The following is a 72,089-nucleotide window of genomic DNA, read 5'->3' as shown; positions in this document are numbered from 1 at the left end:
CATGCACTCGATTTATCGTCCATGCACTTTAAGTTCTCACAACCCTGGGCATAGTTCTTTTTTATATTTTACTATTGTTCTTTGGATTGTCCATGCATGAAACAAGTATCTGGACAGGCCAAAGACTATTCTGTGCTATCACTTTTCAGAATTCTAACAATCTCTGTTAAGCGATTAGCTGCCAGAATGTGACAATTTGGCATTAGTTAGGTCCTTCTTGTTTGTTTGTACATGGGACAAAAGAATAGGAAGTGTACTTCTGATTCGAGGATTGCCTCATGCCCTGGGCAACTGGGCGGGATGTCTATAGAATTCCAGCTACTAACAAAACTGTTAACTGGAAGAATGCTGTACATGAATTTTGTGAATGGAGGCTCTATTCGGTTCCAAGAATCTTCTTGCTGCATTTGATCTTTGATGTCGAGAAATCTGATTGTTAATTCCATTGCATCTCTCCTATTTAGCCAGCTATCCTCCACTTGGTTCCACTATCTCTTTTTGAGGAGATTTGCTGAGATTTGTAATATTTTTGAGGAATAGCCATAGGTCACTCATGTTGAGTTTTCCCAGCCGTTGTTTGAAGTGATTAAACCACTGGACAGACCCTCTGGTGTCCAATGAAAATATTTCTTGGAGTGATTCTTTCATCGGCAATGGAGAGTCATTCACCCATATGTGCATCCAAAAAGTTGGGGGCCGTAGGGCAATTGCATGAGCAACACTCTTCATGCCCAAATCTAAGCGCATTGGTGTGAGCGGTGTGTTTCGGGGAAGCTCCATCACTGATCTTCATCTTTTCATTTTCATTTTTTTCGCTAGCAGCTACATTGATGTGTCCCCAAAGGTCTGCACCATAGAGTTCCTTTTGCTTGGTATACTTGGGTTGCTAGGGTCAATGGTCTGTAAGTAGACTTTCTTAGTTGTTTTTATTAAAGCCATCCTCACGTGCTGCAGCAAGAATTGGCTTTTTAGTAACTGTGGTAACCATGATAGTGTATTAGTGAGTCTCACCCCTAGGTAATCAGATTGTTTCACCTCTTCTAGTGTGGGTAAGCCCAGTGTTATGCTACAATGAAAAGACTTGTGATGATTAAAAGCCATGACTTTTGTTTTTTGGGTATTCATTTCTAGGCTGTGGTCCTCCAGCCCCTCCCAATCTTGTCCATTAGGTTTTGGAGCCCCATTGGTGACCTAGAAATGAGCAGGGTGTAATCTGTAAAAAGTAGCGCAGCACCTCTTGGCCTGCAAGCTTGGGACGGTCAACCCTGCATTCTGTTAACTGTTTGATCAAGCCATTTATATAAAGCGTGAAGAGGGTTGGCGCAAGAACACACCCTTGCCTCACTCCGCGTCTCACACTAATCTGGTTTGCTAGCCCCCCTTCGTTACCCCATCTAATTTGGGCGTAGTTGTTTGTGTGAAGTCTCATGATAATTTGTAGAAGGTTTGTTTGGATCCTTAAATTAATTAGAGCTGTCCAGAGTTTTTCCCGTGGCACCAAGTTGAAAGCGGCTCAGAGATCTACGAATACAATGTATAGAGTCTCCTTCCCATTTGTCACATATTTCCACAGCATCAGAAGGAAGCGAAGCAACTGATCTATAGTGCTTTTCTTACCCCTGAATCCTGCTTGTAGGGGTAACAATAGGTCCACTTCCCTTATCAAATCATGGATTTGCCCCAACAGTTGGCAACAGAATATTTTTTGGGCAATAGAGATGAAGCTTATGGGCCTGTAATTTACCGGGTCACTTTTGTCTTCTTTTTTGTGAATGGGGTCCACCTCGATGCCCAGCCATGAATCTGGTAATTCTGCCCCTTTTAATTTGGCATTATACGTGTAATTAACTATGGCACTCCCTATTTGGGGTTCAGAGAGGTAAAGATTCACTGGGGTACGGTCTAGACCAGGGGCTGTCCCCAATGTGTAGTTGTAATTGCTTTCAAAGTTTCATCTTTGGTGAAGGAAAGGCAGTCAGTGTTTACTCCCTGGTTAAAAGGTTCTATGGGCGCTACACCACTATCCACTCATCCTACATACAGGTTAGAGAAGTGTTCTTCCCATGTCTGTGGGAGGATATGGAAATTTTCTTCCACAGCTAAACTTCTTGTACCTTTTGAGTATAAATGCCAGAATTCTTTGCTATTTTTAATATGTGTCCACAGTGGCTTGCTTCTTCGTACTGTTGGTGCCTAGGGTAATCAGGGAATCACTAATACGGTGTAAATTTGTGCCAGGGTCTCTACACTATTCTCAATTTGTGGTCATTTAATCCTCTTTCTGTCGTTACTAGTAATATTGCGGTTGAGGGATTTCGGTTCCAAGAGTGGTTGGTGGGAACATGGTGCTTCTACTAGTTCCAGAGAGAGAGTGCTGTGATCACTGTCGTATCTCTCCATCACCCACATGTCCACTAGGTTTGACCATAGTTGGACATTGATCAGTAAGTAGTCTATTCTAGTTTTGAAATTCGCCCTCTTATATGTATGATGTAATCTAAGATCAGAGGTGGAACGACCATTCACAGCCCTCAACCTGTGTTTATAGGAGGAATGCTACTTGAAGAGCTACTTTCACGTTCTTCACTGGCTGCCCGTGGCTCAGCGGTGGAATACCTAGTTCTGCATCCACTTCATCAGTTATGCTTTAGTTACTTCGAGGGGCTCGAAAGTTACATTTATATCCCGTTATGACTAAGTAATGAGATTCTCTTTCCACCTTGAGGAATTTATCTAGGTGTATGATGGTTGGTGAGTCTTGGTGTTGAGAAACAAACCTATTGTAAATATTCATCAGTAAAGTGGACCTGTTAGTACTGGTATCTTCAAAAATCATGGCCAGTAGATTTGGGCTATCTAGTTTGAGTTTTTAAGTGCATCCCCGTTTTAATTTTAGTTCAGATTATTAGTCCTCCTGCTGGCTGGATTCTTGTTGTAGAGTAACTGAGAGCAGAAGGGAAAGAGTCTGGTCACTCAGGAGTGACCAGGGACTCGGTAGACGACTGCCCACCGATGTTGGTTGCTTCAGGTGCGTTGATGGAGTCCTTGACTCGGCAGCTACGGGGACCAGAAGATGTCGATGACAACCAGGAGCTAGAGACAAGCTGTCCCACAAAGGATATCGAGTGCTGAGGGGTCCGTGTTTGGCGGGAGCACCAACAAGCCTCGGCAACGGCAACCCATGCAGAAGGACAAAGATGTATACGGTTCGGACTAGCAAGGTCCAGGAGACTCACCAAACAAGGGGAGTCAGGGCCAGCCTGGAGCAACTGGAGAGCCCAAGAAAAGCAAAGTTGACCCTTAAATGGACCCACAGGCCGGAGGCACGGGAGTCGCTAGAGGACCTCAAGCGATTTCATCAAACATTCGCCCCATGGTGCACTCGGTGCGAGGAGGTCAAAGTTCTTGGTAGGAAATAGTGCCAGAGGTTGTTACTACTTGAAGCCCAATGAACTTGTTTGAGAAATGCCAACAAGCATATGCACTTGCAAATGTACACGGTGCACAGGGGTTTGGGTATTGCAGCCCTCACAAGTGATTCTGACTCAAACTTGGCAAGAGGGGATCTCAAGCCTCGAGAGACATAGAAACCCACCTCCTGTGTTGCTGAAGCCTTTGGAGTCCAAACAAGCTCAGGGTCAGCAGACCTTACAGCAGTGTTGTGGAGCCTGCGAATACAGTGGGGCGACTCCTTCACTCCAAGGGAGATATCTTTGGTTGTCCTTGATGCTCCACAGGTCCTGCATCGATCCAGTATGTTGCACAGGCACAGATGATGCTTCAGACTGAGAGGGAGACAAAGTCGGGCCCAAACGAAGTCCAGAGTGTCCAGACAGTCGAATTTCAGTGGTTTCTGGTTCAGACTCTTGTCCATGTCAAATTCAAGGTCCTACTTTAGTGTAGTTCCTATATTCCCAATAGGATCTGCGCATTTGAATAATATATCCGATAGATTTGTTGTAGGACTTAGGTCAACTAGGTCTCTATCGAATATACTAAACTTAATTGTGAGTGCCCGCTAGCTCAGAGGTCACTAGAAACTTTCTCGAATACAGAAGAAGGGATTCGTTTCTGACAACCGCACAAACATGACTTTGTTTCCCAAGAATAAGAATATATCTCTACGGGTCGTGGAAACAATAGATAAGTATTTCACTCAGCCAATCGTGCATGTTTCTTTTCTACAGAGTTTCAGAGAAATAGAGAGACAGGCGTTTTCAATAAAAAGGTTTATTGAACATTCTTCTTTCTCATGCAAGAGAAGTGAACTGCTACAATCGTTAGGCAGACTGTAAAGTATAATGCGTACAGCGCAAATAGTATTATAAAATAATACTGTAAGAGCATTGTATGGTTTCTAAGCCATATAAAAATACATACATAAATACACAGGCTAAAATACTCAACTGGTGCTTCTAAAATACGCCTACCCCAATGTACCTAACCTAAGTCTAGTACGCGGGACGCAGTAAGTATTGTGCAGCATAGGTTTTAGTTTTCTTTGCCAAGAATCTACCAAATTTCGCTAGGTTCTAATCAGCTCCATACCTTGGTTAGAATGAAAGAGGTCTGGTATCTCAGTCTCGGGACTCGATTTCCCAACACCCCGCAAGGGGAGCTGGAAACACTGGAGCTGGATTCTCGGCAGGAGAAGGGCAGCTTCCTGATCAGCCTGAGAGTCGGCTTCCTTCGGAACTTTCTGTAGTGAGCTGCGTTGGGCAAGTAGATAGTCGAACTGCTCCAAACCACTGTAGTTTGCTATAGCAAGTGAAGGTATATTTATACCTTGAAGGTGTTTAGGAATGCCATCGTTTGAGGTAAAGTCGGGAATATGAACGTCATAATGAATCCCTGTGGAATAGTTGTTCATTGTAAAGTAACTGAGTTCTTGGAGAAATCAATATTCAAGCAAGGGGAAGTTCTCTAACTGCGTAAGCTGGTTTTCCAAGAAATCCTTGTGACGTTTGGTACGGGTGGAAGTAGCCATGCCTGCATTTGGGTAGCATAGGCTATGCCTAAATAAGGGTTTGATTTCTCTGCTTATATAAGAGCATCAATCAGGAACATTCTCTTGGAGCCTGAAACGCCAGACAATACCCACTCCACTTTCTTATGTATGACATTACTGGAGAAGTGTGGCTCACCGGTTAGAGGCAGCAGACCCAGACGCAGAGGTCGCCCGGGACCAGGGTTCAATTCCCGACGCGGCAGGGTACGGAACCAATGTCAGCGGGCTCGATAAATCTCGCCACGGTGCCTCTCTAACCATGGGTCCCACGCTGCAACTCTAGGCAATAGCTTGCTTAATCTCCACAACGGCCCCCTCGCTGCCGGGGATACCTGGCTTCACCTTGGGGATGCCCAATACGGACCATCTCACAGGGAAAGCCAGGACGGGTTCCCCAGTGGTACACAGCGGCAAGAAACACCAGGGTGAACGTGCGCTCTACAAATTCATACTAACATAACATAACATTACATTACTAAGTTCTAAACACATAAAAACATATCTAAACATGATGTATTAAAAACCCACCCAAAATACATAAAAATGCATTGGTACTGCTTGTACACAAAAAGAGCATTTGTGCTGTACTCATTTAAAGCAATTTTTCATTGAAGGTATATAGTATTTACATTTGAAAATGCTATCCGAATGAATCAAGAAAATACATTTATGAAATACATTTATGAAATGGCTCTTAAATAGTCGAGACCATTCCATGGCAGATTATATAAACTGGTTGAATGTGGACAAGGTCAAATATTGTCTCTTGGAAGTTTTTTCAAAGAATCCTAGTTCTCTATGTATATCATAGGAAAAAGAGTTCCAAAGTTAGAAACTTTGTTTTGAAAAGTGAAGGTCGAATTCAGATTTTCTCAGAACACAGCGTGCACAAATCAAAAGTCAGTGTTATTGTTTGGGGAAAACATCAAGGGCCCCATTAGGATGGCGGGCGGATTGCCCCCGCCGGGCCAGCGGTGATCACCGCCGGCACGGCGATCACCGCCGGCACGGCAGGGGCAATCCGCCGTCCATCCATGTAGAAAAGACCCCTGCCATATTATTATGGCTGGGGGCCCTGCGGCGGATGGAAAGACCGTCCGCCTCATTTCCGCCCGGTCGACTTGCGACCGGGCGGAAAAGGCTGCAATATGGTGGTGGTGTCTTTCAGACACCGCCAGCCATATTACAATGTACGTTTAGGAATGCCTTTCCGTGGCGGCAAGGCCGCCACAGAAAGAGATGCAGAGTCTGCTAGGGGGGCCTGTTGCGGTACCCCCAAGGACTCCAGGGGGTGGGGCTGCACATGAGGGGTACCTATGGTACCCCCCTGCACTTCCATGTACAACATGGCAGGCATCGCACGGTGCCTGCCATGTTGTGCATGGAAGTGCACAGCATGCCTCCCTAACATTGTGGCAGGCGGTGCTGAGTGCACCGCCCACCACAATGTTAGGGATGCAGGATGCGCTTGCCACTGTGGCGGGCGCATCCTAATGGCAGGCACGGGACCCCCGCCCTTATGGCGGGCGGTCCATCTGTACGACGGGATGGCGGGTGGACTTAATGTGCCCCCAAGTCTTCTAAGTCTATAAAGAATTTGTCTACCATTGTAGGTGAAAGTTGGATTACCTCGTTAAGAAGATCAAGCGCACATAGATGTGAAGCATCGCCGCCAGCGTTGTTCGTATTAGCAATGTTCGAATTGGAAGGCACCTGTGTGCCGCTTTCCACTCGTACCTCAGCAGTAGCATTTTGCGTCTGTGAGATCTCAATGAATGCCGTCATCAGGATTGGTAGCCATTGAGGACAACACAGTGCATGCGCCATTACAGGTCCAAGCAAAGTATTAACATCCGTTGGCAGGACTGATGGTAGTGTAAGACAGATGTCTAACACGCATTCTTCTCCGCATAGCAGGCATCAAAGAACAGGTAAGATGCAATCTTGCCATATTGGTCTAAATTACATAAACCATGTGGTATTCAATTCTCTTAAACAAGTTATTGCCAAAATTTGGACGATGCGCTCACGACACCTCATCGCCAGTAGAGTGTTCTCCATGGTGAACTGGGTATTGCAGGTGATTTTGGCTTGCCATATCGAAGCAATAGGAGCAAAAATAGTATACCTGCCGTGAGTTCCAAAACGAGAGGCAGTCCGCCAAACACAGAGTGCACGAAGTTTGGAAATATGCCTAGGACTGCTTGAAAAGGTGCTAACAGTCCCGAAAAAACTGTCTTAAATACATGTACAATACCACTCGTATCAGACATGTTTAAGATACGACCTAACATTTTCGGGAAATGTATAGGGCAATTTGTTGTTAAAACGGCATGTATCTCTGCAGAAATCCTTGCAACTTGCAGATCATACGTTTCTTTGGCCGAGGTCAATGGCACAATTGTTTGCAAAAGAATGGCTTTTATTCTGCTTAAAGTATCAATTCGTATAGAAGAGATGTTCAGTGAAAGCCATAACAGCGACTCCAGGTCTGTCTTGGTTTTTGGAAACAATACGTGTACACAGCAATTGACCCTGGCTGACACAGTTACGAGATAGTGTAAACGTGTCAACATGCCACAGCAAATATATATTGTCATCCCGCATTCTTTCATCCCGCATACCATCACTCCACTTTTTTTACTACGAAAGTACCATTACTCTGCAAAGCCATAATTCCTCAAACTTTTACAATGCATATGACTTTATCACGCATGCCATTACAATGCAAATGCATGTGTGGTGAAGTCATATACTTTGTAAAAGTACTTTATAAAAAAAATATATACATATATATCCCCTTCGCTGCAGGGGTAATTCCCCCACTGTGCTGGGTGGGAGGGGGCGCGCACAGCGCCCGCATGCTCATGACGAGCTCAGCTCGTCATGAGGCACGGCACTCCTGTGTTCATGACGAGCTGAGCTCGTCACAGGTGCACCATCTCCCGTGAAACGCTCAACACAGCAGGGGAATTATCCCCGCATGCTAGCTTTCCACGGCTCATGAAGAGCTGAGCTCGTCATGAGCACCGGAGCACCGTGCCTCATGACGAGTTCAGCTCGTCATGAGCATGGAAAAGGTTAAATACAAATATATTTTTTGTTGTTAAAATAAAACATTTTTTCGTTTATATTGTATTATTTATATGTATATATATTAATATTACATATATATATTTATATATATATATATATATATTTAATTTAAAACATTTATTAATTACCCTTTACACCCTAAAAAATAATCCCACCCGAGCCCCTTTAAATACCCCTGCACCCCATAATAATAACCCAACCTTACTCCTTAAAATACCCCAGCACCCTTAAACACTAACCCATCCTGACCCTAAAAATACCCCTGTACAACAAAACCCAAACCTAGCCCTGAACCCTAAAAATACCCCTTTACCCTAAAACCCAAACCTAGCCCTGAACCCTAAAAATACTCCTGTACCCCAAAACTAAAACCTAACCTTGAACCCTAAAAATACCCCTGTACCCTAAAACCCAAACCTAGCCCTGAACCCTAAAATACCCCTGTACCCCAAAACCCAAACCTAGCCCTGAACCCTAAAAATACCCCTGTACCCGCAAACCTAGCCCTGAACCCTAAAAGTACCCCTGTACCCCAAAACCCTAACCTAGCCCTGAACCCTAAAAATACCCTTGTACCCCAAAACCCAAACCTAGCCCTGAACCCTAAAAATACCCCTGCACCCCAAAACCTAGCCCTGAACTCTAAAAATACCCATGTACCCCCAAACCTAGCCCTGAACCCTAAAAATACCCCTGTACCCCGAAACCCAAATCTAGCCCTGAACCCTAAAAATACTCCTGTACTTCAAACCCCAAACCTTGCCCTGAACCCTAAAAATACCCCTGTACCCCAAAGCCCAAACCTAGCCCTGAACCCTAAAAATACCCCTGTACCCCGAAACCCAATCCTAGCCCTCAACCCTAAAAATACACTTGTACCCCAAAACCCAAACCTAGCCCTGAACCCTCAAAATACCCCTGTACCCCAAAGCCTAGCCCTGAACCTTAAAAATACTCCTGTAACCCCAAACCTAGCCCTGGACGCTAAAAATACCCCTGTACCCCAAAACCCAAACCTAGCCCTGAACCCTAAAAATACCCCTGTACCCTAAAACCCAAACCTAGCCCTGGTCCCTAAAAATACCCCTGTACCCCAAAACCCAAATCTATCCCTTAACCCAAAAAATACCCCTTTACCCCAAAACCCAAACCTAGGCCTGAACCCTAAAAATACCCCTGTACTCGAAAACCCAAACCTATCCCTGAACCCTTAAAATACCCCTGTACCCCATAACCCAAACCCACCCTTAAAATACCTCTGAACCCCTAAAACATATACCCCAACACCCCCAAACTAAAACCATATACTTACCTTAAACTTAAATATTTAAAACATATGCTATTACCATTCATGCTTTTACAACAAATTTTGTTGTAAAAGCATGCGTGGTAAAAGCATATAAGATGTAATGGCATGCGTTATAATAGTATTGCAGAGTAATGGTACTTTCGCTGTAATGGTATGCGGAGTGAAGGTATGTGGAATGAAAGTTGCGTTGTAAAGGTGTTTTACCGCCACAGCAGCTGTGATCAGTCAACATGAGGTAACTTCCATTAGAAAGTTGGCCAAAAATTGGATCAATCACTGCAGCTGGTGAACCTTGCAGGTGGAAGGATAAGTTGTTTGAGGAACCATCGCAGGCCCCATGTAAATTAATACCCTGGCAAAGGAGAGAACAGCTTGGTGCGTTTTAACAATTTTTACCATAAGAAACACTTTCCACCCACTCCATCATCTATGTGTGTATGGTAATTCCCTGAATGTCTTAATGTATTCCTTACCCAACCTTTCATATACGCCTGCTGGTATATGTTTTAGGCAATACTGAAAATGGAGAATTGTAACAGGCAGAGTGATTGCTCCGTGTATTATCCATTCTGTGGCTAGTCTTTCAGCGGCAGTTAATGGCAATCATTCCAGTTTTTCAATGCTCAGCACTGTATAGTCTGCTCCCCTCTGTGCCAGTGTGATCTGTTTATCAGTGAAATTAAATTCTGAAAACAGTGACGTGGTGTTGATTAAAGGCCAAGGCACATAGCCTGAACGTAGGTTTTGTAACGTCTAGCCTAATAGCATTATAGAACGTAGTTGCGACTGACCATGTTGCAGCATGACCAAGTCCTGTTCCATTATGTCTATAGCAGAGGATACTATGATGTCCAAAGAAAATATCCTGGACAACAGAGTTGTTAACCCATTGTCAACTACAGAGAGATTTTTCTAAATTAATGCGATCAATTTCTCGTGTTCGTTCTGCAGTCTCTGCTTGCGTAATCTTCCATGCTTCAATATACATGGCATAGATACCGGCGTATAGAAAACTATTATGATGCGGTTTAGTAGGTCCTTGTAAGAAGCCCCTCATATCAGCGCCATCTTTAAGTAAAGATAAGTGTTGTTTTACTTCCTTTAGTGTACATTTGTGTTGCCACTCAAGGCACAGTTTCCCTACACTGTATGATGTTACTATTCCTGGATGCTGTCTCTGAACATATCTTGGATCTGGCCTAGTGAATGTGAACCCTTGTGTCTTTTTCATGAATCTATCTTGACAGTTGTGTGTGTCTGTGGGCCAGATTAACAATTTTTTCCAATCTGTTCTGTTGTGATGCAAAATAGTATGTACGTCGACCACCTCCTCTGTAGTGTTCTTACTATCAGGAGTAGGTGTAGGTATGGATGGTTTTTTTAACTCCTTGATCTTGGCTATCCCAAGACAAGACGTCTGTTGGACAGTGTCATTCAAAAACATTATTTGCTCTGCGATGATGCACGCTCTAAACAAAGATTCTATTCCCTGCACTTGTCAATTTTTAGTGCCCCAGACAGTTTTTGTCTCAATGTTGTCTTACCAAAAGTCAAAATCTAATGTCGACAGCTGAGCATAAAAGGCAGCAGAATACATTTGTTTGATATTTGTCAACATACTTTTCATTCCTGTCTTATTAACGTATTTAAAGTAAAATGATTCTGGATTCGAAACATTAAAACCTGAAAAGTATGGAAATTTGCCATAAAACGTTTTTGAGCTACCCTTTGGTGGCGTAGGACAATGTTCCCATTGCTTATAAGTTAATACACTTCTAGGGTTTGCAGATTTATGCAATAAGTGATGACCATTGTGATTTTAACAATACATTTGTTCATAATCTGATGAACCTTCTAAATATTCATGATTTGTTAATTTTGCAGACATTTATAAGTCTGACATCATATTATTACCAGTCTCGAAGTCCCAATCATCAAAAAAGGTACTAGACTAAACAAAGTCAGTCAAGGAAATCTTGAATTGGTGTGGAATCTTCAACAGCTCTGGCAGGCCAAACATTTCATAATTAGTTCTGTCCCAAGCTATACCCCCTGGTATTGGAACAGCTGTGATGTTCACTGATGACAAGTCTCTTTTTTCATGATGAGATGATTTGTGTGGCTTGAGGAGTAAGTTGATTTTCTTACTTGCTGTGTCCTTTTTAACATATCTTCCATTTATCAGCATCCCCCAAGTTATCACCAGAGTCAACCAAAGTAGAAGAACAAGTACACCCAACACAATCCAAAGTTAAATCCATGGCGAAACCAGATAAGTCTTTTCAAGATGTTGAAAAAGGTCTGTTGCTTGTTATTTAAAAGTTATTTTTACTGGCGTCATTTCAGGCTCGCTGGGATCCTCGGAAAACGTATCAAAGTTAATGTAATAGCCAGAGGCAGTTCTGTTAATTGTAGGGATTGCATCAGAATTTGTCGAAATCGCTGGAACCACTTGATCACTTGTTACATTTGTATAGTCAGATGCTATTTCATTGTAGACAGCATTTTTTGACAAACTGTTATCTGGGTTTCAAGAGGTACACATTCCATGACTTTGTTGCAAAGTCCTTCTTTTCGCACTGCAGATTCTTCAAAAGTGATAAGTCTCTCAGTTTGAACCTCTTGGATAGTCGCCAGATTAGGGCATCTGCTACATCTTTGGAGTCCACTTGGCCTACTACTTATGATCGGCCACATGATGTGGTTTGACCAGGTCGATGGACATGAACCTGTTCTCCTTTTTACCATCAAGGGTCAGCAGTAATACTGTTCTTGATCCGTGGATGGCCAGGACAGGTACTGGTTGTCTGTAAGAAGGCCCAAATTCTTTCTTGTCCGCGATCTTTTCTCTGACTATATCCCCAATCTTTGGAATCCAGACAGGCCTTGCTGGGACGGTTGGTTTCTCTTCAGTGGTTGCTGACTTCAGGAGTACGTTACTTTGTCTTTGTCTTATTTCATTTAAGTCCTGCAAAACAGCCAAACGATCTTTGATATCAAAGGGTTTTTGTTCTACCACTGAAGTGTGACAATCAAGGTCCAACACAGTCATTCTAGTTCCAAAAATGATTTCATATGGAGTGATACCCCCTAGAGAACTTCTTGGCAGATTATTAAGCTACATTGGACACTTATTAGATGTTTGACCCACCCGTCACCCAAGCCTAGTTCCCTAGCTGTTATAGATTGCTTTATGTCCAGTTTGTTTCTCTCCACTACCGAATTTCCCTCAGGATGGAATGGATTAGAGTACTGCAATGCAATGCCCAGATTGGCCATGGTCTTCAGGTAAGCCTTTGAGCTAAACGCAGGACCCTAGTCAGAATGTAGCGTGCCGACTGAGTATGTGCTGATAAAGACTCGCAAATCTTTTATAACAGTTTGAGCGTCAGCCAAGCGCTGAGGCCACATCCAAATGAATCTTGTCTTAATATTTGTGGGACCGCATTTGTCCACAAGGACGTCTGCGTGTAGAAAGTCTAACGTTGTCTAACAATGGTGTCTGTACTGACCTGGCTATGCTATAGTCAGGTATCTGGCGGCGTTCTGTGCTGCGATCTCTACCACAGCCTATGCAGTCAATGACAAACATATGAATGTTAGCATTCATTCCTGGCAACCAGTAAGACTCTTTTACCTTTAATATAGTTGTAGAGATCCCTTGATGTATCAGACCCTTTCCCTAATGAGCTTCGCATATCAAAGCTACCACTCCAGGGTTTCGAACAAAAGGAACGGAGTTTGCATCAATTATGTATGAATATTCGAGTGGAAACTTATTAGGTAATGCTGCACCGCTGCCTTTGCACGAAGCATTGACAGCTAGCATTATTTCGCTGTCTATTTTCGTTTTCGAATGAGTGATTGCAGCTACGGAAGCCATTTGCACAGCTGCCTTTGCGGCTTCATCAGCCAATGAATTTCCTGCAACGTGAACGCCATCACGTTGAAGACTCAGTGTATGTATCACATGAGCCTTTTGTAGTTCTTGTCGTAACTGAACTACCTGTTCCCAAAGCAACTTATACTTGATTGTGCCACCTTTTGCATCTTTGAAACCGTTTTTGAATCCAGTTCTGCAAGTATTCATTGTAAGATTGAACGCAGTAAAAGGAATCGCACACTATCAGTGTGGTGAATTTGCGATCAGTATTTTCAATTGCCATCTTGAATGCTTGTACTTCAGCTCGCTGAGCTGTACAATCTCCTAGAGATTGAGTTTTAGTGACCATAGTTCGGAATTTGCCATTGCGCTAGCGACCTTTAACGATCGCGCACGCTGCACTATAAGCTTGTTTACCCCCAAAAGCTGGTTGGGCTGATTCGACAGTATAAATTATACATTCATACTTCTCTAGAGGCAGAATTTCAGTAGGCAGAGGACATTCTTGTTTATATTGTATAAATTCTTGTCTTTTTAAATAAGGATCAAAAAAGTATTAAACGTCTGTTGCAGCAAGAGAAGTAACCCATTGTATCCATCTCAGATGTAATGCTTTAGCATTCGAAATGCTTGCTTTTGTCACTGCTGTTAAGGCAGGTAAAGGTGTAACGACCATAATGTGTTTACCCTGCGCGAGGGCCCTCTCTTTTGCAACTGCAGTTTGAACCACTGTCAGATTTTTTTCTGTAGAAGTGAAATTCATTTCTGCTTGTGTGTACAAGTGTGATTTGTAAGCTATTGGTTCTTTTTCTCCTTCATTAAAGGTTAAGTACGTGTATCCGCATCTTCCTGGAATGATTCGGATAACTAAGTTGCATACGTTTACGCGTGTTTGTAAATGTTTTGTAGCTAACTTGTCTGTTTCGACCAAACGCTAAATTTCTGTGTGTTTTTGTGTCCAATTAACTGTTTTGAAATCAGGTTTGATCAATTCTTATAGAGGGTTAACACTTTCTGAGTAATTTAGAATGTAAGTTATTCCGAAATTTAGGAAACCTACAATTGACTGTATGTTTTTCAGCATTTTTGGAGGTTGGAGCAGCACACACTCTTCTAAAAAGTTGGCTGCCAGACTTTTGCCTTCACTTGAAGGCTCATATCCCAGAAAAAGGACGCTGAGATGGGCAATTCTCGATTTCTTACAATTTAATTTTTACCCTTCAGAGGCGAATCCAAGTATGATGGTGTTCACTCTGTTCAAATGCCTGTCCAAGTCATCGTCTGTAAGATAGATGTAATCTACATATGATATTGCCTCATCATCATATTGAAGTGAATAGAGTAAATTAAATTATAAATATATTTATTTAAGTTAGAGATAAGCAGCACAACAACATGTGCTAAAGCTGTCTTCTGTCAACTGCCTGACATGCAGTTCACTGTAGCCCATGAGCATTCTCAGAATCAGAATACAGGGTGAAAGATAACAATGTACTTTAACAAGCATATGTAAATGTAACTCATCTCCCTTATTAATAAATGAGACACTAGAATAAACAACAAAACAAGGTTGGAAGAACATCAAAACAGTAAACAAAATTACCTAACATAATCTACAAACTTTCCAGGAAGAAGACATACACGTGCAAAATCTTTAACTCTGTTGGCAATGGAATCAGAAAGAATTTCAGAATTATTCTGGAAACTCGGTTGTGCACAATTAAACTTAATGGAAATATCCTTGTCCGAACTGTCATTAGACCCAAATAAATTAGGACACTTGGAAACATGCCTAACATTCCATAGCTTACCATCCTGAGTTATAACCGAATTCTTGAAGACTCTGGTAATCTTGATGGGTTTGTAGAATTTACTGGCACACTTACTTACCAACCCCGGTTTCCTTATCCTGACCCAATCACCAATAGTAAAGGTATGTTGTTTGACATTCCATTTGTTATCATACCAAGTTTTGAACTTATCCTGTTTCTCTTTAATCCTCAAAGCTGTGTCCTCCTTATTAACTACATGTTTAATATTATTTGTCACCTTCTCTTTCAACCACCAGGGACATATAACTGAGGCAGGATCCCTACCCTTCAATAAGCGGAAAGGACTAACCTCAGTAATTGAGTGCGGCGTAATGCGATATGTCCACAATCTCTCTCTCAAAAGGTCCTTCCACAATTCTCCTTCCTTCCTAACTTCTGTGATATAAGCCTTCAAAACTCTGATAAATCGTTCCACTTGACCATTTTCATGTGGGGAATACAATGAAGTAGTAATATGTTTTATACTCAAAGCCTTAAGAAAGTCTTCCATCTCACACGAAGTGAGTTGCACACCATTTTCTGTAACAATTTGTGCAGGAACACCCTCCCTGGAGAAAATCTCTTTGAAGAACTCTAAAACTTTGTTGGTTGTAGCCATAGGGACCATCTTAACCTCTGGCCACTTCGAGTGGTAATCTACCAAAACTAAGGCAAATCTTGAATCAAGGGGTAATTCCAGGAATGGACAAGAAATATCAAAAGCTAATTTCTTCCATGGTTCATGTGGCCAATCTACACTTTTGAGAGGTGAAACATTAACCTTACATACCTTATCACTAGAGCTACAAATAACACAATCTCTCACGACCCTGTCTGCCATGCGATCCATTCCTGGCCACCAAAAATAAGTTCTAATAAGGCGTTTCATTGCAGACATACCTGGATGAGACTTATGTGACATTTCCAAAATCATTTCCCTAACACCAAAGGGAGGAACACACTTTCATCTTTATATAAAAAATCTCCATCCAACATTAATTCATCAGATATTTTAAACCACGGTAAGAGTTCTTCTGAAACATTATACCTCTTGGGCCAACCTTCCCTAAAATACTTCTTAACCAAAATCATGACCTCATCCTTAATATCACAGTCTTTCCATATATCTTCAGAAATGTTCGAAAATGCCCCAATCACCACATCCTGAATTGACGTAACCACTTCCAGGTCATTATCCTTTACCTTCACTTCTGACTCACACGGAAGACGTGAAAATCAATCAGGTGTTAATTTTTTTTTCCAGGAACAAATTCCATTTTAAAACAATATTCCTGTAACCTAGATGTAAGTCTGGCAATCCTTGCTGTCGAGTTCCATCCACCCCCTGGTGATAAAATATACACTAATGGTTTGTGATCAGTCCTTAAAATAAAACTCGAACCCCAAATAAACTTCCTGTAGTGTTCTATAGCCCACACACAGGCAAGAAGCTCTCTCTCAATGACCGCATATCGTCTCTCTGTGTCACTCAAAGTCCTCGAGGCAAACAACACATTCCACTCCTCACCTCCAATTTTTTGTGACAACACTGCTCCAACTCCATACAAACTTGCATCGACATTAATGATACACTGCTTATTCATACAAAATGGCCTAAGATTAGGGACATTAACAATATCAGTTTTGATTTCCTTAAAGGCATTTTCCTGAACATCTGTCCATTCAAAACAGGCATTATGCCTTAGCAATTTTCTTAATGGTTCCATTTTGGATGCAAAATTAGTGACAAACAGAGTAATACTCACACATTCCTGCGAAAGAGAGTAATTGTTCTTTTGTTCTGGGTGCTGGAGCATTCATTATAGCCTCTAAATTAGACTTCTTAGGTACTACCCCATCACCAGTCAAGGTATGATCCAAATATTCCACACTTTCCTTAAACAACTTGCACTTATTAGCTTTTAAAGTTAGACCATTCTTTCTTAATCTATCACACACCTCCGTCAAATGATTTAAGTGACTATTACCTTCCTCTGAAAAAACAAGAAAATCATCTTGGAAACACTTTACACAATACTCCATATCTCTAAAAATATTGAACATAATCTTTTGGAAAACCAAGGCCGCGGAGGCTAAACCAAACAGCATCCTCGTATACCGATATAAACCTTGAGGTGTAATAAATGCAGTTACATTTTTTAAATCATCTGTAAGTGGCACGTGATGATATGCAGATCTTAAATCAAGTGTTGAAAACACCCTCGCACCCTCCAGCATTGACACTACCTCGTTGATATTTGGTAGTGGATGACAATCAACCACTATTTCTGCATTCAGTGCCCTTAAATCCACACAGAGTCTCAATTTTTTATCAGGTTCCCGTACTAAAACAATTGGAGAAACCCATTCTGATTAATTAATTAGTTCTATTATACCCTCCGTTACTAATCCTGTTAACATTTCCTTAAGTTCCTCTCTCACATTAATGGGAACTGGTCTTATTTTCTGCCTTACTGGTATAACATTTATTTTAAGTTTGATATGATGAGAATAATTTTTGAGTCTTCCCAAAGTATCTGAGAATACATCATTGAATGAGCCTTTAACCAAGTCCTCTTGGGGATACCACAAAACCTGAAGAATTTCCTTGCACACGCGGATTATCAACACTTGTTGAATATCTGTCAGCAGCTGATCCTTCTACAAGAGAAGAAATCCTTGGACGTACTTGAGTAGACGTCTTCCTTTGATCTCTGCACATATTAGCAAAATGTCCTATTCTACCGCAATTCTTACATTCCCTCCTGATGGCTGGACACGCATTAAAGGAAGACAAATGATTCCTATTACCACATCTGTAGCAATAAATATTTTTCTCATTCCTTTCCATACCTTTATTAGTGTTGGTATAAAAATGTTTTCCTTGTATGGCATTTAAACCTTGTATGTCATGTCTTACACCCTCACTGTTTACAGAGGCAAGCTCTCCAGATATTCCAGTCTTGTTGTTAATGTCATTTACAGTGTGCATCCATTTTTCCGTCTGCTCAAACGCTTCTGCTGTAGAAATCGCTTCTGAAAGTTTTGGATCTCCCAAAACCCACAACTGTTCTTGTGTTTTTTTGTTTTTAACATGAACAACTATTTGATCTCTGATCATCTCATCAGCAATATTGCCAAAATTACAGTGTAAACTTAAAGAGCGTAAAGCAGTTAAGAACTCATCAAAGGATTCATTTTCCTCTTGCTTCCTTGTATAAAATTTGAACCTATTTAAGGCAATGTTACTCGTAGGTTTAAATCTTTTTTCCATTCTGAGTAACGCCTCATTGTAGACATTTGTAGCTTCCGCATTATCATTTATTAAAATTTGAGCTAACGATCTAAAAATCATTTGACCCTAAGATCCCAAACAATGCAATAGAATACTTTTCTTTCTTTCTGCACCCATCCTTTCTCCATCTATCACCTTCATATAGTTAATAAATTCTTCTTTCCAACTTGACCAAGGTAACGGTGGATCTCCTTTACATTGCAAGAATTTCGCAGGCGGATCAAATTGCATGTTTGTAATATGGAAGGACACTGAGGTCCTCATATAAAGTTAGACCCTTTTGAAAAAGAATACCAGAATAAACCATGTGAAAATTAACAATCCTTGTTTTTTTTCTTGTCTCAATATGTTGTTTTTTATCATAGATAGAAAATTGGCTATTTCTTTCAATGTTGTCTTATCTCTGTGTTAATCTTCAAAACAATACACTTACCAAGACAACCTTATTACTTTGACAAGCAGCATGAGATCAGATATATTTCAACAAAATGCCTCACACAATGTTTACCTATTATAACAAAGTTTTCCGAACAAGCGTTGTCTTACTGGAATTCCACTTTTGCCCAAAATCTAAACAATGTTCCTTTCTCGATCTTTTCCAAGCTAACATTGCCGTTGCTATGGTGCTACCAAATGAATTCAAAATGGCCGCCACGTTATGCGGTATTACGTTTATTACCCAACATTCCTTGCACACTCCGACGTGTTCGAACTCCGACGGCTTCCTGCTGGAGAATCAGAGAGATGGAGCGCTAGGCAGCCGCATTGTTTCACACGCGCAGCCTTTACAACGACGCTCTCGTGGGACACGCGTGAGTGATTTTTAAAAGATGCACCTCTCGATGTCTTTTCGCTATAACTGTTTCCACCATAACACCATAGATTAGAAATTAGGCACAATACCTTATTCTTCATTTATTTGGTCCGCAGTGTGCCTCTATAGTTGCCAACTTGTGTTTCTCTCTTTTTTCTTCTTTTGAATCTCTTCTTGTGGCAACATTTATTCCTTTTCTTCAAAATGTTAATTACTTGTAATACTGTTGCAAATTCTGGTTGTCTTCTTTTTAAACATACTTCATATACTTTCTTCCTACTCAAAGTCTTTTCCAACTCGCTTTTTTTACATTTAAAATTAATAATCTTGAAATCCAAAAATTCTCCAGAACACCAATCCTCTGTGCTGCCTCAGGTTATTGTGAAAGGTGTCCTGTTGTCCTCATCGCCAAATTGAAGTAAATAGAGTAAATTAAATTATAAATATATTTATTTAAGTTAGAAATAAGCAGCACAGCAACATGTGGCAAAGCTGTCTTCTGTCAACTGCCTGACATGCAGTTCACTATAGCCCATGAGCATTCTCAGAATCAGAATACAGGGTGAAAGATAACAATGTACTTTAACAAGCAGATGTAAATGTAGCACATATGTTTGTAGTAACTCTATTACTCTATCTGAAAATAATCCAGGACTATTCTTGAATCCCTGAGGGAGACAACAGAATTGATACTGTGTTTCCATGATTGAGAAAGCGGTCAAATACCTACTTTCATATGCAATGTTTTGACAGAAAAAACTGTTAGAAATATCTAATGTGGTTTTATATTTTTTACACACAATGTTATTCATTAGTGCTACACCGTGTGCATTTTGTACTGCAAATGTTTTGCAACAAGAGTTTAGATGTCTGTAATCCAATACTAGACGATATGTATTGTCTGGTTTGGAGACAGGAAACAAAGGACTGTTCATTGACGTGGTGCAAGTTTCAATCACCCCTTGGTATTCAAGTTGATCTAAGATCTCCCTGACCTGTTCTTTAGCTTCTTGCTTAACTGGATACTGCCTTTGTGCAGTTGGTTGAGTTTTCAATTGGATTTTATGGCGAGGAGAATCCTCATCCCATCCTACATGATGTTTGTATAATGCTGGAGCCTGGGCTACTGCCCATTTCCTGGCATAGGTATATTTGAAATGAATTGGAATATGATTGGAGAAGGCTGGCATAATGATGTCTTCACCATGTGGGCACTCCCTGACAAATTCAGGTGGCCAGTCTTGTTCAGCTAAAAGAATGTCATAACCCTGAGAGAGCTTCTCCCAAAAGAGTGCTCTTATTTTTCTTGTTATGTCCCCCTCCATCCGGAGTGCTACTTCATATAACTTGTGTGGGACACTAACCCTGGTATTTGCAGTTTCAACCTGGATGTACTCATTCAAGTCCACTGTCTCCAGATGAGCCTTCAAGTTCTTACGAGCTATGTTGACTTCTGCTGCGCTGTCCAACCTCGTTTGAGCCCATTCCCCTTTCTTGAGTTGTGTACTCAAGAATCCTCGGCATGTCTGATCTTTAGACCTGCTACCTTCTTTTTGGTGAATTGAGTTTTCTTATTTTTCTGAACATGTTGATCGTCTTTTGACTTTACGCGTTCTTCCTTATGCTCTTATTTCGAATTTTTATGATGAAGTCTGAAAGGTACGAGAGGAACGTGTATCGTTATCTTGATATCTATCAGGTTTTTTCAAATTATCCCTATTCCTGAGGTTATCCCTCCTTTCAGAGGGCTCCTTTTGAGGAGACCTACCTCTGCATTGAGAAAGCTTCACATTGGAAGTTTGTTTCGTGTTCTCCCACTTCTTTTTAGGAGGAGTAGGAGTGTTTTTAATAAAGACCTTTTCAGGACTTCCGGTCAGTTGGGTTTTCACTTGTTTCCCACCCAAACTGTTTCTTCCTAATTCTTCATAGAATTTTTCAATTATTCTGTCGGATCGCCACAGATGCTGCTTCACCGTTATTATTAGCTAATATTATTGTTGAGACCTATTTGAAATCTTTCAATAATTTCATACCTAAATTTAAAGCAGTCTCTGCCCCGTATTCATTTTGAATCTGTTTCAGGACGTCTGGTATAACCGCCATTGACGGAACACCATGTGTTTTGATGTAGATTACAGCAAAGACTGTACCCCATGTGTCATAGTCCTCCTGGTTTGGTGCGATCCCCATCGGTAAACAGATTGTTAGAATTCTGTGTTTCTCAAGAGGGGTAGTATCAGGAAATACTGCCTCGATTTGAGTAATTTTTTCAGCTATCTAGAATGAAATTTGTTCCCATTTTGCGGGTAATATACCAATGACTGAATGTAGAGTCTGGGGTGTAATTTTACTTATGTTCCCCTGGTAAGGGGTGTGTTGCGGAATCCTAATTGCTGGTCGGTTTGCAAGAGTCCGCATAACATATTGGACCAATTGTCTGTAGATTTTGATTAGATCTTTGAGTTGAGCTAGTAGTTCCACATCTGACATTCCAGTAATTTCAGGATGTGGTATATAGCTGGCAAATACCAGCCATGTTGCTCCTGGTCTACCTAGTGGACCGAGCCTGGTAATGTGATTTATATGTTTTAGGGTGCCTTTAAACCAGAGCGCATGCTCTTGGTATGTTAATGGAATTTCAATATCCTCGAAAGGAATGTATTCCTCTGGTGGTTTATCTTCTTTGTAGAAGTGAAACAACTTAGTTACTAAGTATGGGCCAAAAATTTGTTCCGCTCGCGGAATTTGCGGATTTTCCGCAATTTCAGGATCCGCAAATCTCGCGAAATTGCGGAAAAATCTGCAAATCCGCGAGCGGGACACATTTTTTCCAGGAAGCACTTACAGGGTTACAGCAGGTGCCCAAGTTGAAGCTAATTTCTTTGTAACCATTTACAAAATGGTTACAAAGAAATTAACTTCAACTTGGGCACCTGCTGTAACGCTGTAAGTGCTTCCTGAGCGGCGCCTCGTTTCCTACTTGCAACTATTCTCTGACCCTGCTATGACCCTCGAAGCAGGGTCAGAGAATAGTTACAAGTATGGCACGAGGCTCCTGTCACAAAAATTAAACCTCAACAGGAAGCAGATGCCCGAGTTGAAGCTCAAATTCAGTAATGTTTTAATCAGCCCAAAACTTTAGTGAGCACGGTCGAGGCTGGGCAAGTGTGCTTTAACCCCATCCCTGCCGTCGGAAATTAGCTGTAATACTCGAGGGAGGTCTTTGCATCCATGAGTTTCTCGAGCGCGATCCCCTTGTAGTTCCTGTGGACAGGAGGCTGCTTTCTCCTCACCTACTGCCCTGCTCGCTCTCTGACCCTTTACACAAGAGGTATGTGCACACGCATAGTAGCCCCGCACCACACACTAGCAGTATCAAATGGTTTTCCCGCCCTTTCCCAACTATGATGGACAGCTCACTCAAGTGACCTCGACGCCTTTTGGCGCGGTGGCAAATTTACAGGCACACATGGTCACTGGGGACAAATCATCTGGCCCTTTCCTAGGCTGCAGTGTAGGAAAAGCGCTATACATTTACCCAACGAGGTAGCACTTACTGATTAGCCACTACTCCAGTTGAGTAGAGGTATTGCACAAAACAGTGGCATCTACGTGGATAACTATGCAGGGCAGGATTCATTCTGGCACGAGGCTCCTGTCACAAAAATCAAACCTCAACAGGAAGCACTTACAGATGTAGCTGGCGCCCAAGTTAAAGTTCAAATTCAGTAACGTTTTAATCAGCCCAAACATTAGTGAGCACAGTCTAGGCTGGGCAAGTGTGCTTTAACCCCATATCTGCCGTCGAAAATTAGCTGTAATACTCGAGGGAGATCTTTGCATCCATGAGTTTCTTGAGCGCGATCCCCTTGTAGTTTCTGTGGCCAGGAGGCTGCTATCTCCTCACCTGCTGCCCTGCTCGCTCTCTGACCCTTTACACAAGAGGCATGTGCACACGCATAGAAGCCCCGCACCACTCACTAGCATTATCAAACGTTTTTCCCGCCCTTTCCCAACTATGATGGGCAGTTCACTCAAGGGACCTCAGCGTCTTTTGGCGCAGTACAAATCATCTGGCCCTTTACGGAGCTGCAGTGTAGGAAAAGCACTATACATTTATCCAACGAGGTAGCACTTACTGATTAGCCAGTAGAAAGTACTCCAGTTAAGTATGGTGCAAATCACAAAAAGAACCACGATTTCACGGGAAAATCCGCGAATTCGCAGATTTCTTTGCAGTTTTGCGCGAATTCACGGACCGCAGATCCGCAAAATTTGCCAATGCTTATTAGTTACTGGATTTGGTTCAGGGAAGATTATCCATAAATAGAATACCTCTGTCTGATGATATTCATGTGTCTCTATCACAAAAACTTCCCTACCACCTCTTGCTGATAGGCCATTTCTTGTAAGTTTTACAGTGATGGCTTTCCTTAAATTTTCAGGAATGCTTATAGCATCATCGTCGGTTTCTTGCAAACCTATAATGTCAAGAGCTGCAATGAGTTGATCGGCTGCAGCTCCACCATTCTCGGTGTTTTCGTTTGACATTGTTTAATGAAGGAGCAAGTTTCAAGGAAACAAAGATAAGGTGCACAATATTTTGGAACACTGTGTCCTTCAACGTTGAACAAACCAAAAACTAATACATTGGATTTTTCGTCCTACTCAGCTATGGCAGATTTTTATCCTTTTAACCACTCCAGATGTCTATTGGAGTATTTTACGGGAAAAGGGGTCTCTGAGAAAAGCACGAATGAGTTACTTTAGTATCTAGTGTTAAATTAGTGCCTTACCAAACGTTGGGCACCATGTAGTGTAGTTCCTATATTCCCAATAGGCTCTGCACATTAGAATAATACATCCTATCGATTTGACGTAGGACTTAGGTCAACTAGGTCTCTATCGAATATACTAAACTTAATTGTGGGTGCCAGCTAGCTCAGAGGTCACTAGAAACTTTCTCGAACACACAAGAAGGGATTAGTTTCTGACAACCGCATAAACATGACAACTTTGTTTCCCAAGAATAAGAATATATCTCTTAGAGTCTCAGAAACAATAGATAAGTATTTCACTGAGTCAATCGTGCATTCTTCGTTTCTACAGAGTTGCAGAGAAATAGAGAGACAGGCTTTTTCAATAAAAAGGTTTATTGAATAGTCTTCTTTCTCATGCAAGAGAAGTGAACTGCTACAATCGTTAGGCAGACTGTGAAATATAATGCGTACAGCGTAAATAGTATTATAAAATAATACTGTAAGAGCATTGTATGGTTTCTAAGCCATATAAAAATACATGCATAAATACAGAGGCTAAAATACTCAACTGGTGCTTCTAAAATACGCCTACCCCAATGTACCTAACCTAAGTCTAGTATGCGGGAAGACGTAAGTATTGTGTTGCATAGGTTTTAGTTTTCTTTGCCAAGAATCTACCAAAGGTTTCTCTAGGTTCTAATCAGCTCCATACCTTGGTTAGAAGGAAGGAGGTCTGGTATCTCAGTCTCGGGACTCGATTTCCCAACACCCCGCAAGGGGAGCCGGAAACACTGGAGCTGGATTCTCGGCAGGAGAAGGGCAGCTTCCTGATCAGTGCATCAGCTGGAGAGTTAGCTTCCTTTGGCACTTGCTGTGGCGAGCTGCGTCCGGCAAGTAGATAGTCGCACTGCTCCAAACCACTGTAGTTTGCTATAGCAAGTGAAGGTATATTTATACCTTGAAGGTGTTTAGGAATGCCATAGTTTGACATAAAGTCGGGCATATGAATGTCATAATAAATTCCTGTGGAATAGTTATTCATTGTAAAGTAACTGAGTTTGTGGAGAAATCAATATTCAAGCAAGGGGTAGTTCCCTAAATGCTTAAGCTGGTTTTCCAAGAAATCGTTGTGGCGTTTGGTACGGGTGGAAGTAGCCATGCCTGTATTTGGTAGCATGGGCTATGCATAAATAAAGGTTTGATTTCTATGCCTATATAAGGGCATGAATTGAGAGAATTCACTTGGAGCCTAAAACAACACACAACACTACAGCCAGGTAACCCCTTCGGTACCCACGGAAGGGGCTTGGCAAGATTTAGGGGACATTCCCAGGGATGGTGGGGAGGTTACTCTTATGTCCATAGTCCAGTTTTGTTCCAGAGCGGGAGCCAACGGCTCCCAGGACTGGTTGAACTGGGCTGTGGACAGGGACACCAAATTTTCCCCTCATCCAGACTTTCAGTCGCTTACAAGCACACCCACCTAGGCCTAATATACTAAATCCTATTTGGGAGGTGGTCACACCTCCCTGTGACAGAATGCTTATTGTTCTACCTTCCCCTGCTCGAACTTCGCTCAGCAGCAGGAGGGCAGAAATGTGTCTCTGGTCGGCAGGCTGGTACCGGGATCTCCAGGAACCCCCACAAAGCTTGCTTCTGAGGGGTGGAATCAAACCTCCCACACCAGTTGACAGTGTGGAGGTATGATTCCAACATGTTTGACAACAAACACAATACAGTTTGTTTCAGCCATTTTATAGTTGGTCCTTAAGCGGTCGCATAATGCCACTCTCTATGTCGTAAATGGCTGCCACACTGACAACCCAGGAGAATGGACTCCCTAGGCTGCAGGGGTGTTCTGCTCATGCAGTGGCACCCTCTCTCTTAGAACCAATCACCCTGCCCTTTAGATTGTAAAGGCCTGCTAGAGGGTGACTTATAGGTTTTAAGTGCAGTGACCCTTAGATATAGTAAACTTATATCTTAAGTAAATGGTACATGCACCAACTTACACAGGCTGAAATGGCAGGCCTGTTGTTCCATTTTGCATGGGCTCTCCTGGGTGGTATGATACATGCTTCAGCCAATTGGAGGCCTCTGGGGTACCTATGCCCTGGGTATATGGGTACCATATACTAGGGACTGGCAAGGGTACCCCAGTATCCAATCTGGAGTGTACCTAAGTACATAGAATAACAGTTAAGGAGAACGCAGATAGACTGGGGTCCTGATTAGCAGGATCCCAGTCAGGCTAGTCAAAAACAGTATCACATTTAGCAAAAGAAGCAGATCCTAGTTTCCTAAGGTGGGCATGTTGTTGATTGCCTCTCTGCTACTGCTGAGGCAGAAGAGATGGGTATCAGATGTGGCCTAATGGATAGAACAGTCAACCTCAAATCAGGGGAAGCACATTTGAGTCTTGGCAAGGAGATGCAACCTGTAACTCTGGGAAAATCACTTAATCGCCCCACGCCTAACAAAAATTAATGTGTCCTCATGAAACACAGCTGGTGCTTGTGTATTGCGCTCTGATACCCGATACCTTCAAGTCAAGTTTGCCCTAGAAACAACTCCAGAAAAGAAGAAAAAAAAGAGGATTGGTGCTGGTCTCATCTGGGACTTTGCAAATATGGGAGCTGGTGGTGGAGCGACCCATGCCACATCCCTCAAAGTTAGTTGAATAGCAATGTCAGATTCCTCTATGTCACCCTCCACCTTGACTACCTTGTCATCATCATCCTCCATCTCCATCGCATTCCATAAGTCTAAGTCTTTCAGGAACTTTTCTTTTCCTTTGCCTCTCCTGTTGTCTCCTGGTCTCTGTTGTGGTCCACTCCATGTCCCGATAATCATCACCAGAAGTGGTGCTTGGAGAAGATGGTGCAGTAGTACCCTTCCTTTTCATTGTTGGAGATCTGGGAGCAAATGATTCTAAAAGAGGAGGTTCAACTTCTTGCTCAGAATGAAGCTCACTATCCTGTTCTGCTCCAACATCAGGCAAATGTACCATTGCTTGATGCAGCTGCTGACCACTTTGATGTGTTTTCATTAACGATTTTGGACTACTTTGCGAAAGGGAAAAATCCAATTCAACATCACTACTCGTCGGTATCAACATGATTGCACTGGATACATCACTGACAGACATGGTCCTGTGCTTATGTTGGGGTGTGGTGCTGCTCTCAGCTTGCTTGCCAGAGGCCGATGCGACTGGCACTACTTTCCTGAAAAATGTTGCGGTCAGCATGCCAGTGGTGAAAATCTGCTTCTTCTCCTCCCCCTTAGATACTTTCTTGGCAGTACCTTTCGTACGGGCAATCTTGAAGCGGTCAGGTGGCAGTGGCACTTAGCTTCACAACAAGCTGAAGACATGCCTGTGTTGCGTAGTAAGTCATGCGTCACGTCATGCACAGGTTTTCTGTCCGGCCGCACTATGGGTGATGTCTCTTCTCTTGTGCATCTGAAAGTAAACAAGCAAGAAGAACATCAGCGAAACATGGCATTGTTGCAGTTCAACTAGTAATACAAATAAACAATATCATTTAGTGTGGTTACTTAGCAATAATACAGTCTAACTTTACATTAAAAAAAAAAACACCAACAAAAATTTTCATTGTGTGCAGCACTCTTAGGAAGGCTCAGAAAGAGCAACAGCAACATACAGATGTAACTTTTTGCTTTGTGTGCATCACGTTGGTATGTGGCACTCAGGGAGGTGCAGGTGACAATGGAATAATCCTTAGACAATGAATGCTGCTGTGCAGTGTCTTTATTTCAGTCATGGGGTTGTTGCCAGATGTTAGGAAAATTGAAACAAACATTTTTAGATCAAAAGTTAAAAAACTTACATTAAAAATATTTAAATTAAAGAAATTCAAATGATTTTTGATGAAAAATTTTTTACAAAAGTTTTTAAAAAATTCAAATAAAAAATGTTAATACCTTTGGTATTCACAAAGTGCATTTACTACTCGTAGTAAATGACCTTTGTGAATACCAAAAGTTTTAAAGTTAGACTTTTGTCTCAGTTTACTTTTGTGAACCGGGCCCTTTGTGTATAACAAAATCAGAGAAAACTGAAATGAAAGAGAAGTGGGAGGCGATCTCTGCAGAAAAGAGTCTTACCAAGTAATTGTATAATTCCAGTTTGAAAAAAAATTCACATAGAGAAATAGGTTCCTATGAGTGCTCAGACTGGTTAAGTTCAGATAGTTTGTTCTCAAAGCAAGAGGAATTGTGTGAGTAAGTCTAAGCCTTGCAAGCGGTCAAATAAAGCATAAAAATGTATCCCATAAAGAAATTATCTCGCAGAATTTGATCCAGAAAGTAGAGCTATAATCTGAAAATGAATATGTTGGATATGTATTACCAAAGAAGGAGTCCACATCTTCAAAACATTTGTCTCTATGAAGTACTTCAATATTGCACAAATAGAAGTAAATTAACTGAAATCATAGAAGGGAAATATGCAGTACTTGGATGTGATGTGATGGATGTTTGGTGAGACAAAACAATGGAAATCTAATTTACCACCGAAAGCTTAGTTGCCAAACTCCAGACAGAAGAGAGTTTTTCTCCTTTACACTTATGCAGTTGTTCAGGCCAAGGCATGCAAAATCAGATTTACTTGAATGCTATGACGGTTATGAAGACTCTTTAAACCCTGAGAAAGACAGTATTGAATGTTCAGTGTTTCCAACCTGTTTGCAAACGTTAAAAGATGAGATTGAACAGGAAGCAACCATTTCTGTTGAGATAGCAAAGGAGAGTTCAGCCAAACACAACCAACGTTCTGCATCACTGAGTCAAAATCCTCTTGGAGAAACAATAATTCAAAATGAAGCAACTATGCATGAGGCGGAGAATACAATGCAGCAAGCAAGAGTGGAAACTGTGGATTTTGAAGTGTTACTAGAACAACTGAACAATGAACAGAAAGAAATTTGCAACAGAGTTAAAGATAAAATAGAGCAATGATTTCTTCATGAGAAGACACAATATGAATGTTCTTCATACAAAACAATGTTACTATGCATCAGTGTCCAAGAGAGCATTGGAAAAAGCTTTCTAATAAAAGTTCTCACAGGTTTTTTACCGAAAAATATGGATTAAGATTTGTCATGTGTAGTAAAATCCTCAACAGGATTAGCTGCACATAACATTAAAGGAATTATTCTATATTGATAACTAACGCTGTCTCTTGAACAGGACTATAAACTAGAATACCAGAAATTACCTGGTGATGTTTGTCATGAGGTATCAAGATTATTGAAAAAACTGAAGCTTCTAATCATTGATGGAGCAAGCACTTAAGAATGCAGCAGATTTTAGGAACAAATTGAATGTAATTTTTAGAGGAAATCATTTAATTTTGTTTGGTGACCTATTGAAACTTACTCTTGTAAAAGGGCAACCTGTTTTCAAACACTTGCACATAATAAAACAAGAAATTCCCGGGGAGTATTGGCACTGCAAATATTTGGTTAAACTTTGAATGCAAGGAACTATTGAAAAAAATGTGTCAAGCATCTGATCTGGAATGTGGAAATATACTGAAGGACATTAGAATAAGAGACCTGACAAAAGAGGGGAAATATGTTTTGGAAAGTCACCCTATAAAGAAATGTTTTCCACCTAACATTATAGCACCCAAACAAATGTACAATTTCATTCAAGAACAGGAATCTCTAGTTTGTTTAATGCCAACACATCAAGAATGCTCAAACTTTAACAAACAATTACTACAGCTGGAGAAAGAAGATATTTTGGGAAATTACAGCTATTGATAACATGAAACATCAGAGATTCACAATGCTCTCACAGATAAAGTACAAACAACACTGGATTATTTGGAGAAGTTTGTATCCAAAGCAGCAGGACTAGAAAAGTGTTTACACATGCGCAAAAATGGTCGAGTAATTTTGCAATGGAATTTAAATGTTGAAGAAGAACTACTAAATGGTGCAATGGGTAAAGTTATTGATTTCATTCATTTTCCAAATAGAGTTGAGGTTCAACACTTGGCCATAACATTTTATAGGATTGATGGGCTGAAACAGATTGACCGATGTGTTGTACATTTTTTGCTAATGAAAGGCTTATATGTGAGGGGCCATCAGTTCCCTCCCTCCGTCTTTAACTCTTCATAAATCACAAAGCTTAAGTGTAAGTGCAGCTTTTGTTAATATTGGTAGTACTGTCTTTAAAGAAGGAATGTCCTATGTAGCATTGTTGTGAGTAAGTACATTATCTGGTTTGTTTCTGATTGATGTTGATGATAAGAAAGTTAATGCTGATGCAAGCTGTGTAAGAGAGTACAATCGGTTTAGAAGTGTATACACTCTTCATTTTGGCCAATACCCAGTTTATGAGAAATTGATAATCTTTCCAAAATAGAATATTTCAAAAGAGTGTACAGATGCTCAAGAAAAGAAAGGAAACATGGACAATCCAGAAGCTGTTAAGAAGAGATAACTAGAAAATGACAGATACATTGTCGGCTGCCAGTTGTAAAATAGTTCAGGTGTCAACAACTATGCAAATGATGTTCTCAGTCAGTCAGTCAGTCAAAACACTTTTATTCGATTATTTAAAATCATAAAAAGACACAAGTACAAAAATTCATATCATATATACAGTCAACAATACTCGTCACAATTTAAAATCCTATAAATTCATCTAATACAGGGGAACAATTCATGAGATTACAAATAAAATCTCCATATAAAAAAATAAGATCAGACAAGGTTATTCAGGGCAAATAAACTCTTAGTCTTAGTCTGCACCGCAGCCACTAAAAAACTTGCAACATGGAATATGTCACGAGCACTACTTAGCATCTGCAGATAAATGAGGGCAGGCCTAACCTGTATAAAACCCGCCTCCCTCAGAATCAGTAACAATATTTTTTGCCGAATGTCTAAGTAGTGATCGCAGAACATAATAAAATGTAAGGTGTCTTGTGCAGAAAAATTATCACACTTGCATGGGTTAGAATTTTCTGGTTTACCCTGTGTTGGAAAAAAAACCAATGTTCAGTGGATTAAATTGAAAAGAAATCTAATCAAAAGATACACATGGTAAGGTCTAGTTACCATTTTTAGATAAGGCTCAAGTGCAGGAGTGGTTACTAATACATAATTGGCTTTTACAAGAGGTTTTTTGAATTCCTGCTCCTCCCTTTCCAGTACTAACATGTTTAAAAAACTAGTTTTAGTCCAACTCACATCCTCTCTTTTGATACAATCCGGGGAAGAATAAAGCTCAATTTACTGTTTCATGTACCACATCTAGTAAACCAAATTCAACAAAATCTAGATAAGACATTTTGTTCTCCACTGTACCACTTGCTCCAAAGTTTTACTGACTGACAGACCAGTGATACATATTGCTTCAGGTATTCGTGATCTTTTAGATATATGTAACGGATCAATAATATTTACTTTCAACACTCAACAAGATGCACAAAAATGTATTAGGGTCATGTTTGGAGTTTCAGAACAAGAACATATAAATATTGATGATTTATTCAGACTGAGTTACACATGAAACCATGACTGTGATGAATGTGATTATTCAGCTATCATTCTAATCAATTTCTAAGCATTTTATTTCTACGTAACATTACCAGATTTCAAACCTTTGCCTTTTGACATATTGTGGAAGAAGGCTAATCTAAATCTGACCTACCCAAATTACAGATCAGATGTTTTCTCTACATTAAATCTAATGAGCACTGCAAAATACCTTATAGTAGTGCTGCGAATATTTTAAATTACTTGAAACTCAAATTACAGACTTCAAAGCTGGACAAATATCTATTTTGGAAAGAACCTTCACTCCTTTGGCTATCATATTTCATAAAGGAATTACTACAACCTCTGGACACTAGACTCTCTATTCAAAGAGTGAAACTAGATGGATTGAATGCAATGATGTCAACCTAACATTGAAAACAAAACTTCCTTTCATACTATCAAACTCCTATCTTTTCTTTCTTTAACTAAAGTCATGAGGAGGATATCTGTATAATAAAATGGTGTACAGTATTTCTTCTACGTGGTTCATCAGTCTTTTAGACATTATTCGGCCTATGTGGGGTAATGTCTTTCAAAAATTCTTCAAAATTCAACAGTCTTTTTATCTTCCAGAAAGGAGTTATACCACATCTACATACTTCACTGTCTAAGTAAAGTCGCATACTGAATATACATAATACAATTACAGCAGAGTTAAAGTTAAAAGCACAAACTGCCTTTGAAACTAAAAAATACATGTTTTGTTTCATCAAAAAAACTTCTACCTAGATTTGTGGAAAAAAACTAAAGTATGGGATTTTGTCTATATGGATGATCAGCATTTTAAACATCATTTGGTCTACCAGGGGTGATATTTTCAAAATTCAAGAGTGCTTTACATTTATTTGTAGTTTTGTAGCAGATATAATCATTTAAGAAATATTTTAACATATGCTTGATTTGATTAGTGTAGTAACTCCTGAAAAAGCAACAGATTATTGAATTGCAGTGAGTGCAATGAATGGTGTCACTTATTATTAGTGATGAACTAAGCAGCTTGTTTTTTTTTTCTTTACAATCATCATTCTTTCAGGTTTCCATCACTTGAATTGTTTTTAGTATCCCTCAGGTCCTCAACAATAAAGGTGACACCTGAGGAACCTGAAGGTGTTTTTAAGTAAACTGGATCCCAACCTTGTCCTGCAGGTTTTATGTAAGAACTCCATCCTACAACTGAGTCTTTGCAGAGGTTCAGTCCCTCCTAACAGTACCACCTTACCAGGGTGGGGAGAGGATGCCTATGATGAAGCATGACACAATATTGTGTGTGAGGCATCCTCTTCCATTAAGGATGGCCTCAGCAACGTCGGAATCCAGGAGAAGGCACTGGAATGGATCATCTCCTTCCTCGACGGAAGAACACAGAGAGTCCGCCTACCACCGTACAAGTCAGAGGCCACCAAAGTCATCTGCGGCGTCCCTCAAGGATCCTCGCTGAGCCCCACCCTCTTCAACGTCTACATGAGCCCCCTCGCGGCCATCGCACGCCAACACAACCTCAACATCATCTCCTACGCCGACGACACCCAGCTGATCCTCTCCCTGACCAACGACCCTGCCGCCGCCAGAGCCAATCTGCAATGAGGGATGAAAGATGTAGCCGAGTGGATGACGACCAGCCGCCTGAAACTGAACTCAGACAAGACGGAAGTCCTCATCCTGGGCTCCTCGCCTTCCGCCTGGGACGACTCCTGGTGGCCCCCCGCCCTGGGCACCGCACCCAAACCGACGGACCACGCACGCAACCTGGGCTTCATCCTGGACTCCTCCCTCTCCATGACCAGGCAAGTCAACGCCGTCTCCTCGTCGTGCTTCAACATCCTACGCATGCTACGGAAGATCTTCTGGTGGATCCCCACCGAGACCAGGAAGACCGTCACCCAGGCCCTCGTCACCAGCCGACTGGACTACGGCAACGCCCTCTACGCCGGTACCACCGCGGCGGTGTGGTCATGTTGTTATCAGAATGCCTCAGCATACCCCATGTACACCCCACCACCACTTACCAACTTAAAAATGCTTCATAAAGCAGGATGCATACTCATATTGTCAATATAAAATTCAGTTCACAGGGAGAAGATGACCAGTGGAATAAAAATGGAATGTGGGTTGATAGTGTTCTTTGGTCTTTATTAGGTGCATGGTTTTTAACACAGAGTCCAAAAAAAGACTGAGACTGAGACAAATAAACACACAAAGATAGTGTACAAACTATAAATCGTATGTCCTAATTATTGTAAAGACCTAAAGCAAAAGTAAATTTCTTAATAAAAGTTTAACTAAAACAAAGTCACTACTCCAACCCACACAGGGGCCCTTATTTATGAGACCTTGCGTCAGTTTTGCGCCGCCTGTGCGTCACTTTTTGTGACGCACCAGCGGCGTACAAAATGCACCTTGTTGCGCCATATTTAAAAAGTGACGCATCTAGGTAGATGCGTCACTTTTTAAACCCCTGCGCCACATTATACCTGCGTCAGGTATAATGTATGCAGAGGGGGCGTTCCCCCGCAAAAAGCCTCGTAATAGTGACGCAGTGAAATCTATGAGATTTCCCTGCGTCACTTTTAGGATGCTGTTGCATCAAAATCTTGCGCCTGCCTCACAGCAGGCGTAAGACTGACGCAAGCCCTTTCACATGGGGCTTTCCCCATGTGAAAGGACGCATTGCTGGAGTTGCGTCACTTTTGTGACACACTCCAGCAATGCGCCACTTTTGCGCTTACAGATGCGTCAGAAATACTGACGTATCTGTAAGTCCTTGCGACATGATGCGTCATACATTAAATATGACGCATCATTGGTGTCGCAAGAAGTGCGCAGTGAAAAGTGACGCATTGCTGTTTTCACACAGCGATGCGTCACTTTTCATAAATGAAGTCCAGGGTGCTTTCCTGGATGTGTTGGCTGGCAGAATTTGTTTCTGTCCATTCTCATCAAGGTCTGATTGTACGGTACCAAAAGTTCTTACTGAATCATTGACACGTCTATAGCGCACCTGCCCTGACAAATCCTGTAAGGATGCATGCATGTTTGTGGCATTTGTATAGCACAACCCTAGCCAAAAAGCAGTGGGGCTTCACGGAGATTCAAAATCAAAGATGCAGTCATTGTGTAATTATAGGGAAGCTGTGTTTTGAAAATGGAGGAGGACTGGTATTGTCATGTGGTGTTCTTTAAAGAGGTGTGTCTTCAATGTTTTATTTTAAATTGGATGGGGCTTTGGATGGTCTTCATGGAATGAAGTCCCATGTCCTGGGTGAATTAGTAGAGAAGACGAGTTGACTTGTTCTTTTTTATTTCTTTCACCTCTTTGTCTTATGCATGATTGGATCCTTATGTGTGACGGGATCCTAGCTGTGGGTGTGCTCAGAGCCTCCAGATGTGATGGGATTGCCAGTCAGATAGGCAGGGGGCAGTTGTGATGGCTCTGCAGATAATGCAGCTATTTTTGAGGATCAAGTGGGCAGTTTACAAGGGTCATTGGAGTTCCATCATGATGGGATGGTGTGGTCATATTTCTTTAGGACCTTCTTGTGGCATTCTGTGGCATGTTAGATGTGTGCATTGAGAAATCTGGCTTTCTAAGGGAAAGACTTGAAGTATTTTAAGAAAATAGAAATGCATATGGAGGCTGAGGTGAGATGTGAGGGCAGAAATGTTAACTATTTGGTTACGTTTATGCTCAGTGCATGATTTTACTGTCCTCTCACAAAGTATGCTGACACCCATTGGCTGCTTATCAACAGAGGCTTCAGGGTGTAGCTCTGCTATGTGTAAGCTGCCTAATAATGCCCCTTGGCAGTGCCTCCATCAGCGCCTCCACTGCTTTTTATTTCATTTAGCCGTGTTCATGAACATACCACTTTTGTGTTTTTATGAACAGTGCCAGTGTTCCAGTCAGCCCTCTCAGCCTCGATAGAATGTCTGAATTACCCATGTCTGAAGGGAATAATTCAAATAGAATCCCCTCAGTCAGGCATGATCCATTTATTTATTAGACATAGTGGTCATGCTTGAGACAGCACAGTATGTCTGGTAGAATGGGGCTGTCAAGGTGCACATCAATACTTCCTTGTGCCCAATGTTAGGCCACCAAGAGCAGCAGGGATGAGATCCTAAACCTTGTTCAAGCTTCTGTTTAGGCTGTGCTTCAAGTTCTAACCTAAAAAGAAAAAAAAACACACAAGATGATGGACGGAATGTTGAACAATGGCAAAACATTCACCCCCAGTCACAGATCTGGGTTTAATGCATCGTTATTTTACTCACCAAGCCACCCCAGTTCAGACCTGGCCATAAGCAAATCAGCCTTGACCCTGTGCCTCATGGGACCAGTCCAGCCCGAAATGCCAAGTCATGTCTTCCCTGGACCGGAATCAAGCTTTGAGGACCGGTTTCTGGCTATCAGCCGTCTTCAGCCAAGATAGCTTGACTCCAGTGGTGTAGTGAGCATGGGACTCCCTTCTCACATAGGTTGAACAGCAAAACACAAGGGATGATGGACGGAATGTTGCGCATTGGCAAAACATTCACCCCCAGTCATAGATCTGGGTTTAATCCATCGTTATTTTGTCTGAACTGGGATGAGTTGGTGAGCAAAATAACGATGGATTAAACCCAGATCTGTGACTGGGGGTGAATGTTTTGCCATTGTGCAACATTTCGTCCATCATCTTGTGTGTTTTTCAAGTTCTAACCTAAGCGATGAGTAGGCTTGAGGTGGGTCTTCCCCTCATTAATTTTGGTCAGCTGCTCTTTCTGGCTCCTCATTTCCAGGACAGGAATTGTGTCTTGCTAGCTTCTCCAGCCAACATTGGATTCCTGTCCTTTTGTTTCTATGGAGGGGTCATCAGCAGAGGATACAGATAAGTTAGAAAAAAAAGTACTGATGGTCTGTTTATGATGATTCATGTTCTAGTGAGTGAATGTGTGTGAGTGAGTTTTTTCAGAGAGTGACATTGAGTGCGACTTAGTGAGGATCTTAGTGAGTTATAGTGTGTTTGTATGTGTGTATGTTTATGAGTGGGAGAGAGATGGAGAGAATCAGTGAGAGTGTGAAACTGAGCACCTGGGAGGGAGTAAGAATGGGAGTAGGGGAATGAGGGACTGTAGGAGTGAGAGTGGGGGAAAGGGTAGTTGATTGTGGGTAATAGACCCTTTGAAGCATGTAAATATATTCTCTATTTCCTCTGCAGCTTGATTATAGTTCATCAATGGATAGCACCAACCTGACCCTGGGGAGTGGATTCTTTTTCCTGGGCTTCTCTGATGTATCACCACAGCTGCAGGATCTTCTCTCTGTCGCGTTTATCTTTATTTACCTGATGACTCTCCTTGGAAACCTAATAATATTTTTCATTGTCACCTTGGAACCAGCCCTCCATACACCCATGTACTTTTTCCTCAGACACCTGTCTCTGGTGGACATCTGCTACATCAATACATCTGTTCCAAAAACCATCAGTGGGTTGGTTTCCAAGGACAAGCTCATCTCCTTCAGCGGGTGTGTCACACAAATGTTCTGTTTCACCCTCTGTGGGATCACAGACAGCATACTACTCACTGTCATGTCTCTCGACCGCTATGTGGCCATCTGCATTCCTCTTCGATACACAATTATTATGAGAAGCTCAATGTGTCTTCAGCTGGCCTTGGGCTCATGGATCATAGGGTTTACCAGTTCCCTTATTTTGACCCCTATGACCTTCATCCGACCCTTCTGTAAGTCTCATGAAATTCTTCACTTCCTTTGTGATGTCCCATCAGTTATGAATTTAGCTTGTGGCGACACATTTATAACAGAATGCACAAGTACTGTTATAACTGCCTTGGTGTTAATATTGCCCTTAATGCTCATAGTAACCACTTACACATTCATCATCTCAAAAATATTGAAAATCCGGTCCACCGTGGGCCGACAGACTGCTGCCTCCACGTGCGTTTCTCACATGGTCTGTGTTTTCTTACTCTATAGTACAACCATTTTAACGTATGCTCAACCCAAGTCAAGAAACTCCCTTGGTAGGGTGTTTTCTGTCTGCTATGCCTGTTTAACCCCCATGTTAAACCCTATGATCTATAGCTTAAGAAATAAGGATGTGAAGGGTGCCCTTAAAAAGCATGAATTGATGCATATTTTTCATTGGTGATGTGAATAACAGATTCTGTATGCTTAGTGATGTGCTGTACTGTCATGAAATCATCATTCTGCAAGAATGAATTAATTCTATGTAATAATTGATTTGGATGTGATAGTAGCAATCATCTATTGACCCGTTGTCTGGTTGCTAACACTGAGTGTGTTCACCTATCACACCTATCACACAGGTATTACATTTTGATCAGTAGGTTGCTTCATACATATCATTGAAAAGAATATAAAGCAGATATCACAAACTGTTTATCAATCAAATATTACAACCATGCAAGGCATAATAGCTGTGTTATATTAATATAATGCACTGTTTATTCTCTTATGCATTCAGATCATTGCAGCCAGTAGGCTGCTTGTTCCAAGCAAACTCTTATTGGCTTATCCTCGGATATGAATATGTATGTGTTGCAGTAGTTCAATGTCTGCACTATAGACTCAATATGAGAACAAGGTTTTATTTGAGATTTAGATCAATCTTGTCTACGATATGCAAAATACATCAATTAAGACAGCTTTAAAAACAAGGTAAAACATTTAAACAAATTGCAACACAGTAATTTATTTACTGGCCAATATATTATCATCTCCATTGAAGCTTTCAATAGTTTGCCAAAATAATATCTGTTGGCAAACTATTGAAATAGGACAGAAAAATAACACATGTTCAATAGTCTGTGCATCATAGTAAATTAAGGTGCGTAGTCTTTCCTTCTAAACTACATCTGCAATGCATCCATCATAGTTGATAAGAGTAAACATTTGCGTCTACATACCAATAAACATCTTCGACCCTTGGTTCCAAGCTCAATTAAAAAACACTTGAGGTACCTTAACGTCCGCAGTGATTAGCTTCTGTCTTGTATGCTGTTGCGTTTGAAAGAAGAAGTCAGTGAAAGTAGTCCTTGTAAATGTCTGACTTTCTTAATTGAGGCAGAAGTCAGTATCGCTGGTAAGTAAAAAAAAAAAAAAATAAATAAATAAAAATAAATATATATATATATATATATATATATATATATATATATATATGAAATGAAATGAAATGAAATGAAATGGGTATTTGTAAAGCGCGATTGTTGCCCAAGGGCGTCCAAGCGCTGATAGAAGGTATGTTTACTGAACAAAAGAGGGTTGACTAGGAAAAAAAAATTAATGGTTGACATGGAACAGAAGAGTTTTTAACTGTTTCCGGAACAAAAGGAGATTAGGGTTGGATCTGAGTTTAAGGGGAAGGGTATTCCAATGTTTGGCAGCATTAAGGGAGAACATCCTACCACCAGCTCTTACTCTCTTTATTCTGGGAACTACGGCCAGAAAGGACTGGCTTGATCTAAGATTTCTGGTGGGATGGTACTGGGTTATAAGTTGGCGGCCAATTGCTGGACCTGTGCCCCAAAAGGACTGGTGAGAAATGCACATCGCCTTGAAGATGATTCTCTGTCGCACAGGTAGCCAGTGTAGCTTAATCGGCCCCGGTTTGGCTGATTGTCTATGAGGCAGCTGGAGCAGAGTTCGAGCGCTGCAGTTCTGCACAATCTGCAGCTTTCGTAGTGTGTAGTCCGGAGCACCGAGATATAGAGCATTATTGCAGCCCAGCCGGGATTGAATAAGGCCCTGGACGGCTACCTGTTTGGCCTCCATAGGCAGGAGAGGAAGAACTTTCCTCAACATCCGGAGAGCGCCAAAACACGTTGCAGACAGTTTAGTGGCCTGAATGTTGAAGGAAAGAGCCTTATCCAACCTGACTCCTGAACTCTTTATGGTGTCCTTGGGGGGGTGGGGGGCTACCTACGCAGGGGGGCCAGAGAGAGTTAAAATATTCCGGAGATGTGGGTCCCAGGAGCATCAGCTCCGTTTTATCCCCGTTAAGTTTAAGGGAGGATGATGTCATCCATCCCTTAACTGCCTCCAAGCAATTCAATAGTCCTGATGGGGCAGATTGACCATCCTCCTGCGCCAGAGAAACCACTAGCTGAGTGTCATCCGCATATGAGATGATTTTTATGCCAAACGGACGAACAACCTCAGCTAGTGGTCTCATATAGATGTTAAAAAGCGCAGGGCTTAAGGAGGAGCCCTGCAGGACTCTGCAGTTCAAAGGTCTGCTTGTTGAGACAGCATCTCCATCAAAGATCTGAAAAGAGCGAGAGCTCAAGAATGATTCGAGCCACTGCAGTGCCCCGCCTGCTATTCCTACATCGGATAGACGGTTCAGCAAGGTGGCGTGGCTGACCGTATCGAAAGCAGCACTGAGGTCAAGGAGGACCACTGCCACTGATCCCCCTTGATCCAGGATCTTTCGGGTTTCCTCAGTAACTGCTTTCAGGGCGGTTTCTGTTCCGTGCTTAGGTCGGAAGCCCATTTGGGTGGCATCTAGTAGGTGATTATTCTCGAGAAAATCCATTAAGTGGATGTTGACATGTTTCTCGAGAATTTTGCTCACCCATGGGAGCAGAGAGATGGGACGATAGCTGCCGTGATCCTCAGGATCGAGGTTAGATTTTTTCAACAGAGCCCGGACCTTGGCCTTCTTCCATGCAGGCGGGACAGTGCAGGAGGTGATGGAGGAGTTTAAGAGATTCATAATGGTGGGAAGCACAACTTGTCTAGCTAACAGTATTATTTCTGGCGGGGCTGGATCGCTTGGTGATCCTGATTTTACTTGGAGGGCTAATTGATCCAGGGATTCGGAATCTAACAAAGGCAAGTGGTCCAGTATCGCTGGAGGTCGAGAGAGGGCCGCCTCCTGATTCCTCTGTCCCATTGTGCTAGGGTTAGCTACTGCGACCGGGAAGGAGGAATAGATTAGATTTACCTTCTGGTGAAAAAATTCTGCCAGATCATTACAGTGAGCTGTAGTTTTGGCCGTAAGCTTAGGAGAAGTAGAGATTTTAGTAAGGCTTTTTACTATATGGAAGATTTCCCTGGGTTTGAATTTAGCTTCCACGATATTTCCTGAAAAATAAGCGGACTGGGAGGATTTTACATCGCTTTTGTAAGAGTTAATTGCCTCTCTATATTGGATTTTAGCATCAGGTGCGTAATCCAGACGCCATCTTCTCTCTAATCTCCTACAGAGGCGTTTTTTATCTCTGAGGGATTTTTTAATGTAAAACATTAAGTGAAAAAACACATTAAATTGAGATTTAATTTGTTAATGCCACTTTTTTAATATGTCCTTTTACTTGATGTTTGAGAATTAATTTGTTGATGCTACTTTCCTAATATGTTTTTTCACTTAATGTTTTAAATTGTATATTGAATGTTTTTTGTTGATATTTTGCTGATTTTTTAATTCTTCCTTTGAAAATATATGAATTGAATTGCATATCTGTCTGTGCCCCCTTTTAATTTGTTAAATAATAATAAACTGATTTTAGACCTACTTACATCCCTTTTCTTTTGTTTAGTTCATTGAAACAGAACTAGTCTGTAGTTCAAGTGCCTTGGCTGTTACTTTTCACTCTGTTAATCCCTGACCTAGGACTTGTAGTATCTATTTGCTCAGGGGGTCCTTGATACTTTCACGTAAGTCAGCCAAGTTTCTGTCAGGAACACTGCGTCTGGCATGTGTTCTTCTAACATGAGAGCAATTTCCGTTCTGTGCTTAGAAAGAGACCTGCAATTCAACAACAGCATATGGTAGTCCTGTTTCATGACCCGTAGCTGATTATCATTGAATGTGTGTCTGCACCCTGGACAGGTCGATGGCAGTTCGGTAGCCATTAAGGTATGTGAACAGCCACACGTCCACATGGTTCTCAGACTGTGAAGGGTGTCTGAGCTATATATCATTGTGTGTGGGGAGTGAGGTGCAGGGCGTATGGCCCCGGGTCCAAGTCGGTCGCGGACGAGCGCAGACGGGCTTGCCTTTGGCGCACCGCCGGCGCGCCCGCAGTGCCCGTCCGCTGCGCGGGGAGAGGTGAACGAGTGATTCAGGGCTTTCCAGCAGGTAAGAACACAGTGTAAAAACACAAGACAGTTTCACAATATTAAAAGAATGACCGTGGCTCCCGGCTTCCGCCTCAGGAGTTCAGCAGCAATGACCTACAACGCGCGTGTGCAGAGGCGCGAATTAAGTAGTGGTAGAGGGGGGCTTGGCCTCAAGCAGTGGGCGTGTCCTGGAAGCTCAGGGCTTCCTCGGGAATGGCGTGGATCTCTCTACAACCCGTTGCAGCGTCTAACTCGGCTGCGCGGGGAGAGGTGAACGGGTGATTCAGGGCTTTCCAGCAGGTAAGAACACAGTGTAAAAACACAAGACAGTTTCACAATATTAAAAGAATGACCGTGACTCCCGGCTTCTGCCTCAGGAGTTCAGCAGCAATGACCTACAACGCGCGTGTGCAGAGGCGCGATTTTAGTAGTGGTCGAGGGGGGCGTGACCTCAAGCAGTGGGCGTGTCCTGGAAGCTCAGGGCTTCCTCGGGAATGGCGTGCATCCCTCTACAACCCGCTGCAGCGTCCAACTTGGCTGCGCGGGGAGAGGTGAACGAGTGATTCAGGGCTTTCCAGCAGGTAAGAACGCAGTGTAAAAACACAAGACAGTTTCACAATATTAAAAGAATGACCATGGCTCCCGGCTTCCGCCTCAGGAGTTCAGCAGCAATGACCTACAACGTGCGTGTGCAGAGGTGCGATTTAAGTAACGGTAGAGGGGGCGTGGCCTCAAGCAGTGGGCGTGTCCTGGAAGCTCAGGGCTTCCTCGGGAATGGCGTGGATCCCTCTACAACCCGCTGCAGTGTCTAACTTGGCTTCGCGGGGAGAGGTGAACGAGTGATTCAGGGCTTTCCAGCAAGTAAGAACACAGTGTAAAAACACAAGACAGTTTTACAATATTAAAAGAATGACCGTGGCTCCCGGCTTCCGCCTCAGGAGTTCAGCAGCAATGACCTACAACGCGCGTGTGCAAAGGCACGATTTAAGTAGTGGTAGAGGGGGGCGTGGCCTTAAGCAGTGGGCGTGTCCTGGAAGCTCAGGGCTTCCTCGGGAATGGCGTGGATCCCTCTACAACCCGCTACAGTGTCTAACTCGGCTGCGCGGGGAGAGGTGAACGAGTGATTCAGGGCTTTCCAGCAGGTAAGAACACAGTGTAAAAACACAAGACAGTTTCACAATATTAAAAGAATGACCGTGGCTCCCGGCTTCCGCCTCAGGAGTTCAGCAGCAATGACCTATAGCTTGTTACATACACTGTAGTGAATTGTAGATATAACTACTGCCAAAAATAAACGCTATCAGTCAATGGTATTGGTGTAGAGTCTTTTGTGCTGATAACCATAAAAGAAAACGCTACGCTCGTAGACAGCTTTCTACGTAAATACTTGCTTAAGTTCAAAAATAAATTAGCACTAGTGGGAGGAGAAAGGAAACTATACAGTGCTGCCTGTAAATGGACTGACACTACTAGGTTGTATCAATATTTTCATAAGTCCCACGAAGAACTCCAAACTGCAAATATAGCTTTGACTAAGCTAACTCAAAATAATGCTCTTAAAAAGGTCAGAGTCAGGAGACGCGCAAGCGCGTAATCCAGCATGGCTGCTGCAGCTTGAGCTCCGTCGTTCGAAAGCCCGTTTTTGATGAAAACGAAAATTTTTCTGTCATAAACTCAGCGCAAATAAGGTTGCTTTGCAAGTAAGGAGGACTTCTACCTTTTTCTGGCATTTTGAGGCATTTGTGTTCACTGGGACTGCAGTTACATGCCCTCTGGTTCCTCTTCCCAGCCTCACAGTTAACTGCTGCCTGTTTAGTGTATCCAGGGGAAGGAGTGTTCACCAGGAAAGGGCCTGGCTTGTGCCTAGCCACACCCACAGTCCTGTTTAGCTGCTGCACCAGTGCTTTTGAGCAGTTTTTCATTGCTGTTGTCTCTTAATTGCATTTATCCCACATATTTGACTTTTCATTCAGTTTAATTGTGGGTTTTACCTCCTCAAAATGGAAAATAAGAATCCAGTCAACAATAAAAGAAGACAGCAAGTGTCTCCTCCCTCAGTTAAGTCTAAGGCAGTGGAGTCCTCTGAACCTTCTCTTTCATTAATTCTGGAAGAAATTCAAGCACTTCGTGTTAATACTGAAAATATTGCGTCAGACATTAAAAGTGTGCGTAAAGACATGGCTTGTTTGTCTATGACAATTTCTGATAATTCCATCAAAATTCAAGATAATAAAACTAAACTGGATACTTTTACACCATTGGTGGAGAAAATACTTCCTATGCATTCTCAACTTTTGGATATGGAAAATCGTAATGGACAGTACAACCTTCGCATTTTTTATTTGCCTGAAGAAATTGAGGGTTCTAATTGTCGTTTATATTTGGAAAATTGGATTCCTGGTCTTCTAAATATCAAGTTTCCAGAAACATTTGAAGTGGATAAAGCCCATAGAATCCCTTCTCATCTTAACCTTCGCAATACTAAACCTAGGCAAATGATATTTAAGGTCCTTCGTCATCATCACATTGTGTTGATAAGAAAAGCTGCAAGAGAAATTCCCTCACTGATGGTAAATGGCAATAACATTTTTATTCATCAAGACTTTGCCAAAGAAACTGTTGCAATACATAAGGATTTTGCTGTCCTCTGTCCACAGTTAAGAAGCCTTGGATTCAAATATGGACTTTTTGACCCATCTACAATCCGCATATGGAAAGATAACTTCTCCAAATCCTTTCATCGACCGGTAGATTGGCGAAACTTTCTTGATCAACAAGTTCAGCACTCAATGGATACTCACGACCCTACTACCTGACTCTTTTTGGTGTGATTTTTGCTGACAGATTTATGAGACATTTTTTACATTTTTGGGCTCCAGCGGTTTCTGGCCATGCTTGTAGAACGTGTGTGTGTTTCAATGTACTTATTCATGTCTTTTGTTTGTCTTTTTCTCCCTGTTTTCTTTCTCCCTGTCCTTTTTTCAAGATCTAGAGTTACAGTTTTTTTTCTAATTCTTAGCTATGCTTGTTTCACCTCTTCTTGTCTTATTCCTTTTCTTCCTTTGCTCTTTTCTTCATAATGGCTAATGTTCATAATATCAAAGTTATTTCTCTAAATGTGAAAGGTTTGAGACACCCAGTTAAACGTACCAAAATTTTGGATTATTTAGGAAGATGTAAAGCAGACATTTGTTTTGGTCAAGAGACTAATATTGATGATAAAATATTATTTTACATGAAAAAGAAATGGGTTGATACTATTGTGCCGTCCCCTGCTAATGGTAAGAAAAAAGCAGTCGCTAACATCGCTATCGCCTATTATCAACGCAGGCGTAGCAATAAAAATATTTGCGCAAAGCGCTAATATCGCCAAATCCTAACGCCTGCTCAGACCACTTCTTAGCCTGTATATCCAATGGGAGGTGGATATTCATGTTAAGTCCATATTAGCGATAATGAGTGAATATCGCTGAATTACCAGCGATATTCACGCATTGAGCCGCTATCGCCGGATATTTTATTGCTTTGGAGATAAACGTTGCTAATAGCACGTTATCTCTACGATAAAATCCGGCGATGCACGGCTATAAAAAAAATGATGCTACGCCTAAATATCGCTAGTTGTTGATAATATGGCCCTAAATCTCTGAAGAAAACTAAAAGCGCGGACACAAGGCACGTCCAAACGCTCCGAATCAACAGTTGAAGGTGCTTATTTACAAGCCCTTTGCGCCACTTTTGCGTCACTTTTCCCATGTTAAAAGTGATGCAAAAGTGGCGCAAGGGGCTTGTAAATAAGCCCGAAGTGCACAGTGCTAAAAACCCACAAGAGCTAACATCTGTCCCTCAAACTAGAGACTGCCTAAAGACTACAACACTAACCAAAGGGGAAGAACAAACCTAAGCGGCCACCATTAGAGACTACTGGAGTAAGCTGGGAATTTTGAAAATGAGAATCGGCGCAACCGATTCCATGGGTAATTTAGAATCCTCTTTCTTCGCAAAGACCCAAACAAAAAGGGACATAGGAGTTTTGATTGGCCAAACCTGACACCTGACATAATTGAATAACACAGTGAACGAAATTTTGCTCTACATATATTTATATCTTTCTCCATTTAGCAATTTTTCATGACAAATAACTTTTAAGATGAATGTAGCTCATATTCCAAATACCTAATCCAGTCAAAAAAAAGTCCTGAAGTGCAGATAAAATGTTAGTTAAAAACGATCCAGAATTTTGTAGAAGGTGCAAGACATTCCGAAGCTATAAGTATTCTTAAAGACTAAAATATCAGATAGTCCCCTTATATGAGAGCTCACCAATCCATATTTTAGCCTTATTGCGTCAATTGAAACCTTAGAACTTAAAGTGCAAGTAGTGTGAAGAATCTTCCCTTCCACCTTATGCATGAGGTGCTACTGATAAACATTGATTGTCCATATAGCACATGAAATAATTGAATGTATCTTCATGTTATAGACTGTTAAAAGAGGATTAAAAGAGCCTGTGACCTGTTGATTCGTAAAGTACTTTTAGTTCCTTCCCATGAGTATACGCTTTATTTGACTTGCGGACATTATTCTTCCAAGATAAGGGTATGAATTTACTACTTTTATGATAGAAATATTGTAAGACCACTTATATTTTTAGTTAATTGGACAACCCTTCAGGCGAATCCTCATAAACTTCATTTTATTTATATTAACCTTCAGAAACTGAGCCTCTGAATAAGATGACAAAGTATCAAGATGTTTCTGGAGGCCTTTGGGAGACAGGTCTAGCAGGACAATATCGTCCACATGAAGGAGTGCACCCAGAGGATAGGAGCCTATTTTTGGGGTATCCCCAACAACCTTACTCAATACATCCGGCATATCTGCCATATAGAGGGGAGAAAGTAATGAGTGCCAACAGGCATCCCTGTTTCAGGCCATTTCAGGTAGGGATTTTCTGAGTCATGCTTAGCCTCCCTCCTAGGGAGGTGATGTGAAAAACAATGAGGAGTTTTAGAAGACCACCCCCCGGCTTTCCCATGGTACTCAAATTTCCTCGAAAGGTCTGCCTGTCAACGCTATCAAATGCAGTTGAAAAATCAATGTAGGCCTCGCAAACAGGCACCCCACTCCCTTTCTCTATATGATTATTGTGACATTCATGCACAGGTCTATGTGCTCTTTCTTTAATATACATCTACCTACATCTGCCTAATAACACCACCATCACTGCCATCCAAGGATAGCGTGCTATTGTCCGTGGACAGATAGATCTTCTTCAATGACTGTGCAACATAATTGTTCTGCTTCACTCTGTTTGGGATCACAGGCAGCATACTACTGATAGTCATGTATCTTGTGTGCTATGCTGTCATCTACATCCTCTTCAATACACAAACATCATGAGAAGCTCAAAGTGAGTTCAGCCGGCCTATATCTCCTGGATCGTAGGGCTAACTTGTCCACTTAGCATGACCCTGTGCCGTAGCGTGGTCCCTATCGCCTTCAGCTTGACGTTCCGCAAACCTGAATCAATTAGAAGTGTAGTCTTACTGGGACTATGTTGTATAAACCAGCTGTTATGATGCCACACTTAGGCCATACCATACTTCATAAATGTAACCCCAAAAATTTGTGGCATTAAAGAATACCACTTGAAATGCCTGACTTCAAGTCATGAAAAAACAAGGTAAAAAGGGATGTTACAGTCAGCGTTGGACCTGGCTCTCTCTGCAGGGTCACACAAACATTTCACCTTTTCCCCTCTGTTTTTTCCCTTTATTTTTTATTGGCCTTAGTACTTTACAACTACTAACCAGTTCTAAAGTGCTTGCGCTCTCTCCTCTAAAACTGGGTACATTGGCTTAAGCCAAATTGGCATATTTAGTTTACTTCTAAGTCTCTTGAAGAGTAGTATACCATATACCCAGAGTCCATAAAGTAAATGCTAGGGGTTGGTGAAGAATTCCCCTCCGCTGGTGGAGTTTGCAGAGTTTTGCCCACTGCACGCTCCGTGCGATATTCCGAAAAACTCTGCAAAGTGATGTGGGCAGATTGTTTTTTCTGGAGCGGCCCAGCAAGAATTCTTGTGAGAAAAAATAACATGCTAGACCTCCTCCTGGTGTGATTCCACACTGCGGGTGTTTGTGGCAGGTCGTGACCGCTCGCGTTGAGAAATCTGCCATTCGCATTGAGGAAGGTGCCATTCCAGTACAATGTCTGCTCGAGTGGCAGAATGGAGTAGCACCCTCTGGAAGAACAGGTAGTACGATTCACAATGAACAAACGCCTGGTGCTAAAAATCAGTACCAGCAGAATGACTTAACAGACTCTGCCACTGGCAGAACTCTACGGAGTGCAGCAGAGTTTTTCTGGCACTTCGTGGAGTTCCGTGGAGTGAAACTCCAGGAACTCCATCGAAGATTGGTAAATGCTACTATTTGACCTGCGATTTACAAAAAGGGGGTGGTGATGAACAGAGTGTCTGAGTTAAACAGACCACTCTTACCCAGTCCAAAGATCAGGGCTTGATCCATCACCGTTATTTATCTCACTGCCCCATCCCAGCTCAGAACCTGGCTATATGCAAATCAGTCTGTCCCTGGCCCAGTGCATCATGGGAACAGGGCAGACTAAACTACCAAGCCAATTCTTCACCAGAAAGGAGACAAGCTACCGGGGACCGGTTTCTGGCATTTCAGCCTTCTTCGGCCCGGCTTGCTTGAATCCTGATGGAGCAGTGAGAAAGGGACTCATGTCTGAGTATACCCTGCCACACCTATAGTGGCCAAAAACGATTTACAAAAAGGGGGTGGTGATGAACAGAGTGTCTGAGTTAAACAGACCACCCTAAGCGTGGAAGGGTATTCTCAGATGTGAGACCCTTGCTCATTGCACCATCAGGATTCAAGCAAACCGGGCCGAAGACGGCTGTAATGCCAGAAACCGGTCCCCGGGAGCTTGTTTCCTTCTCAGTGTAAGAATTGGCTTTTGTAGTTTGGTTTGCCCTGTTCCCATCATGCACTGGGACAGGAACAGACTAATTTGCATACAGCCAGGTTCTGAAACTGGGATGGTGCAGTGAGCTAAAAAACGGTGTTGGATCTAGCCCTGATCTCTTGACTGGGTGAGAGCTTTCTGCTTAATTCAGAGACTCTGTCCCTCACCACCCCTTGTTGTAAATATTTTTGTCCACCCTAAGCGTGGAAGGGTATTCTCAGATGTGAGACCCTTGCTCATTGCACCATCAGGATTCAAGCAAACCGGGCCGAAGACGGCTGTAATGCCAGAAACCGGTCCCCGGGAGCTTGTTTCCTTCTCAGTGTAAGAATTGGCTTTTGTAGTTTGGTTTGCCCTGTTCCCATCATGCACTGGGACAGGAACAGACTAATTTGCATACAGCCAGGTTCTGAAACTGGGATGGTGCAGTGAGCTAAAAAACGGTGTTGGATCTAGCCCTGATCTCTTGACTGGGTGAGAGCTTTCTGCTTAATTCAGAGACTCTGTCCCTCACCACCCCTTGTTGTAAATATTTTTGTCCACCCTAAGCGTGGAAGGGTATTCTCAGATGTGAGACCCTTGCTCATTGCACCATCAGGATTCAAGCAAACCGGGCCGAAGACGGCTGTAATGCCAGAAACCGGTCCCCGGGAGCTTGTTTCCTTCTCAGTGTAAGAATTGGCTTTTGTAGTTTGGTTTGCCCTGTTCCCATCATGCACTGGGACAGGAACAGACTAATTTGCATACAGCCAGGTTCTGAAACTGGGATGGTGCAGTGAGCTAAAAAACGGTGTTGGATCTAGCCCTGATCTCTTGACTGGGTGAGAGCTTTCTGCTTAATTCAGAGACTCTGTCCCTCACCACCCCTTGTTGTAAATATTTTTGTCCACCCTAAGCGTGGAAGGGTATTCTCAGATGTGAGACCCTTGCTCATTGCACCATCAGGATTCAAGCAAACCGGGCCGAAGACGGCTGTAATGCCAGAAACCGGTCCCCGGGAGCTTGTTTCCTTCTCAGTGTAAGAATTGGCTTTTGTAGTTTGGTTTGCCCTGTTCCCATCATGCACTGGGACAGACTAATTTGCATACAGCCAGGTTCTGAAACTGGGATGGTGCAGTGAGCTAAAAAACACGGTGTTGGATCTAGCCCTGATCTCTTGACTGGGTGAGAGCTTTCTGCTTAATTCAGAGACTCTGTCCCTCACCACCCCTTGTTGTAAATATTTTTGTCCACCCTAAGCGTGGAAGGGTATTCTCAGATGTGAGACCCTTGCTCATTGCACCATCAGGATTCAAGCAAACCGGGCCGAAGACGGCTGTAATGCCAGAAACCGGTCCCCGGGAGCTTGTTTCCTTCTCAGTGTAAGAATTGGCTTTTGTAGTTTGGTTTGCCCTGTTCCCATCATGCACTGGGACAGGAACAGACTAATTTGCATACAGCCAGGTTCTGAAACTGGGATGGTGCAGTGAGCTAAAAAACGGTGTTGGATCTAGCCCTGATCTCTTGACTGGGTGAGAGCTTTCTGCTTAATTCAGAGACTCTGTCCCTCACCACCCCTTGTTGTAAATACTATTTGACCTGCAGCACTAATTGTTTCACCCACTTAAGTGGCACTCTAAAACATGTTCCAGGCCTGCTATTGCAGGCTGAATGCAGTTTTAAACTGCCATGTTGATGTGGCAAGTAAACACCCTTTGCAAGCGTTAAACTCCTTTTTATTACATCAGTAGAGGCAGCATGGCTCGTGGGTCATAATTGTGAAGAAAAAAACAACTATCATTCTGCCGGGTCGCGCATCTTCTCTGCTCCTGCTCTCCTGCCTCCAACAGGAATAGGAAGCAGGCAGCAAGGCTCTATTCCCATAGCCAATCACAACGCTTCAAGCAGTGTTGTGATTTTCTGGGATGTCATGACACGGCGCTTAGCCAGGGGCTAGAGGGGTAGGCATGTAGTGGAGAAGTGTGGCTCACTGGTTAGAGCGGCGGACCCTGATGCAGAGGTCTGGCCCGGGACCAGGGTTCAATTCCCGCCGCGGCAGGTTCTTGGGCTCAATGTTCTCAGACCCGATAATTCTCGCCTCTGTGCCTACTCCAGTCATGGGTCCCACGCTGCAACTCTGGGCAATAGCTTGCTTAATCTCTACACTGGCCCCAACAACGCTAGGATGCCTGGCTTCACCTGGGGGTGCCCAGGAGTGGGCACCTCACAGGAACAAGCCAGGAAGGGTTCCTCAGCGGTATTCATACAGCTCTTAGAGACCCCTGGGTGATAATGCGCTTTACAAATGCAACTACCATTACCATTACCATGCAGGCTGCAATGCGGCCTGCATGGAGAAGGGCAAAGTCCGCGTGACTGGTTTGTGGAGCCTGAGCAGGCCTTCCAAACAGTCTTTGTGCTATCAGGATTGGGCAAAAGACTCCTTCCCTGCCCTGCTCGGAGTGCAGAGCAGCCCTAAGCACGCAAATCAAACAAAAAATGTTATAACTAAAAGTTATTACAATGTTATGTTTTGGCTTCTCGCACTGCGAGAAAGCAGTGGGGAGATGCTCCTCCGCCATAGCAGAGGAGCTACCCCTGTATTACATGTCACCCTAAGGTAGGCCCTAGATAGTGCATAGGGATGGCTTATGTGTAATTTAAATGTGGGACACGTACTTTAAGTTTGACATGTCTTGGTAGTTTATAACTTTAAAAAACTTTTTTCAATACTGTGAGGCTACCAATCCCAAAGGATAACATTACGGATTCCTTATTCTTTTACTAGACTGTAATTCTTAAGAGAGGAAGAATTGTCATGTATGGGACCTATGAATTGTAATGATGAAACTTTTTTAATGGTAAGGCCAGATTTTTTATTACAGTTTTGAAAATGACACATTTAGAAAGTGCAAAAAGAACACATGATGGATGAAATGCTAAACAAATCTAATAATCACCCCAGTAACAGATCGGTGTTAAATCCATCCTGGTTTTGCTAGCCACGCCGTTCCAGTTTAGACCCAGCCATCTGCAAATGAGTCTTGACTCTGCTCCCTATGGGAACAGTCCAGCCTGATTAATGAGGCCAGGTCCTTCCTGGGCCAGAAAAGGGCATCCAGGGACCGATTTCAGAGTATCCCCCTTCATCAGCCAGGATTGCTTGAATATGGTGGTATAGTGAGCAACAGACCCACATCTGGGCATACTTTTTCCACTAAGGGCGACACATTAAAAAAAAACATTCACTCCCAGACACAGATCTCAGTTAAGGCCATCATTTTTTTGCTTGCTACACCCCTTCAGTTTATACCCTGCCATACAAAAATCAGTCTTGACCCTGCTCCCCATTGGAACCATTCAGCTCATACGGCCAGGTCCTCAATGGAACAGAAACAAGCATCTTGGACCAGTTTCGGGGTATGACACCTTCAGCCAGGCCAGCTTGAATCTGGTGGTATAGCAAGCACAGAACACACGTCAGGGCATACCCTTCCCACATAGAACTATGTATGCAAAAAGGAAACATGTTGGATGGCATGCTGAACAAATGAATCATTTACCCCCAATCACAGACCTGGGTTACATCTATAGTTTTTTTTGCTTGCCATACGTGGATATGGCAGTTTAGACCCTGCCATATCCAAATTAATCATGACCAAGCTCCCCATGGAAACAGTCCAGCCCGTCCTGCGTGGCTAGGTCCTCTGCGGACCAGACACAAGTATCCTCGGACCGGATTAATGGTATCACCCCTCATCAGCCAGGTTAACTTGAATCTGGTGGCATAGTAAGCACAGGACCTATGTCTGGGCATACCCTGCCAACTTAGGGTGAACAAAGCAAACACAAGGATATGATGGATGGAGCACTGAAACTTTTCAGACACTCACCCCCAGTCACAGATCTATGTTGAAGCCATCATCATTCTTTAGCTCATTTCGCCACCCCAGTTCAGACATGGAAATATGCAAATCAGTCTTGACCCTGTGCTACATCGGAACAGTCTAGCCCGAACTGTCAAGCCAGGTCTTCCCTGAACCAGTAACAAGCATCCTGGGACTGGTTTCGAGGTAACACCCCTCATCAACCAGGCTAGCTTGAATCCAGTGGTGTAGTGAGCACGGGACCCACGTCTGTGCATACCCTTCCAACTTAGGGAGACATATGCAAAAGAAACAATTGATGGACGGAATGCTGGACAATGCAAACATTCACCCCCAGTCAGAAGGATCTGGGTTAAATCCATCATTCTTTTGCTCACTCATCATTCGGCTGTACACAAGCGAGAGGTAGCTGGGTAGCTGGGTTCCTCAATGACCTCAGGACCATCCTCATGGCATTGCTGCCACTCAAGTAGTTTTTTTGCGGCTGAAGTAAATTTTCTACCAGCCTCCAGCATTACTGAACAGAACCTGTCTGCAGCATAACAGACCCCACATAATGCATACAGGTATGTAAAAATGAAATTACAAATCTTGAAATTTCAAGGCACAGAAGGGTGTTGTCCCTCAGCTCATAATTTTCCAGTTTTGCGCTCAGAGAGAGATCCATTTAAACATAGGATGAGGCACATCTTGCCAGGGTGAGGATAGAGCACTGTGTCATTCTTGCCTGGCTCCTTTGACCCATTGACATGAACATCAAGAGAAGGGTTGCTTGAGCACTAGAGAAGAAATGACAACAATTCCCCATGTTCTGCAGGCAGGGCAGACTTTAGTGCTGGTGGCGCCTGGTGCAAAAATAATTTTTGCCGCACCCCCCAGACCTGACGTTCCCAGATTCCCTCGATACGACCAAGAAAAAGTTCCCTAATCTCTCAATATGCCCCTTCTCACATATGTTTCATTTGTTTTAAAGCACTGGGGATAACGAAAGACTGGGGACAAAAACATAATGTCCTAACCAATTTTGTGCAGTTTGTATTCTGCTCTTTGATGACAGTTCGTAATAGTCATTGCTCTGTATTAGGATTGCATCATCTGATCTGCAGTAACAAAAGGATCTCTGTGACATGAGCAGTAATCCACTCAGCTATCCACATAAAATGCAAATCTGTGATCTGGACTGGGCATGTTCTTTGCAGCAGGTATATTAACCCTCTGCAGTACTTTATGGGAGTAAAAATTGCCACTGACAAACCTCTGATCTCTCTCTCCAGCAGAAACATTATTCACTGGAATTCTCTTGCCTTTTTTCCCTGAAAGCTTGATGCACAAGGAACGCTCCAGTGGGTGTCTTAAAATCTGAGGTTATCGCTAAACACAGGCCCCCATCTTTTCCCAGGTCAGCTCCCAGTGTGGCCGCACTGGTTGCACCACCCTAAAGCTGCCCCTATCTCCGAGTTTGAGTGAATGCTAGGGAAGCCTTGGGAGTCCTATCTCGACCCTGCCAGGTTCTGACACGCGCTGATTGTCTCTGTGAATCATAGGTTTTACTTATGAGGAAATAAAAGTCATATTGCTATGAAAGATATAACTCTGGCTGGAGTTGAGATTGCTGAACGTTTCTTTCTGTGCTGCACCTGAGTTTTACCTGCTGCACCCACTTGGACTGCAGGCCTTCTCTCTCCTAGGAGAGTCAGTTGAGTGCCCAAAGGGAGTCCATTGTGCATTGAATTGGAGTGCAGTAATATTGGTGGTTCTATGTTCAATAGAGCGATTGCACGAGACGCTTCTTGGCACTGCCCACAGAGGACCCTGCCTGCTCCAGATATCCTATAGAAGGCTTCACAGTCATCACTTTCTTCTACTGGGCGGGAGAACTATGACCCCTCACTGGCCACTGCTCACTGGCCCTGGCCAGAGAGTGGGCAGGCCTCATTATGTCATCCACCTTGTCAGTCACTCACAAACCTCAGCTGAAACTTGGTCATGGATGAATACCTGCAGGTTCAGACTAAAGGTTTAGGGGCAGATTTACTAAGGCTTGCGTTGTCCTTGCATCAGGCAATGTAATGCAAGTCCTTAATTGGGATTTACTAGTGCCCGCAAATTCACCTCGTTTGGGTCTGCATGGTTTAGTACATCCGAAGTAACACAAAACAGCAGCACATTTCACTGCTGTGCATTTCCTTGGTTGTCAAACTCAAGGGAGTGATTCTGTTAACGACCCAAGAGGCTGGACACACTCAGTATTACAAAGATAGAACGCCTCTTGGACCATAGATCGCTTATTCTTTCGGTTACCAAGGTCTACGCTCTTTACCCTCATATCTGTTCTAAATATGAACTGAGGTTATTTCAATACCCACTTAACCTGAGGTTGGGCATGCAAACATTTCTTAACATATGCAAGGAAAATCATGCACAAAATATCTTGGATATTCATTAATACATAATTTACTTCATTTTTTTCGAAAAAGCTTTTTTTGAAATTACATACACATAATAACATGATCGTATCATCATAAACATAGTAAAGCTAATTTGTGATGCAAAGAAATGTTATATACAGTGCAAAAATTCAGAAAAACAAGAAATACCAAATCGCGAAGTCCGAAATAGGTGACCAATATTTACATGTAGATTCTTATTACAAGTTTGTTATGTCCGGCTGCTTTGGGTACATGTGCCAGGATGGTACACAGACAAAATATCGAGTTTTAAATATCGATATACAATAATATCGAAGTTTAAATATCTATGGGACAAAATATCGAAGGTAAGTAATATCGACAGTCTTAATATCGATATTAGTATGATATCAGTAATATCGAAGTTTTAAATATCGATGTCAATAATATCGAAATAAATAACTTCGATGTTACTAATATCAATTTTTAAATAAATTTAGTGTATATTATATTGTATTTATTATGTTTTATTATTTATTTTTAATGTAATTTAATTAAATATTGTCTTTTACTACTGTAGCGGGTTGTGGGTTTATAGGGGAATAGGGTGGGAAGTAATTTAATTATGTTAAATTAATTATTAATTAGTAGGAATTATTAATTAATTAATTGATAATTAATTTTTAATTAATTTTAATTAATTGATTAATTGATAAATATGTTCTGTAGCGGGTTATGGGTTTATAGGGGAATAGGGTGGGAAGTAATTTAATAATAATTAATTAATTATTATAAGTTTGTACATGTTTTAATTAATAATTAATTGGTAATTAATTTATATTAATTAGTTAATTAATTAATATAATTTTGTACATATTTTTATTTATTAATTAGTTGGTAATTAATTAATATTAATTAGTTAATTACATTAATTATAGTAATTTTTTGAATATATAATTTTTTGTTATTCTTAATGAATTAATTGGGAAAAAGAATATTAATTATTAAATTAAATTAATTACAGCTAATGTGCTAATATATTTACTTTATTGTTATTGTTAATTAATAATTAATTGGTAATTAAATAATATTAATTAATTTTGGGTAAAGGAGTATTTTTAGGGTTCAGGGTCAGTTTTCAGTTTTTGGGTAAAGGGGTATTTTTAGGGTTCAGGGTCAGTTTTCAGTTCTTGGGTAAAGGGGTATTTTTAGGGTTCTGGGTCAATTTTCAGTTTTTGGGTAAAGGGGTATTTTTAGGGTTCAAGGTCAGTTTTCGGTTTTTGGGTAAAGGGGTATGTTTAGGGTTCAGGGTCAGTTTTCAGTTCTTGGGTAAAGGGGTATTTTTTGGGTTCAGGGTCAGTTTTCAGTTTTTGGGTAAAGGGGTATTTTTAGGTTTCAGGGTCAGTTTTCAGTTTTTAGGTAAAGGGGTATTTTTAGGGTTCAGGGTCAGTTTTCAGTTTTTGGGTAAAGGAGTATTTTTAGGGTTCTGGGTCAGTTTTGGGTTTTTGGGGTACAGGGATATTTTTAGGGTTCAGGGTCAGTTTTGGGTTTTTGGGGTACAGGCGTACAGGGTAAAAACAAAAAAATTACATTAAATCAATTAAATAACATTAAAAAAATAAAATTACATTAAATTATTAAGTGTTTTATTTATTTTAAATGTATATGTATTAGTTTTAATTTTGTTTTAATATTTTTATTTAATATTTGTAAAATTACATGTATTTTAAAATTATTTTTACATTATTAATAATACATTTAAAAAAACGATTTTTTTAATTCCGATATTTTTGTACTACGATATTATTTTTTCGATATTTTTGTACTTACCTTTATGAAGATATGATTCCGATATTTTTGATGTCGATATTTTTGTGCCGATATTTTTGTAGTTCGATATTCTGTCTGTCGATATTATGTCAGACATTCGCCAGGATAACTGAAACCGAACTACCCTTGGTACTTATCAATTGTTGGTCCATATGGTGGAAAGGTCAGAGCATGCCCCAAAAGTTTTTTGAATATAGGAGGAAAAATGTCTATCTTTCGCTAGACCTCTGTCTGTGTGACCTCAATTTCAAGTTGGTTTCAGGATAGAGACGGAAATGCTCTTGGCCTCCGTGGGGGGATGGTGGGCGTGCCGACGCATTTCGACTTTCGTGCGGGGACCGTGAGGTTTCAAGGAAGGTCTTCCTCAGGGCTGAGGAGAGTGTAGGATACTATGGTTGAAAGAAAGGGAACAAGTGTTAGTGGCTCGTTCTATGTTCTACCTTTGGTATAGGGTTCACAGACACCGGGGTTTGACAGACCTGCTAAGAAGCAGTTGTTCTCTTGGGCGAGCTGAGCAGTTACATTTTGGTTGTGAGGCTCAATGGTAGAGCTTAAGTTCACTGTGGGGGACGTGGGTTGGACTACAATTAATCTTTTAAATATGCTAGCATTGGAAAGGGAGGAGCAGGAACTGACAAAAACCCTTGTAAAACCAAATTATGTTCTAGTCACCTCTCCTACACTTGAGCATTATTTAAAATTAGTAACAAGACCCTTTCATCGGCATCTCCTGATCAGATTTCGTTTTAATTTAATCCACTTAACATTATGTTTTTTTCCAACATGGGGTAAACCAGAAAACTCTAACCCATGTAAGTGTGATAACTTTTCTGCACAAGAAACTTTACATTTTATTACGTTTTGCGAGCATTACTCAGATATCGGTAAAAAAAATGTGTTGCCTATTTTGAGGCAGGCGGGGTTTATACAGGTCAGGCCAGCCCTCATTTATTTGCAGACGCTGAGTACTGCATGGGATATATTTCATGTTGCAAGACTTTTAGTGGCTGCTGTGCAGATCAAGACTAAGAGTTTATGTTCCCCGAACATTCTTGTCTGATTGTATTTTTATAATATTGAGTTTTTATATGTCATTTTATGATCTGTTCCCTCGCATAAGATGAATTTATAGGATTTTATAGTTTTTATGTGTATTGATTACTGTAGATTTGATATGAATTGTTTGTACCCGTGTCTTTTTATGATTTTAAATAATCCAATAAAAGTGTTTTGACTTGACTTGAGACTGTGGAGGAGGGTGAAAAGGAATCATGTCAGGCAGATTGGTACTTTCTTTTTTTCTTTAGTCCTCATACGTGCCTTAGAGAAAGCTCTTGATGGGATACCTCGAAAGAATCCATGTCATCCGATTCCGACCCTTGGGTAAAGCATATGGAAAGAGAAAAGGAGCTCTCCCTACAAGATAATCTCGTTTCCTTTCCCCACTCCTGTTCACATCTCATGGGGGGCCATATGTTACTGAAGAGAGCTGGACTGACGGTACCCTGGCATAATCATAGGACCAAGTTTGCTTCTCCCTCCAGACCACTAGAGCCCCAGATCTTCTTTATACTTGTGTTATCACAGGCCATATCAGATTCGCTGGTATAGATAATATGCTTCAGACATTCGGGGCTTAGCTAAAGGGGGTCTTTGAGATGTTTCTGAAAGGTAGGGGATGGAATACATGCACCCGTGTTTTCTGTGCCATCGCTCGTGCCTGTTGGTTTGTGCTGCTAGTTTGATGATTACGGGACTTGTGCTCTGAAATGCAGAAGCGTGTTCACACTTTATCCTCATGCGTCCCTTCGTGGCGCCGCTCGGATTCAGGTACAGAGGTTTAAATGATTGTACCTTAATCTGTATTTTCAGTGCGTCTTCTTCAAACCGAGATTCGTGCTTTAATTCTGAAAGCCGGTTCCTTCAGCGTCTCAGTCGCTTATTCCTTGTGTTCAGTGAGGGTCATATGAGTGGGATTTTAGATGTTTGAACTGCATCTGAACGTCCCGTTTGAAGGCTGGAAACAATGCCCGACTTCCTTTTTTGTCACTCTGGACGTGGGGACGCGGATCATCAGTATCTTTGACGGAGACTGGTGCTCGGCAAACCAGCAGCCGAGGAAATACCAGATGCGGATAGTTTTCATGGCTCCATGGATTCTGTTACTTTAGGAACAGGAACGCTGGACGTCGAGGTGGAGCACACCGCGGTGGTGCGGTGTCATCTTTGCAGTACCTTGTGTTGGCCGGTGTTTCTGATCTTTGCTGGTCCCATAATTACACGGACCTGGATTAGAAGCCATGCATTATTTCTGAAAGTTTGTTAAGATCATTATCTGTAGTACCCAGTTTGAGAATGTATTTAGCCTCAAAGCTTGCCAGTAAGGTGTCTATATTTGTCCTTTCACATGTTTTAACACTGCCCACTGTATATCTTGTGGCCCATGGTTCTTGTCTATACAGTGTTTCACCATTGGCGCTGTCAAAACTTTACATTTGATGTGTGATCTGTGTTGAGTCACTCGTGTTCTGATTTGTGGAGAGGTTTTACAGACAATGCCAGATTGCATGGACCTAGTACGCAGTATATCACGTTGGGCGTGTTGCAATTAGTAAATTCTTCACGGCTAATGTTCTTATTGCCGTTTGTGAAATCACTTCCTTCAATGGCGCTTCCACATGAACACAACTGCAGCAGCGATGGTGTCCTTTTATTGGAAGGTTCAGAAAAGGGGGTGGTGATGAACAGAGTGTCTGAATTAAGCAGACCACTCTTACCCAGTCCAAAGATCAGGGCTTGATCCATCACCGTTATTTATCTCACTGCCCCATCCCAGCTCAGAACCTGGCTATATGCAAATCAGTCTGTCCCTGGCCCAGTGCATCATGGGAACAGGGCAGACTAAACTACCAAGCCAATTCTTCACCAGAAAGGAGACAAGCTACCGGGGACCAGTTTCTGGCATTTCAGCCGTCTTCGGCCCGGCTTGCTTGAATCCTGATGGAGCAGTGAGAAAGGGACTCATGTCTGAGTATACCCTGCCACACCTATAGTGGCCAAAAACGATTCAGAAAAGGGGGTGGTGATGAACAGAGTGTCTGAATTGAGCAGACCACTCTTACCCAGTCCAAAGATCAGGGCTTGATCCATCACCGTTATTTATCTATCTGCCCCATCCCAGCTCAGAACCTGGCTATATGCAAATCAGTCTGTCCCTGGCCCAGTGCATCATGGGAACAGGGCAGACTAAACTACCAAGCCAAATCTTCACCAGAAAGGAGACAAGCTACCGGGGACCGGTTTCTGGCATTTCAGCCGTCTTCGGCCCGGCTTGCTTGAATCCTGATGGAGCAGTGAGAAAGGGACTCATGTCTGAGTATACCCTGCCACACCTATAGTGGCCAAAAACGATTCAGAAAAGGGGGTGGTGATGAACAGAGTGTCTGAATTGAGCAGACCACTCTTACCCAGTCCAAACATCAGGGCTTGATCCATCACCGTTATTTATCTCACTGCCCCATCCCAGCTCAGAACCTGGCTATATGCAAATCAGTCTGTCCCTGGCCCAGTGCATCATGGGAACAGGGCAGACTAAACTACCAAGCCAATTCTTCACCAGAAAGGAGACAAGCTACCGGGGACCGGTTTCTGGCATCTCAGCCGTCTTCGGCCCGGCTTGCTTGAATCCTGATGGAGCAGTGAGAAAGGGACTCATGTCTGAGTATACCCTGCCACACCTATAGTGGCCAAAAACGATTCAGAAAAGGGGGTGGTGATGAACAGAGTGTCTGAATTGAGCAGACCACTCTTACCCAGTCCAAAGATCAGGGCTTGATCCATCACCGTTATTTATCTCACTGCCCCACCCCCTTTTCTGAATAATTTTTGTCCACCATAAGCGTGGAAGGGTATTCTCAGATGTGAGACCCTTGCTCATTGCACCATCAGGATTCAAGCAAACCGGGCCGAAGACGGCTGTAATGCCAGAAACCGGTCCCCGGGAGCTTGTTTCCTTCCCAGTATAAGAATTGGCTTGGTAGTTTGGTCTGCCCTGTTCCCATGATGCACTGGGCCAGGGTCAGACTAATTTGCATATAGCCAAGTTCTGAGCTGGGATGGTGCAGTGAGCTGAAAAACGGTGATGGATCAAGCCCTGATCTTTGGGCTGGGTAAGAGTGGTCTGCTTAATTCAGACACTCTGTTCATCACCACCCCCTTTTCTGAATCATTTTTGTCCACCATAAGCGTGGAAGGGTATACTCAGATGTGAGTCCCTAGCTCATTGCACCATCAGGATTCAAGCAAGCCGGGCCGAAGACGGCTGAAATGCCAGAAACAGGTCCCCGGTAGCTTGTTTCCTTCCCAGTATAAGAATTGGCTTGGTAGTTTGGTCTGCCCTATTCCCATGATGCACTGGGCCAGGGTCAGACTAATTTGCATATAGCCAAGTTCTGAGCTGGGATGGTGCAGTGAGCTGAAAAACGGTGATGGATCAAGCCCTGATCTTTGGACTGGGTAAGAGTGGTCTGCTTAATTCAGACACTCTGTTCATCACCACCCCCTTTTCTGAATCACTTTTATTGGAAGGAGTACTAGCATGGTTAGTAATGGTTGTGGAGTTATTTTTCAATTTTGTGTTTGCTCACACCAGGTGGTCCTTAATGCTCCGGTTCTTTTTAAGAGCAAAAATCGGCAGTTCCTTGAACTTTTCAAGGCTTTTGAGGCTGTGCCAATTTCTTCTCAGAATCTTTTTTTTTTCGTTGGTAGACCCAGAGAAAGTGGTCGCACAGACCAAGGGCATCACTTTGGATTTGTCTTTCGGTGTCAGGAGGGATTCCCTTGGTGTGTACCAAGCTCTTTTCACGTGCACATCTTGTTCAAAACAATACAAACACCCACTATTTAACATCCAATTTATCACCTTATGAGTTATACACTTTTGAAGCCTAAATGTCAGAGCAAAAACCACTGAGTTATCGCGAGGATGAGATAGAGGAACTCCTAAAGAGACCTTCAAAATTAAACATCGGAAATACATCACCGAACCCACACCAACAATCCGAGTTAGAGAGAATAACCAGCTTGAAGAAACAATGCAGCACACATAGAAGTTGCAAAACATCATATTTTTATTGATTGTTTATGTGCAAGAAGGGTCACCATCCTGCACTCAAACATTCAATGGCTTTCTGCTGTTTCTGTATCTGCTGCATAATGCAGCATACATGAAAACAGCAACAACGAGGAGAAATAAAACACTTCTCCTCATTTCACCTGTTTAGGACCAAGATTTCCCTGGTCTAGGGGCCTACCCTATATTTATGCTACCCTATGGAGCAGCGTCACAATGAATGGGTGTTGCAGTGGAATGCCCACCACAACACCCATTGCCCTCCCCTTTCATGCTAAATATAGCATGAAAGGGGGCCTAATTCACAAGGCGGCGTTAAGTTTATAATGTTAGATGCCCTCAATTGTGCGTCCCTGGAGCCGGTATACAACGGTTAGCACGCATTTTTTACAACGCGGTGCTGTTACCACGCTACTTTTACCACGACTTGCGCTGGGGGGCGCTCCAGGATAGTAAATAGTTTAATTTACTATCCAACTCCTTTCCCTAGAGTCCACGGGGACTGGAGTTGGAATAGTAAATTAAAAAATTTACTATCCAGCGCCCCTCCACGCAAGTCGTTGTAACGACTTGCGTGGTAAAAGTAGCGTTGTAACGGTACGCGTTGTAAAAGTACGCGTGGTACCGTCATACATCCCTGGAGCCAGTAGCCCACAGCCTCAAAGTATTATACACTTTGGCAGTAGAAACAGGCAGGAGGCTGGTGAGTAACATAAAGTAAATTATCTTGCTTAAGGTAGGGGCAAAGCTGCTGATGGACAGAACAGCTCACATGCACAAGCCACACCTGCCTAAAACTGGCTGCATCCATGCAGTGTCCGAGGTCTGTGGCCTATGGCCATCACACTCCTCGCAGCCTCAACTCTCAGTTCCTCTCCCCTGTACCACACCCGCATCACCACTATACCGAAGGGAGCAGAAAAGAAGTACAGCAGCCGCAGGGTGGGTCGAGCTGTGAGGTGGGCGGGCAGTTGGGAAGGAGGGCCACAGAGCAACGCAGAATGCTGCACCTCAACCTGGTATCGGCTCCCTTCTCTCTCAGTCCCCGAGTCCCTGCTAAATTTGTCAAGATGCCCTTGCTTCTCACCCTGAACCTCTCTGCTCCATACTCATGCCTCATTCTTTGCAACCACACACTCCACACCAAGCAACAGAATTAAAAAATACAAAAGTACATGGACTCGTTTGGAAACCATTAGCAATCCTTGACATAAGCACTGAGTCATTGACGTACGACAGGATAAGGATTGTGCACTTTTCCTCAGAGGGCGTGTCCCTGCCACGATTGACCAGGTAACTCTCCAGGCCATTATCGTATAAAATAAATAAAAAGGCTGCAAAAACACAGCCCTGAATAACTTCCCATTCTTGTTCCACTGGATTTGGAGCCTTCACTGTTCCTTCCAATTGGACCCTGGTCAAAGGGTTCAAATGCATTTACCTGAGGAATAGACTTTTCCATCCCTATCCTTACCAGATTTGACCAGAGTTTGGAATGGTTTCTGCGGTAAGAAGTAATGGTCCAATACATCAATCCTTATTTTGCCAAAGTTTATTTGCTGATTAAACGATAAAAGTTAAGGGCCTGCTCCACAGTACCCAAGCTTTTGCTGAAGCAGTATTGCGCATCTGTTGAAACCTTACTCTCCATTTTACAGATGTGTTAATAAAAAGCTCCTTGCAACATTCACCAATGAATCTAAAGTTGATAAAGGGAGATACCACTTAGATTTTTCCGTTTACCCTTATTTTAAAATGGACACAATTATCAAATTCCCTCTCAAACCAGGATGGCCATGCTCAGCAACAGCCCTCAGATGCTCTTAGCTTGATATTTGTCATATCAGTTGACATGCCATCAGGGCTGGTAGATTTACCGCTTGTGCACACTTTTACTAATTGATGGGAAGCGCTCAGCTGTCAGGATCCTGTGTTATGATGACCAAGTTAGACGTTATCCGTGTATAAATACTTTCAAAGTGGTCATCTCAGAAAGGAGGTGTGATGTTAGCTTGGGTGACAGGCAATAGTCTCTTTCAAGTAAGATAAGTTTACCACCTTCCAAAAGGTGGTGGTGTCTTTATTTCAGCCAGCAGCCGATGGTGAGACCCAGGCATTCTCTGAATAAAGAGTGCTTATTTGTAATTACATTTGCATCGCTGTACTATGTGTCTCCACAAGACTTGGCAAGTGCCACCTGCAAGTTTTTATGTTCTCTACATTGGGCCTGTATCCCTGGGCTGTTATTTCCCCATTGTTAGCAAATTCCTGACTGAGATAGAAATAGCCTCACAATCACTTTATACTCAGTCCCTATGGTAAAGTGCATCCTAAATTCCTTATGATTCTGATCAATAAGGCCTGCTGTGAGGTACTCATTCTTAATGTCACACCAACAAATCATAGGGCTGTGGGTCCTGGGTGCATATGTGTCAGATGGGTCCGCCCTAAGGTTCAATAATAACTTAACACTTATGGGCTGATCACAAGTTTGTTGATCCATGGACCGCCAGACTCGTGGGGGCACAGCGGTGGTGGCGTCCCGACCTCCCTATTATGAGTCAGGCTGTTGAACTGCCGTAGCCCAATCACAGCAGCCAGGGAACCGCCATTCCCGGGTGGTGTTATGGCAATGTAGAGGCATCCATATGCTTGACAGGACCGCCGTGGTCTCGCAAAGCATATTAGGAGTTTCCTCTCCACCAAGGTTTTCATGGCAGAGAAACCACCATGAAAACCAGGGGGCTCTGTGGATACACAGTGGGATACAACATGTGCCCTCCCTGTGTCCAGACACACCAGTTCCTGCACAGCAGGGACTTTTCTGTCCATGTCTTGCAGGAACTGTTTTGGGGTTCCTATTGTGGTGCCCATTTTTAGAGGTACTGCCATGGGAATGTCCCAAAAACACCAGCCTCATGCCTTCGGCGGTGCAGCAGTAGGAGGGACCCGGCGCCATACCGCCTAAGTCATAATTTTGCCCTTAGAAGATGGCACAGGAAGAAGTAATATCAAAATTGAAATGAGCAACTAAAATACCGTCTTTGTGGGTGGAAGTTAAGGGGAACCTGGAATGAGGCAAACATTGTGTGAAACATTCAGATCACTTGGTGCCTAATTAAGACCCTGGTGGTCCGAGGACCAGCAGACTCATGGTGGAGCAGTGGTGGCGGTCCACGACAACCGCACCAGTGGTCTGGCCATCCTATTACAAGTTGGGTGGTTGGACAGTAATTTGACGGCTGGCTCCACCAGGTAACCGCCATTCCCTGGGGGAGGCGCAGCAGTCAGGGCCATTGTAAGATGCAGGAGGTGCTGCTGCAGCACTGCCATGCCTAGTACACGTTTCAGGACCACCAGCTTTTCATGGAGGTCTTTCCTCCACGAAAAGGTTGGTGGTGCTAAAACAAAGGGGGCCTTACCGAGCCTCCTGTGCCCCCTTAGCCTGGGGATGCATGCAGGGTGGCACAACTTGTGCCCCCCTGTGTGCGTGCACCCCAGTTCCCACATTGCAGTCCATGCTGTGCAGGAACCTGTGTGGTGTTCCCATTGTGGTGCCTTTTTCAAAGGTACTGCCTCCTGTGAGAGAGGCACTGCACATGAAATGCCACGCCGCCTGCCTGAGAGACCGCAAAATTGCATGTAATCTGGCTGTTGGGTGTCAGCAACTCTTGGTGGTCTTGGGGTTGGGGCGGTGGTGGCCACTCACTCTCCACATTTCCAAAAGTTGTCATCGAGCCCTAAATGCTTCCCCATACTGTCTGTGATTAAAGTATGGTAAATTCTTACACAATTATTCAACCCTACCGCCGATCTTATAAGAAGGCAAACAACAGGTGGACATTAAAACCCTCACCCCAAACAAAACCACGCTCGCTGCCCGTATTTGATAGGAGAGTCCCCAATGTTTTCCCAGTTTTGAGATGGCATCATCCCTGCATAAGCTAAATGAATGATTGCCCAAAGAACAATAAAGGGTGTTGGCTCCGATCAGTAAGGCTGAGCCCTATTCAAACAAAAAACATTAAAATGCAGTACTGATACTCATTTCCTTATTTCTTATGGCGCATGGAAGTAAATCAATGTCACCCTGAAAAATTAGTTTCAATAGAATTTAATCAAAATCGATTCCAATGTTCACATGTTTTAATCAAGTGAAGAAGATTTGATCAATGTAACATTTTTGAACACACACCAAAAAGTGAACAACCTTATTTTTACAAAACAAAAGTCCAATTATATATTTACAACACACTTGCACCCAGACTTCAACCTGTCTTTCAATCCCATTCAAACATGTTACATCTAACATCCAATCAAATCACTCAGATTCCAGCATATCGACACACAAACTCTTTTCAATATTTCATATTGATATGCATCATACAATTACAAACGAAAGCCAAACAGGACATTTTTTTCAAAACTGCCAAGATTTCCTCCCAAGTGCAACCCTAACAAAGTATACAATGTATCATTATACACAACCAATTACAGGTGCACCAATGAGGCATTACTTAATACACTTGTTTGGCTAAAAAACAGGTTGACACGTTCCGAATCCTGAGTTTTCCCCTATGGGGTTCTCCTCAGGAACAAAAAGATGGAAAAAAGAAAAGACAACCATGTCTTACTAATGACCAACTCCTATTTTCACCCACACTCCTTAGTCTTAGCCTCCTCTTTCTGAGCCTGCTTACCTGATTTAATGAAGCGAGATCAATCGATCCCTGCTTGTCTTTATGTCAAGGACTAAAGTGAGTTCTCACCGCTGGATCTTGAGCAGGAGCAGAAGTCGATAGTTCCCAACTCCCTCAAACTTTACTTTCTGAGACCCCAAAGGGGGAAGGGGGAGTGGATAAAATAATAAACAAATACTGAAGAGACTGCTCTGGAACTCTTCTTCCGCTTCTCTTGTTTGGTCCGACCTGAAGACTTCATATTCAGAGAAACCAAAATTATAGTAACAAGAAATTAATCCTATTTCCTATTCTACCCTAGCCTTCTATCCTATTCTACTCTATTACTTTCTTTACCTAGTTGTCCAGAGATATTGCCTCTCTTCTCTTTTTCATCTTAGTGATTCGCTTATTTTCTGGTAATGAGGGACACGTGTTAAATAAGATTATGGTTTTAGTTATATTGCCTTTCCTTAACTCTTATAATTTCTTTTATTTGTATTGGTCTCTTACCATCTCTCATTAGTTGTTGGCGGTAAATCTTCTAATGTTTTCTTTCTTGTAGATGATACTAATTGTTCTAAATGCCTAAATACTATTTTATATGTACCTATGTGTAACCTGCCTAAACCTATTTATTTTCTATTTATATCTAACTGAATTGTTATGCCTACTCTATGTGTGTGACTCTAACCTAAGCTAAGTATTAATATCTGTACTCCTGTTATCTTTCTGTTCCCTCTCACAGAATTCCTTGGCTGGTTCATGCTCAGGTAAGTACTATTTTTTTCTCAAATGAACTCTTGCTCTTTTTATAACAGTGTTTAAGAATACTTGAGTTAACATTCTAAACAGTTCTTGAACTTATCTCTTTTCTTCTGTGTTCTCTCTCTCTCTTTCTCTCTTGTGTTGTCCTCGTAGTACTGACTGCCGGTGGAGGCATCAGAGAAATTATTCGGACGTCTTGACTTGGCAGGTGAGTTCTGCTCCTGCTTGTACTTGCGCGGGTAGATAATATGCTCCGAACGCTCGCACTCCTTCAGAAACTCTAATGCACAAAATAGCGCGGCACAACTATGACTTTTTTACATGAATTACTGCGGGCTGAAAAACACTTGACCGGCTCAGGGGAATTCCCAGGTGAAGTGTGAAATCGTTTGGGCTCGCGTGCTACACCTCAACTCAAAGTTTTAGAGAAAAAGGGGGGGTTGATTCAGTTAAGGAGATCAGAGGTGGAATCTATAACAATATTTCACAACAATAATACCTCTGACACCATGAATGAAAAATCAATCGTGTCACAGAAGTCCCTTTTATTGACTCTGTGTTATCACTCGTTTAGTTTTGCTTTGTATTTTTTATATATATTGGTATCCACATTTTTTTCAAAAGCTCTCCTCTTATACACAACAAATTATATAAGGTTATTGCCACAAAAAACGTGTTTGTATCACAGAACATATAACTTTACACAAACTTTACACAAAACATATATACAATTACAGTGCTGTCAAATAAGTTAAACTGTACATTTCATTTGATTAGTACAATCAAATCATTTCAAATCATCCTACTGTGTATACTTTAACAAGTGCTGAATCTGGGGTAGAGATATATGTCCCTCGGATTCAGATTGAATCAGTAGTCCTAAATAGTGTAGGAGAAAATTACTATCAGCAATTATGCTCTTCCGGAAGAAAGTCTTTTTTTCTCTTATATATATATAAGTAGTTATAGAGCATAAAGGTCTCCAATCCACTAAGTAATGCCAACGCTTTTCGACCGTCTTATCGTTTAGGACAAGATCAACTTTTGTTGTGCGGTCTTCATCAGGGCTGTAATTTGGTTGTAGGACATCACCTGTAAAAGGTAATGGTACTAGTTCAGTGTCAGTGTACAGGTAGCTTATGATTAAACGTGTATGTTTTTAAATGAAGGATTATGGTCACGTACCATTGGTTTTCTCAATCCATTTTGCGGGGTACTGTTGTCTCTTTACTGGGTTCTTGGTGTAACTTGAGTCGATGTCTTGGCTTTATCTGTGGAGGGGAACATGGTGCAATGAGTTATAATGAGTGTGCTCTGCTCTGTTTTGATTATAAGTTTTGCATGATGGCTATCTTTCTGTTGTGATCAGGTTGGATTATATTTGGTCTTTGGTATCTTTAATTGATTATGCTGCGTAGTTAAAGGCGGGGCGCTCCCTTTTCTGTTCTTTTTTGCCTGTTTTCCGATCGTTTTTCCTCGTGTTTTTGCTCTGCGAGGCTCAACGCGTGTGGAGCTATATTTCTCGCGCTTCGAATTAGGCTGGTGTTAGGGTTCGGGACACGCTTTTCTTGTTGTGTTTGCTTCTTTGTGGCAGGACTTAAAACTTTAAGCGTTCACTTCTCTGGAAGCGCGGGTTGGCGGGTGTTCTCTCCCTTTATTTATGGTACTCGTTACTTTGTGGCAAAGCATAAAGCTTCAAGCGTTCACTTGTCTAGAAGCGCGGGTTAGCAAATGTTGTCTCCCTTTTGTTTCTGTACTCGCTATTTTTGTGACTGGGCATGGGGTTTCAGGCGTTCACTTATCTGAAAGCGCAGGTCAGCGCAGGTTGTCTTCTTTCGTACCTTGTTTTCTTTTCGTAGGTTCCGTGGATTATTTCTTCGTGCTTGCTCTTCCGGCTTTCGCATACAGAGTTTGAATCTCAAGCGGCTGTTCCAAACGTAGGCCGCCGGTGATTGGTTTTCGTTAGCTTTATTATTATTGGGTGAAATCCGCCAGTGGTGTCACGTGGGGGTTGCTTGCGAGGAGTTACTAGGCAACGTTTGTTTGCTTCGTTTTTTTTGGATTAGAGACCTTACCGGGGGAAAATGTTCAATGTAGGTTGTTTCGAGCAGGTTGTTTCATTTCCACATTTTACTTTTGAAACGGCCAAGACTGTTACCAGAAGTTGGTCACTTCTGACATCTCATTTAATCCATTGTTCGTGGTTCCCAGATACAGGATTGTTTTTGCTTCCAATTTTGACAGGATCTTTTCCCTGTTTTTGCCTTTTACATGTCTCAGGACTGTCCAGTGCATGTCTTCCGGTCTGTGTCCCTTTTCTTCACAGTGTGTCACCATAGGTGCATTGGGGGTTTTGCACCAGATTCTTGATCGATGTTGCGAGATTCTGGTTTTGACTGGTTGGCTCGTTTTACCTATATATGCCATATCACATGGGCATATTATACAGTAGATGACGTAGTTAGTGTTGCAGTTGGTGAATTCGTCATGATGTATGTATTTGTTTCCGTATGTGAACTTGGTGCCTTCTAGGGTACTGTCGCATGAGACACAGTTTCCACATTTCCTATGGCCTTTAATTGGTGGTAAACTCAGCATGGATCTTAGGGACGTTTCTCCTCTTGGAATGTGAGTGTCAGCTCTCACCAGCATGTTTTTTATATTGCCATTCCTTTTGAGGGCGAAGATTGGTAGACGTTCCAGCGGTTTTAGGCCTTTAACTGTGGTCCAGTTCTTGCGGACAATTTTCTGAATATCATTTGTGGCCCCTGAGAAGGTCGTGACGCAAACCAGTGGTGTATCTGTATCTCTTTCTTTTGGGGTGAGGAGAGCCTCACGGGGGTAAAACCAGGCTCTTTTCATGGCTCTTTTCAGTAATTTTCTTATGTACATCCTTTCTTCCAATTTTCTAGAGAGTTCTTTTGCATTGATGAAATAGTCTTCCTTTTTTGAACAATTTCTTCTAAGTCTGAAAAACTGGCTTAGAGGCAGATTTTCTCTCAGATTTCGTTGGTGGAAGCTATTGAAATGCAGGAAGGTGTTCCTATCTGTTTCCTTAGTATACAGAGATGTGTGGATTTTTCCTTCCTCGTGAGTTATCATCAAATCTAGGAAATTGATTTCTTTTTTATTGTGGGATAGTGTGAACTTGATGTTCGGGTTCCTGTTGTTGAGCCATGTTGCAAATTCCTGCAATTGTTCCTCACTTCCTCTCCATAACATAAAAACATCGTCTATATACCGACGCCATATTTTAATATGGCCGTCGTAAGGGTTATTGTTGTAGATCCAAAAAGAAATCAATTTCCTAGATTTGATGATAACTCACGAAGAAGGAAAAATCCACACATCTCTGTATACTAAGGAAACAGATAGGAACACCTTCCTGCATTTCAATAGCTTCCACCAACGAAATCTGAGAGAAAATCTGCCTCTAAGCCAGTTTTTCAGACTTAGAAGAAATTGTTCAAAAAAGGAAGACTATTTCATCAATGCAAAAGAACTCTCTAGAAAATTGGAAGAAAGGATGTACCCAAGAAAATTACTGAAAAGAGCCATGAAAAGAGCCTGGTTTTACCCCCGTGAGGCTCTCCTCACCCCAAAAGAAAGAGATACAGATACACCACTGGTTTGCGTCACGACCTTCTCAGGGGCCACAAATGATATTCAGAAAATTGTCCGCAAGAACTGGACCACAGTTAAAGGCCTAAAACCGCTGAAACGTCTACCAATCTTCGCCCTCAAAAGGAATGGCAATATAAAAAACATGCTGGTGAGAGCTGACACTCACATTCCAAGAGGAGAAACGTCCCTAAGATCCATGCTGAGTTTACCACCAATTAAAGGCCATAGGAAATGTGGAAACTGTGTCTCATGCGACAGTACCCTAGAAGGCACCAAGTTCACATACGGAAACAAATACATACATCATGACGAATTCACCAACTGCAACACTAACTACGTCATCTACTGTATAATATGCCCATGTGATATGGCATATATAGGTAAAACGAGCCAACCAGTCAAAACCAGAATCTCGCAACATCGATCAAGAATCCGGTGCAAAACCCCCAATGCACCTATGGTGACACACTGTGAAGAAAAGGGACACAGACCGGAAGACATGCACTGGACAGTCCTGAGACATGTAAAAGGCAAAAACAGGGAAAAGATCCTGTCAAAATTGGAAGCAAAAACAATCCTGTATCTGGGAACCACGAACAATGGATTAAATGAGATGTCAGAAGTGACCAACTTCTGGTAACAGTCTTGGCCGTTTCAAAAGTAAAATGTGGAAATGAAACAACCTGCTCGAAACAACCTACATTGAACATTTCCCCCCGGTAAGGTCTCTAATCCAAAAAAAACGAAGCAAACAAACGTTGCCTAGTAACTCCTCGCAAGCAACCCCCACGTGACACCACTGGCGGATTTCACCCAATAATAATAAAGCTAACGAAAACCAATCACCGGCGGCCTACGTTTGGAACAGCCGCTTCAGATTCAAACTCTGTATGCGAAAGCCGGAAGAGCAAGCACGAAGAAATAATCCACGGAACCTACGAAAAGAAAACAAGGTACGAAAGAAGACAACCTGCGCTGACCTGCGCTTTCAGATAAGTGAACGCCTGAAACCCCATGCCCAGTCACAAAAATAGCGAGTACAGAAACAAAAGGGAGACAACATTTGCTAACCCGCGCTTCTAGACAAGTGAACGCTTGAAGCTTTATGCTTTGCCACAAAGTAACGAGTACCATAAATAAAGGG

This window comes from Lissotriton vulgaris, chromosome 12 (genome assembly GCF_964263255.1).
Source record: "Lissotriton vulgaris chromosome 12, aLisVul1.2, whole genome shotgun sequence".
Lineage (NCBI taxonomy): Eukaryota > Metazoa > Chordata > Amphibia > Caudata > Salamandridae > Lissotriton > Lissotriton vulgaris.
Note: the sequence above shows the minus strand (reverse complement) of the source record.